The sequence below is a fragment of the Lygodium microphyllum genome, chromosome 18 (genome assembly GCF_053477565.2).
Source record: "Lygodium microphyllum isolate KBCC chromosome 18, Lygodium_microphyllum_v1.1.10, whole genome shotgun sequence".
Classification (NCBI taxonomy): domain Eukaryota; kingdom Viridiplantae; phylum Streptophyta; class Polypodiopsida; order Schizaeales; family Lygodiaceae; genus Lygodium; species Lygodium microphyllum.
The window spans coordinates 110,250,953-110,323,041 of record NC_141152.1 but is presented as its reverse complement, the minus strand read 5'-3'; the positions used below and the strand labels follow the sequence as shown (position 1 = coordinate 110,323,041).

Sequence of the window (72,089 nt, the reverse complement as noted above, 5' to 3'; positions counted from 1 at the left end):
TTCCCACATGAATTGCCTCTTTTAGGAGAGAGAAAGAGGAGAGAGAAATATTGGTTTCTGCTCTTCATCTTTATGCTGCCATTGCTCGCATGAGAGACAGCGATAGGAAGCAAAAAGAATCACAAGGCCACTACTCTCATCAGTTGGGGGGGTTGTTCTTCAGCCCCCATAGCCTCTCCATGCCTCCCTCCATGGATTTGTGTGCAGAGAATGCGCCATTTTTTTCCTTTTTTTCCATGGCAAAAAACACCCCCCCTCCTAATTCGTCAAAAATCAGTTGGGCCCCCAAGGGGAGGCCCCAAGGGTCACACCCTTTGGCCCAAATCTCTTTTACACTTGGCCCTTGTGGTCCTTGGCATCCCCATTCTCGTGTCTGACCTCTGTTTCCTAATCTGAAAATTCCTGGGCATCCATCTCGAAGTCACCCACTATCGGGCATCTCCAGAAGTCCCGTCTGATATGCCAAGAACTTATGAAAATTCCCCAACCACCGCCCGGTGGGTCTTTAAAGCACTTTTGGGGCCTTGCCGCTTAAAATCCTATTGATTGCAGCTATTGCCTTCGACAAAGTCTATTTTTCTCCTGAAATTCAAAATTTTTGGCTATTTTTAAGCACTTCTCAGAGTCAAAAATCATCTATCAAACAAGGACCGACATCATTGGAGGAGTGGATCTACCCGACTTGATCAATCTCATCGACAACTTGGTGAAGCACAAGACTGAGGATATCAAAGAGTCAAGCACTAACCACAGACATAGCAAAGAGCTTGATCTAGGTGATTTCCTGATGGAAATCCTACAGTTAGACACCAAATACAATCTGCAAACCCGGACAGACCACCATGGTAGGCCATCCAAGGAAATCATAGCTAACCTCGAAGAGGAGAGGAAGCTAGCGTGAAAGACCTTGCAGAGCATAGTGGCCTATAATCAAGAGCAAAAAGCTAGGAGCTTATGTCGGAATATAGAAATGCGCGAGATTCAACGAGTGCTAGCCCTAGCAAGCAGAAATAGGATAGGATCTGACGTAGAGAGGGAAAGAGCACTAGAAAGTGATCTCACATTGAGCGAGCTTCTTACGAAGCAACTGCTAGACAACTCATCAGCAGAGCGCAAAGCACCGCTGCATTGGCAACCTCATTGCTTGCAGGATTAGGAGTTAACCAAGACTCTAAGAGCCAGACTAGAATCCCTGTCGTGGCTAAGTAGTTGCCAAACGATGACCCATACAACTTCGTAGAGCAGTTCAAGCAAGTCTGCAAGGCCAACAGCCTCACTAATCTTACTCAGCGCTTGCAAGCTTTCAATCTATGCTTAGGTGATAAGGGCAAGACCTGGTACACGACTCTAGGCATTGCTGAGCAAACTAACTTCAACAACCTCACAAGTCTCTTCATTAAGAGATTCTCTGAGCTCCGGTACTCCGATAGCCTTTTAGTGCGGTTGATGAATATCAAGCAGAAAGACAAGGAGGACATCAAAGACTACGTCACCCACGTGCGGAGTCTCTTCGAGAGAATCCCAACTGGTGAGTGACCCACCGAAAGAGCAATCTCCACAGTCTCCATCAATGGAATACGAAGTGAGGAACTCTATAAGGCCTTGGCAAGCAATTCAAGCTTGCAGCAAGACACTCTAGCTAGGGTCTTCGACGAGATGATTATAGTAGATGACCAACCCAAAGAGAGAAAGAAGCTTAAGGAGTTCGACCTGAGAGGAGACTAATGCTAGAAACTTTGAGAGAGGTTCAACATCAAGTGAGTGAAAGATCAGGCCCAAGTACTCAAGATAAAGGAAAGGGCACTGACACCCAAGTCGGGAGCTAGAGATGAAGATGGAGCTAGCCAAATTACAAGAGATGATGAGATGAACAACAGGCCCTCACATCCAATGCATTATTGTGGTGAAAACCGCCTACCAGCCGAGTGTCAGGACTGAGGTCCCGACCTTGCACAAATTGGGGTAGGTTCGGCCATGATACCCTCCATCGCATGCTATCGAGGAGACTTGTGTACTACTCGCAACCATGCAGACAGTCTTACCTAGAAAATAGGCTACAAAACTCCTTCGGGAGGGGAGCCCCATTGGCTCTCCCAGTACCTAACGACACCAAACCGGATATTCCAAAGATGGAGATAAACCCCACATGCATACCTAGACCACCTGGACACTACGTAATCCATCCACCAAGCGATGCTCTAGTCCACTATTATGTGGAGGACCGAATGGTGAAGAGCCTTACGTGCACCCTTACATCTCGTATGGCCAAGAGGGCAATGCAATCCTTATGGATTACTGACATGTACCAATGATGGCATTAGGTAGAGGTAGAGGTAGAGGCAGAGGCTTTGGAGGGAAAACCCAAGAACCAATCTCTTGTTGGACTTGTAGTCACCCAGGACACATCTCCTCACACTGCCCCGAAAGGGAGCAAAATCGCAATGAGGCCGATCTTAGATGCGTTGAGTGTGGAATCACTCATCTCTTCGCAAATTGCCCTAGGCACAAACCATCCCCTAGCTCGGCAATTGGGGTTGTTTGATGTCGAGACACTCGACAAGAAGTCCATGCCCATCCCGTTATATGTCATGACCTGCTCACAATAAACAAAGCAAGCCGGCATATCATTACCAAGTCCCAGCAACTTAGATGCAGCCTCAATCGCAAAGAAAAGTCATATAGGTGAAGGAGAAAGAAAGATAACACAAACGTCGTGCTAAAAACTAAGAGTGCCATGATGCTGCCTATGAGAAAAAAGGTGACTGACATAGAGGCAGAAACGTCACCTCCAAAGACGGCTGAGAATGGGAGTGCAAAGGTCGAGGAGTACCCCAACCCGAGGCCATCGAAAAGGTCAAGGAGTGGGTAAAAGAAGCCAAGGAGCACCTATAGGATGCTAAGCCCATATTGGAAGATGAGATCGATGATCTCTCAAGCCTAAGCACACCAGTCTGGCCTCCATGACCAAAGTCGAGGGATGCGGTTGTACCACAACAAGTAGTGCCACTTAAACAGAGCCTACACGCTAGGGGTCAGCAAACCAATTAGGGCCATTGGCCAAGAAATGTAGAGTTCGGAGAGAGGAAAACACCTAACAACCTCCTCATCACGTTATGAACACCTCGCTGACTCTATGCCTAGGAGATGTGCTTAGGCAGCATCCGATGCTGTGGTGGCAAGAGATGAAGCAGTGGGTTGAGGGATCGACGGAGCATATTGTCGTCACTGACTTGCATGAGCATGGTGCAAAAACACAAATACTGAGTCTGACTGTGCACTCAATGCCAAAATCCTTGCACGTCGATGCTTTTTGGGAAGGCATCAAAATGCATGCAGTCTTAGCAGTCTTAGCTCTAGGAGACACCACAAGAAAGGGAATTGTAGACACAAGATCAAGAGTTAGTGTGCTAAGCCACGCAGTTTTTCAGGCTTGGAGTGACCCACCCATTGAGAATGCTAGGTTTAATGTCACCCTAGCCAATGGAATGAAAGTGCAACCATTTGGAGTGTTAAAGAACTGGCCATTCAAGATCTCAAGAATCCAATTCGTGGTTGACTTTATATTCATGAAGGGAGTGGACTATGACATCCTGTTAGGCCGGCCCTGGATGTGCAATGCATGGGTCATAGAAGAGTGGGGTAATTGTCTAATCTTCTTAGGCAATCGAACGGAGGCAGTAAGAGTAGAGATGGATACATGGAAAACCACATCAAAAACCTAGATGCCATCTCCACCATGCTGAAGGGTGATGCACATATTAGGAAATCTTACAGGCCATTGACCAAATATATCCCATGTCCTAAAGATGACGAGATTGGATGCACGTACTCGCCACAATAGATCTGCAATTCTCAAACAGTGAGGAGTATAAGCAAGCTGCTAAGACAGCTGATAAGCCCAGAGATGCACCCTCAGTGCTAGTGTGCATGATGACCAAAAGCTTGAATGGATGATCCAACCCTATCAAATTCCACATCCCAAGTAACAAGCAAGAACTTCTGGAGATCCTAGAATATCTGACAAACAAGCTAGGTGGCAATCTAGCCGCTAACATCAAACCTCTCCAAGATCTCTTGGATGAACCTAAGTGGCAATAGACCAAAGTGCATGACTTAAACTTAATGTACAATTGGGCCTTAGTCACCGACGAGAAGAAAAATCCCTACCAAGACCTAGGAGACGATGAGCAATCAGAGAGGAAGATATTTCTAGCAATGAATTTGTGGAGTATTATTCCTTTAGTGATGGAAGTGAAGGAGAGATGGATATGGAAGAATACAACATTGAGGAAAGGGTGATACAATGAATTCGAGCTGACTCCAAACTATGTAGAAAGAATGCCTTTAGAATCGAGAGATGAGTCATGCACATGGATTGTGATCGAACCTGGCTGGAGCACATAGGGGAAATAGATTACAAACAAGCAGGTCTTGCCCAGCCAAGCGCTTTGTCAGTTCTTAGGACAGAGTCACCATCTGAACTACGACCACCAAGTGAGACTCCCTCTTCTAGCAAAGACGAAGAGTTTGATTCTGAGTTGGAGGTGAGTTTAGGCAGTGATCCTGAGGTGCCACAACCTGTCTTTATTTCTTGAATGAGGAAGAGGAAGCAAGTCTCATTGCTCTCTTGTGAGAGTACATGGATGTCTTTGCTTGGTCCCTCAATGAGCTAAAAGGGGTAGATCCGAGTGTCGTAACTCATAATATCCCCATGACCCTCGACGCAACGCCAGTCAAGCAGCGATTATACCCTATGAATCCAAGCATGCTCACATTGTCAAGGAAGAAATTGACAAGGTGCTAAGGGCATGATTCATTTATGAGATTGAGCACATGGACTAGGTCTCACCCATATGATCATACTGAAGAAGAATGGAAAGATCAAAGTATGCATCAACTACAAGAAGGTAAACGCTATTACCAAGAGGGACAATTATCCATCGCCAATATACTGAGCACATGCTCGAGAGAGTAGCGGGCAAAGAGGCCTATAGTTTTCTGAATGGCTTCTCAAGATACAATCAAGTGCAAGTGCACCCTGATGATAGACACAAGACCGCCTTCGACACTGAGTGGGGTGTCTTCGCTTGCATAGTCATGCCCTTCGGGCTGACTAACACACCTGGTACTTTTCAGAGGCTCATGTGTGTAATATTCAAGGACGTTCTTAGGAAAGAGTTAGAGGTCTTCGTTGATGACTTGTGTGTTCCCTCCACATGGAAGGAACACTTAGACAAACTCCGAGCAGTCTTTGAACGATGCACACTATATCATCTCTCCTTCAACCCCTTAAAGTGCCAGTTCTGGGTGCAGCACACATCCATCCTAGGACACGTGGTGTCTAAGAATGGCATTGCCACTAACTTCTTGAAAGTCAAGGTTATTGTCGATCTTCCACCCCCAATCAATTATAAGGGAGTTCAATGCTTCCTAGGCCATAAAGGGTACTATCGACAATTTGTGCTAAACTATGCATTGATTGCTAGACCCCTATACAAGCTACTAATAATATTTGAATGGACCCATGAATGCCAACACACATATGAGGAATTGAAGAAGGCTCTAACCATCGCACCAATCTTAAGAGCCCTAGACGGGAAGATAACCTTTCATATTCATATTGATACTTCGAAATTCGTAGTAGGAGTTGTGTTGTGCTAGCCTAATGACTGCAATCTAGACTATCACCAGTGAGCTGCTTTGCCAACAGACAACTCACACAGACAGAAATGAATTACTCCACAACCAAATGAAAGGGGTTAGCCATGGTGTTTGCCATAAAGAAATTTTGGCATTATCTTCTAGCTATGCCCTTTATTTTCTTTGTTGACCATCAAGCCTTGATGTATCTAGTAAACAAACCCTATGCTACAGGATGCATAGCTCGATGGTTACTTCTGCTTCTTGAATTTGACTTCTCCGTATCATACACAAGGGAAAGCGATACTGTATGGCTGATCATATGTCTCGCATACCCACAAGAGAAGTCACTACTAGGACAAGGCATTGGAGACGAATTGCCAGACGCACATCTATTCACCCTATCTAGTGAAAGAGATATGTTTAGAGCCGACTTGATGCCATATTGGGCAGACAGCCTAGTCCAAGTGCTTAAGCACGGACTACCTGATCAACCCATAGAAAAGGCCCGACTGAGGCAACTCATTCTCAAAATCCAACCCTATCAATTAATAGCATGACAACTTTATTGGCTAGTGCAAGATGTTGTGCAAATGTACGTGTTAGCACAAAATGCACAACGTACCAGTTGAGACACACGATCGAATTGCAGGAGGACGCTTTAGCGGAGATACGACAACCATCAAGGTGCTACAGTCTCAACTGTGGTGTCCCATGCTGTTTGGAGATGTGGCACAATTCATGAAACACTGTGATGAGTGCCAAAACAGACCAAGGCGCCAATTCGCAAGGACAAAATGGAGCTAAGTCCCATCATTGCAAGACAACCATTCAAGAAATGGGGGATTAACTTCATTGGGCCTATTAGTCCCACAGCTCAATATTCGCAAGTCAAGTACATCATCGTTGCTACCGATTATCTCACAGTGGACGGAAGCTCGAGCCACCAGGAAGAATGACGCACGAACCACTGTTAAGTTCTTATCGAACTTGTCAGTGATCAAGGCACGCACTTCATCAATGACGTGATTACTCATCTCCTGTCTGTCTTCCTAATCATCTATCGGAAATCCTCGCCCTACTACCCTCAGGTGAACGGCCATGTGGAATCAAAAAATAAGATTCTGGAAACGTCTTGAACAATGTAGTCTCTGCTTCGCGCAATGATTGGGATAACAAGCTAATGGAAGCCTTATGGGCCTATCGGATAGCCTATAAAATAGTTGTGGGGGACAAACTCCCTTCAGGTTGACCTACGAAACTAAGGCAATTCTACCTGTAGAATTCTTTGTTCCTAGCTTGAGAATCGCTATTCAAGAGAGGGGGGAGGGAAAGGAAGCATGGACGGAATGTCTAGTTGAGCTAGAATGCTTATTGAAAACTTGACTTCTAGCCACCCATGTGCTAATCTGCAAAAAAGGCACGACGCAAGAGGTGGAGCAAGTCAAGTAGTGAGATTTCAAATAGATCACTTAGTATTGTTGTACTCGGTCAAGGGACATAAGCAAAAAATGAAGTTTAGGGGGTTAGGACCTTTCAGAGTCCGCACCATAAGCCGAACTAGTAATGTAGAACTCGAAACCTTAGAGGGTGAAGGCATATGCTTCTTTAATGGCAGTCGTGTAAAGAAGTACTACCCTCCCACACATCCATATACGAACCCCCAATGCTAGAAGCCCTTGTCAATGTACGAGTAGCCACCATTACGGAGATTGAAGATGAGAATGAGGAAAAGTGCCCTATTAATTCAAATAGTACACAATTAACTATACTAATCAATTGGTGCTATAACTATGCCAATTGTAGGTAGGTGTAACAACCAAATATAATAAGTGAGAAGTCAGTGGCCATGTGAGGATCATAATGACCACCAACATGCTAAATGTAGACGTGCCGACCCATCTAACCAAGTGGTTCATCATCAATGTCCACACGTATTGAACTTGCCATCTTAACATATGGGCCCCATGAGTACAAGATAATCAAGTTTAAATGATTTTCTCTTCGCTATTGGCTACTTGAACCTTTATGGATTGCTATAAATTAGTGGGGAGATAATTTTGATCAAACTTATTGTCCAACAATTGATTATGCTACCCTAAACTTCTCAAAGTAATTAACCATTTGTCCAAACTTATCATCAATTGTTTGGCTCAATTGAATTAGAATCTCATTCATGTATTCAATCCTATAAGATAGTTGTTGGAATTTATTTGAATCGTGTGATCCATTCACTTCAGACATATGTACCTCATCAATAGGGTCTCTTGGCCATTGTGATTCTTCATGTATGTTGCCACTATTGCCATCATTTTGTCCATTATTTTTGGCTCTAATGGATGAGTTTAGCCCTACTTGATACTCAGCTAAGTCCTCATTTTTTTTCAATGATTATACTTTTCTTAATGGTTTTTTGTATTTCCAAAAGAAGTTGTGTGTCTTTGCACCATTTAGGGTTATGCCTATGACTGAAATGCATGCACCACCCTATATGGGCTATCAAGGTATTTAATCTACTTTAACTACTTGCAAAGAATTTTTTCTATTGGCCTAATTTAAAACATGATGTAGCTCAATTTTTATTTGAATGTCTTATATGTCGAAGAGTTAAACACCATCATGGTAAAACATTTGGTTTGCTCATGCCTTGATCCATTCCTATTGGTCCGTAGGAACAAATTTCCTTGGATTTTATCAATGGATTGCCTCTACTTGGGCAATGCCCAAGCCATTGAACCTGAAACTGCATGCAGTTTTGAGTCTATAATATATCCTTCAACTCATAATGATATGATTTGGGCCATTGTTGATAGGTTTAGCAAACAAGCCTATTTTATTCCATGCAAAAAGACTTTAATTGCTTCTCAAACTGCCAAGCTTTTCATTAGTACTATCTTTCCACATCATGTGTTTTCCCAAATTCTTCTACCCGATCGCGAACGTCACTTCTATAATCATTTTTGGGTTGATTTATTCAAGAACTTATGCTCTAAAATGGGTTTTACTTATGCTTTTCAACCTGAAAGTAATGGTTAGACTGAGACTACTAGCAGTACTATCTTAGATCTCCTTCGATCTTACATGATTGACCAATCTAGTAATTAGGACCAACATCTATCTATCTTACAATTTGCTTATAATAATGCATCTCACACTGCTATTGGCCAAGCACCTTTTTGAGATTGTCTATGACAAGAAGTTGTCTATTCCTATGACCACTATCACTTCTAATGCTCTTGCTCCTCATGCTTTGGCCTTTATCCATTAACAAAATTTCGAGAATGCCATTGAACAAATTAAACAATCTCAATTGTGCTACACTATTCAAGATAATAAGAAATGTTGAGCCATTAAATTTGCTAAAAATGATTTGGTATGGCTTCACATAAAAAAGCAATGATTAAAATTGATTGAAAGACATCCAAAGATTTAATTTGCTCCTCGCCATTACAGCCCATTTCACATTATACACAAAATTAATGATAATTTTTTTCTATTGGGTATACCTCCACACTAGCAAATCCATAGCTCCTTTCACATCGATTTATTGAAACCCTTTCGAGATACACCTCCTATTGCTCCTGTAGTTGAGGATCCACCTTTGTTAAATGAGGATACTGAGATTTTAGTTCGTGAAAAGATAATCAACCATGACTTGACCACTATAAGAACTAGTAATTAGTATCTTCTATATTTAGTTAAATATAAAAACCATTTTCTTGAGGAATCCTAGTGGATTCAAAAAATCACATTTACCTCCTACTTACGATTCTTTAGTTGCTACCTACCGTTCACATTTACATTAATAGTCTGAAGGTCATAGGTTCACTGCACTAGGGCAGTGATCTATGATAATACATGACTACCTTACTTTACTTTGAAGGTATGGACAAACTCACCACATTGAGGTAGTACATAAATACTATTATTTTAGTATAGATTTGTGACATTGAGACAGCACTTGCATGAGATTGACCACATGTGCATTTATTTGTGGATTCTTTTCTTCAACTAAGGATAGTTGCTTCTTAACCCCCGAGCATATTATCAAAATTACATGAATAATTATGAAAAAATAAGATTATTATTAAATTTATTTTTGTGGATTTTCAATATTTTTTAATTACTACGTGATCATAGCTTATCGTGCATAGGTCTATGTATGACACTAGTTGCTCATGCTTTAGTTAAATGGTAGGGCCTAATGTGATTTATGTTTGGTGTAGCAAATTATTAAATGAAAAAAATATATTGTCAAAGAGTGCTTATGGTGCGCAATGAATATTTATTAGGCACTCAAATAGCACGAAATTATTTTATGGAGATACACACCTCTACATTATGATTATATATGCACAAGTACTAGTGATTATTTGCAAGCTAATTTATAAAAGATTAAAATTATTATTTTATGGATATATATTTTGATTAGATTAGGATTACTCTTTTAGATCTTTTCTTTAAGAAAAAAAATACACTTTAGATAAAAGAATTAGGAAAGATAAATTGTGCAAGGACGAGAAATGTGTGGCCTATTTTTGGGATTCTTTTGTATTTTGAGCACAAAGAGAATAAAATTAAATAAATAAATACATGGGGGATGTGCTCATCCATACATAGGGAGATGATTGTACCCAATTGGTCTCTCATACATTCTTCTCTCCCAACTCTACATCGGCAATTAGTTGTTTATGAATTTTCTTCAATTTTTGGCAAAGCTATGGTGATTTTCCCACCATATAGCTCCAATCCACACCATTTATCCCTGATTAATGCAATCCATCGTCTACAACTATTCCAGCATGGCCTAACCACCATACTCGGTCAACAATACCATCCAACAACTCTTTGACAGAAGTAAGTTGGTGTTTTCCCAAATCACTTTGAGGGTATGTATCACGATCAACTTCAATAGTAAGGAGTCAAGCGTCAGACCTAGTGGGCTATCAAACTATATAGTGAGAATCAATATGAATAAAATGCTAGGTAATTTTGCATCCATTTCATAAAAAGCCTTGCACAACCGTTGAGGATCTATTAATCAAATAGGCACCCCCTCCTTTCCATAGAGTTTTTTTGCCCCCAATTAGAGCAATCTTTAATTTCCCTCACCACCTCCCCCTAGCATACAAGGGTAGCACCTACAAGTGAGAGTTGCACTTAAGCTCTTGCCCTAAGAACAAGATGTACCTAGAGTATTTCTCATTGGTCTTGTCATTGCCACCCAAGCCAAAGCGAGAGCCAAACCCATGGAAGAAAATTTGCATCAATAAGTTCACAACTTGGAACCAAAGGTTTTGAAAGACTCACTTGCTGAAGGTGCTTATGTGCTTGCCATAACTAGGGGGAAAGTGAGCATCTGAGGTCAACAAGGAAATAGCGCCTAAAGTACAAGAGGAAGTATAGAAGAAAATCGAAGCAAGGAGGGAGGCAAATCAACAAGTAAAAAAGGAAATCAAAGCAAAAAAGAAGCATATCAACAAGGTATAATGTACACCATAATTTAAGTATTTAATGAAGCTCTATTGTGCAAAGGAAACTTACATTCCATGCACATTTAAGAATCTTTCCTGAGGAAGGTCATGAAGAAAAATGAGGAACTAGCTAATGAAGAGAGTCAAGGATGCTCAAAGACATATAGGCTAGGGACCAAAATAAGGTCGATGCTAGAAAAAATAGGGTTCAAGTGGGTGATACTACCTGGAAACTCATCAAACAAGGAAAGATTTGACTTTCGAGTTTAAAAGCATGAAAGATAAATTCAAAGTGTTACAATAATCGAAATGTTTCAAGGGAACTAAAGCATGGGTTACAAATGAACTTACACCAATACAACTCAATGCATGCCTAGGTGAAATTGTCAGGATGAAGGCAACTATAAAGAATGAAAAATTGTCAATATATAAAGGAACAAAATCACCATAGAGGAGTTTAGAAAGGTACTTTTGAAACAAATTGGTAGTTTAATGAGGTAGCAAATTCATCATACATGAGTTCAAAAAGCATAAGCACTAAGTTACTTTAGGGTCATGATGTATTAGTTACTTTGATAACTCTACTAATTGGTTTTCTTTCTATGCTAACAATGAACCATGTACCCTCCTCAATGCAATGCAATGCAATGCACACACACACACACACACACACACACACACACACACACAGAGGAGATTCAAGTTATTGTTATTTACAGAAATAATCATTAATCACCTAGCTAATGCAAAGAATCATACCCCAATTTCTTCTTTTTTTAAGTATGGATACAGTGCTCTATGTACTCTTAAATAACTTCACCCAGGCACTCCACTTCTACAACTGCAATGGCAATACATGTCTGGCACTCATGTTGCACCTTAAAAGTTAACAATTACAAAGCTTACCAATGGGGTCATAGCCCATCAGGTTGTGGGTTGGGCTTCATATGACAGGGTTGTGGGTTGGGCTTCATGGACGTGTAAGTTCAAACCCCAGGCTGCATCTCTCCAGCTGCACAAATCTGAGGCGTATAAGAAAACAGAGCATAATGTGTGAAAGAAAGGGCAGCCTGGGAAGGAATGCTTTAACTACTGTTGGTAATATTCCACATCACACCACTAGTTTGTTGGCTTTTTCTTTTGGACTTGTTTACAGCATGCATAAGGACTTTTTCTTGCAGCAAAAACCAGTTTGAACTATAGTAGCATTTTTGGGATGGTGGCCCTTCATCTTTGCTATTCCACTCTCAGTCAATCATCAGATGACACTCCATCCTTGCTTTCCAACCCAAGGGGATACAAACCCGGTCCCCCTTTTTTAGGTAAAGTTACATAAAATGGCAAAGGCTTCTTAGATCATATACATTTGGTCAACATGGTAAGAATTTGGTTTGATACACTAGTTTTCTTAATGAGCAACATGGAAAGCTCTGCCCATTATAGATTTGATCCAAAAAGAATCGTATACTACAATCTGGTCGCCATTTCCCCGTAAGGAAAAGTACGATAGAAAACTTGCAATTTTATAAAGCTTGGCACACTCACTGGAACCGCTGAGATATCAGTTAAAATGATTAACTGCTGATATTTAATTGAGTCCTCCAAGGTGAGCACCTCACTACATCATTACAGACATGGAATCAAGTGCTGCCCCAATTCACATTGCTTAAGCGAGTCAACGTGATGTTAGCAAGATCATAAAATCGGCTCAACACAAAACCACACCATAGTAGGTACACGATGTCCAAGTATCTTTAAGCCATATATCCTTATAGGCATGTGGACCTTTACATCGGGTATAGGAGCATTTATAGATATACTCATATCAAACTGCTAGCTACAAATCTGATCCAACCTGCACAATATCAATGGACCATGCATTTGCAAGCTGCTGGATAAGCTGTTCAATGCTATTGCCTAACCAACCCTCTGGCAAATCAAGCCCAACCACTTCCTGTAACGACACGAGCAGCTCTTTTTTTGCATCAAGAGAGAGTTCCAGACAATCAGCTCCACTGCTTACTAGCATATCTGCAACCTGGCAAAAAACATCAGATGTTACATGAGTTAAAGATTCCACTATTTTGAAACACACATCGCATTGCCAAATGTTCCAGAAAGTATGACAGAATTATCCTTATTTAGTTCTGCACACATAAGGTGACAAAGACCTGCTGCACCCAGGCGATACAAATATTGAAATAGCTATGTTGTTGAAGAAGCTGGCCTACAGCATGAAGCATTTCACCAGCTGTGCCAGTAGTAAGTTGATCCAACACAGGACCCGTTCTGCTCATTAATCGTACAAGCATCAGGTCATCCTCACTGCAAAGCACTTCGACATAAGCCGACTCCATATCACCTGCCTGAACAAACTCAATAGCAGAACCCCACAAGCTCCAGAACTGGCCCTTCCCATGTCCATTGCCTTTGAATAAGATGCCCTCTGTTGAGGCAGATTCAGAAGTGGCCAACTTTGCAGCTCCCGAGGACAGAGCATCAACCTCCGAACCTCCTGCATCTTCACCAGCGACACGTATCGCTGCCAGAGTAGCCTCATCCTTTGATGCTTGCCAAACACTCCTTGCAGATGGTCCCTCCCCTAGTCTCACTGGTCCAGACACTCTGTCCCAACCTCTTCTTGTTACAACTGGTTCAGTTCCCACATCTTCTCTATCCACCCCATTATTGTTTCGCCGGGGCCCAGGTTGACCATCATCTAGAAAATTCACCCCTCGTGGGTTTCCAAATGTGTATTCATCCCAGTCATCTGGAACAGGTCCAGAAGCCCTGTGCCGCACACGCTTCAAGCCACCATCATTGAGATTTTCAGGTCCAGTTCCCCGATCACCATAAGCATAATGGCTATCAATACCTTTACCAAACCTAGGGTTCCTGTATTCATGCCCTTGGAAATATCTTCCTGGAGGCCTCATACTCTCAAAACCTCCAAAAGCCCCATTGCTCATTCCAGTGGACAGATCAGCATCACAAGCCATATCTTCCACCATCTTTTCCAGCCCTCTTACTCTGGCTTGCAATGCGAAAAAGGTCTCCTGTGAGCTAGCCATGAACTCCTGAAAAGATAGGTGATTTAGGAAAGATTAGAGTGATCACAACTTTCTTTCAAAATTAAAACATCATGACATATTTGAACCTTTTTGTAGAGTCCATACTTAGATCAAAGGCCACACTTCTGCTTTAAGTTCTCCAAACACATTCTGCTAAGCAGCAGACCACACGTCACCTCCATAATAGAAAAAAGCTATGGCATTTAATTCCAACAATCTTATCTGGGGGCCAAGTCTACCAGCATAAGCGAATATTACAAAAACAAAGATAGCTCTCCCAAGGAGAACTTTGGCGAGAGGATCATTGATCCATATTGTCCACATGTAAGTTGTGCACACATGACAAAAGAATTTGTTCATTGGGGAAATTTGAGGCTGGATAGTCCATATTGCCTTCAGGTGATTTTGATCAACAAAGCAACTTACAACTGCCCAAACCATGCTAGACGCCCCACAAATTGATCTAGTTATTTGAATAAAGGCCCAAGGAAATCAATGAGGCTGCAGGTCTATCTCATCTGGAGTAACCTTGAGCATTTTTACAACTTACTTCCATCCTTCATGCAAACATCTGATTCACTTGACTCTGTAAACAGTCCCCCACTCCCTTCTTTCAATTCAGGCAATAATGAAGCCTTGTTGATTAGTTTGCCTTCTTCAAGTGAGAACCATTGGGCTTCATGCTTTGATATGTTGTGCAAGGGCTCAAAACATGCCTCTTATATTTGTGCTGTGCAGTATGAAGCATTGTTGATCAGTTTAGCTTGCTCTGCATTTGGCTGTCAGGACTTCACATTTTTAAATCGTTAAGTCACCCATGGACTACAGCAGTTGTTGCTTTGGACTATTCTTTAAAACCACCTCCAAGCAGCATTATAAACAGCCTTGACAAAAACCGAGGTACAACCAAGAATTATATCAAACTTTTTTCTCGAATTTCCTACATATTTAAATCTAGTGATACAAAACAAAATACCACTCCGATTGCATATGAGAAAAAATGAAGCCCAATTAGTTGGCAAAGGACTATGCTCAGAACCATGTATAATGGTTCCAACACTTAAGTACCAAACTATAATGGTTGTATTATCTTTTTCTGCTTATGAAATTCCAATGCACATGAATCTAGCATTTTCTTGAATGGAGATAGATCTGGATTGAACAGCCTCCAGATCTAGAGGTAAAAGAAATGAAGAGACAGGAAATTGCTTAATAAAGTGCTTCTAGATGTGAACAAACAGAGCTGGTATTTCAATTTTCATGACTCTTCACTGAATACTCTATTGACTCCGAGGCTGACTTTCATCACTATTGCTTCAGAACTTAAAAACAAACATCTGGATGGTCATTATCTATGTTGCCTTGACTAGGCATATTCAACACAGTGAAAAAGCAATTAAGGTTTCTGTGATCTGAGTGAATGGTTTTTACAGTTATTACCGAGGCATGGAAGACTAGTAGTTAAAGGATCAAAACCTTTCTTCCCAGATCTAGTGATTGGAGAAACTTTTGTCTACATATAACAAGATGGCTAGTTTGAAATCCATATCTGAGATAATTTTACCCCATATCAAACTGAGTAAAAATTGTGTTAGTCCACAGTTAAGACCGTACCAAGGCAGACAGTTCATTGCTTCTGCTCTGCACCTAACTCAATTAAGGCCTGACATAGCATAATCAATTGGTCTTCTAAGTCATTTTCCTAGCAAGCCTCATGCAACCCATTTGGAATACTTGTCTTAAAAATACTTAATACATGCTTTGAATTATGGCATATCGTCTGGAGATTAAATGAAAAGTTACTTAATCTAGATCATGACCAGCAGTTTCAGGCCTTCCAATGAATCTAATACAAGCCCTACTACATTATTGTTTCCAAAGCTTTCTGGCTACTCAAGCTACTGACAGAACTGCATATCAAACAGCATTCACCAAACTTAATTCTTACAGTCAAAATGTGATTTTCTTGCTAGGAATGTGATTTATCACTCAAAGGCAAAGTATATTAATGTAAGCTGTTTTGTTCAAGAACTATTATATGCTGGTGTAATTTGTCTCCGATATCAGCCAGAGTGCTGTTTTTATTGCCAGAAAAAGATTTATCATTTCAAAGGTAAACATATTAACATTCACTACACGCTGTTCAAGAACTGTTACACATCACTGTACTAGTCTATCGTTGGTGGCTACTGGACAGTCTTGCTACCATGTTTGCTAAAAACTCTAATGGAAGCTCTTCAAATGCCTAGACTCAGCAGCATGATATAAGTCCTCAGAATTTGACCTGAGCAGGAGGGCGTTAGGCAAATACTGACTTTTTTTAAAAAGTACCACATAGGGACAATCTGGCTTCTAAATTCTCCTAAAATTAAAAGAAGGGCCATCCTTTCTCTCCATAGGCATTATGGGTTTGTTCCAGCCAATCGTTCTTGAGGATTCCACGGCTTCACCCTATGTTTCATGTTGTCCAGCCACATTATCTGATGTATCAATTGTAACATCTTCAACAGCAAAGTTTTCCTAATCCTTGCTCTAATCTCCTGCCTGTTTCAGTTCTGAGTTTAGCCACATATCAAGCTGTAATTCCATTTTATCACAGCAATTGAAAGCTTTTATCGTGGTGCATATCAGTGCAAGACACAAGCTTTATTACTTTATGTTGGCTGGTTATTGAACAAATTTGTCAATTGTGGTTGTATGTGTTCAAGATCCTAATGACTTAACCACATCCAGATGTATGATCTTACGTAAGTGATCAGATATCTCACCTATTTTATCCAGCAAACATGAACTGCATCATTAATCATTTCATTTGTTGATAATTTCCTTCCTTTCTGTCTCTTCACACCAGCCTTCTTCCCAAACGTGATTAAAAGCTATTGACCTTTAGCATAATGAGCTGCTCTCCAACATCCATTGTTCATCAGCAGCTTTCTTGAATTTTAAACTATGCAAAACTACAACTTTCACAGATTCCTCACCACGGCAAACATCTCACCCTTACTTCTGATTATGGGCAGTAAGAAGCACTTCCCACAAGTTCTCAAAAAGGAACTTTGCTAGACTAAGACGCAACATTCATCATCTTACCTCCCAGAAACGAATAGATAAACTGAGTTCACCAACATCCAAACTGTTCTTGTGAAAGAATTACTGTCATGATAGAAAAGCATGATGAAGGGGAATTTGATTTCAGATGCATTATTCAAGAGTCAATTCCCAGATTTTTAAACCACGTTTCCGATAACAATATAGCTGTTCCAAGACATCTCTAACATTCACTACTCTCGCTATCTCTAAAATCTAGTCTACAAAGATTCTAGCCATTTGTTTAAAAATGAACCACATTTCTGAACTCAATACAGAAGTTACAACCTTCCAGTTTCAAGTCCTTAGAATGCTTAGTGTAAATACTTTTCAACTTTATGAGAAACAATGCTTTGTCCAAAATCAAGTTTGATGTCTATCTTCGGTCCCAGTTTAAAAAAACATATTTGTCCTTTGACTAATAGGGAAACTATCCATATGTTGTACAATAGTAAAACATAACATTCCTCTAGAATCTTTGGCACATGACCCTAAAAAAAATCATTAGTTATTTATCATCCTCCATGGTGTGAACACATAGTATTGTGAGTGATCAATAGTCGTGAATGAAAGGGTGAGAGTGCGCAATGGTGTGCAAGGTCAAACCGTTAGCTGAAAAGCAGAGATGAGCTGAGAGTTAGAGGAAGAGTGAATGCAAAGATAGGTGTACCGATGTGATGGTACACAAAGAATAAAAAGAATGTATTTATATGTTAGGGTACATTAAGGGTGTGTTCATACCTGTAAGTCTATTTACACGGAGACGAAGGGACTTTACACCCAGCAACCTCCCACTTAAAGGCCCGAAGTGGTACCTTTAAGCTAGCCAACTCCCACTAAAACCCACATTTAAAACCAACACAATAAGGCTTCCATCATCAGCCTTTTTAGTGTACAAGTAGTGATCAGCATAACTGCGTTTAAATCCATGGTGGAGCATAAAGGTATCAAATTTTTTGTACCATTGTCTAGGGGCTTGTTTCAGCCCATATAAGCTGCGTTTCAGCTTACAAAACAAATGCTCTTTTCCTGGAATAGCAAATCCTTCTGGTTGTTTCATGTACAGCACTTCATCCAAGTCACCATGAAGAAAAGCAGTCTTCACATCCATCTGATCCAACTCTAAATCCAAGGATGCGGTGAGAGCAAACAAAATAAGGAGCGTAGTCATCTTCACCACTGGTGAAAAGACCTCCTGGAAGTCTATGCCTTCCTTTTGTGTATAGCCCTTAGCAACCAGCCGTGCCTTATACTTGGGCTTCCCATCAATACATTTCACTTTGTAAACCCATTTATTAGAAATAGCTTTCCTATCCTTGGGTAAAGGTACAAGCTCCCATGTGTTATTTGCATATAGAGACTTCATCTCTTCTTGCATAGCAAGCTCCCACTTTCTCTTGTTTGCACATGACTGTGCCTCTTTAAATGTCAAAGGCTCACCCTCATCAGTCAACAAAATGCAATCCGAAGATGGCTGAAACCTCTGTGGCTGCCTTCTAACACATGTAGACCGTCTTACCCAATGATCTATAGTATCACGCAGTGGGCCTGCATCCTGAGGAATGTGCAAACCATCACCAGGTGGCTGATTTTCAGCATTTTCTTGCTGCTGTAATCTATTTTCAGCATGTTCTTCTCGCTGTCCTATTTCATCCTGTGCATCTATTTCCTGTCCATGATCTTCTGGCTGAAGCACAATAGGTTGCTGCTCATTTTGAGCATCAAAAGGGACATAATTTTCAACTAATGGCTGCTGAATGGCTGGCTGTTCATGCTGAAATTTGACCTTCTTTTTGTCAAGATCACCATGTGTAGTATTTTTCAGCAACTTTGCCTCATTAAATACTACATCTCGACTGCGTACTATCTTCCAACCCTGAGGAAGCCAAACTCTATAACCCATCTCTCCCTCATCTCCATATCCCATGAAGATGCCCTTGATGGATTTCATGTCTAGTTTGGTCCTCTGTTCTACAGGTACATACACAAAAGCTTCACAACCAAATACACGCAAATGGTCATATGAAGCAAGTTTGTCAAACCAAACCTCTTCAAGAATGCCATTTTCCAATGCACGATTGGGAGAGCGATTGCATACATGAACAACAGTTTTAAGAGCCTCTCCCCAAAACTGCTGCGGGAGATTAGCTGTGGACAGCATGCATCTGACTCTCTCACAAAGTGTGCAGTTAAATCTTTCAGCCACGCCATTTGATGCAGGATTATAAGAGGTTGTCAACTCCCTCTTAATGCCATGCATCTCACAAAACTTGTTAAATTTTGAGATATACTGACCCCCATTATCTATTCTTATGGCTTTCAAATTAAGCCCTTTTTGTGTGGTAACAAAGGCATGAAACTTTTTAAAAGAATCCAAAACTTCCTTTTTGCTCTTAAGTGCATACACTCATGTGAAAACAAGAAAAGGTGGGAGCTTGCTATGCAAGAAGAGATGAAGTCTCTATATGCAAATAACACGTGGAAGCTTGTACCTTTGCCCAAGGATAGAAAAGCTATTCCTAATAAATGGGTTTACAAAGTGAAATGTATTGCTGGGAAGCCCAAGTACAAGGCACGACTGGTTGCTAAGGGCTATACACAAAAGGAAGGCATAGACTTCCAAGAGGTCTTTTCACCAATGGTAAAGATGACTACGCTCCGTGATTTGTTTGCTCTCACTGCATCCTTGGATTTAGAGTTGGATCAAATGGATGTGAAGACTGCTTTTCTTCATGGCGACTTGGATGACGAGCTGCTCATAAAGCAACCAGAAGGATTTGCTACTCCAGAAAAAGAGCATTTGGTTTGTAAGCTAAAACCTAGCTTATATGGACTGAAACAAGCCCCTAGACAATGATACAAAATATTTGATACCTTTATGCTCAACCATGGATTTAAACGCAGTCATGCAGATCAATACTTGTACACTAAAAAGGCTGATGATAGAAGCCTTATTGTGCTGGTTTTATATGTGGATGACATGCTGATTGCAGGACGACATAAGAGTACTTTGAATGCTCTTAAAAGGCAGCTGAATTCAACCTTCTCCATGAAAGATTTAGAGGCAGTTGAACACATTTTAGGCATGCGCATTAAAAGAGATAGAGGGCAGCATTTGTTGTTTCTCTCACAGCACAAGTACATCAGCAAAGTACTTGACAAGTTTAATATGGCTTATGCTAAGCCTCTTGGTGTGCCTTTACCGCCACATACAAAGCTTAGCAAAGCTGATTGCCCTAAGCATGATGCAATTGCTACTACCATGAAGGGTATACCTTATGCATCAGCTTGTGGATCTTTGATGTATGACATGGTTGCAACTTGCCCTGACATTGCTCATGCAATGGGAGTTGTTAGTAGATTCATGTCTAACCCTAGCAAGCCACATTAGGAAGCAGTGAAATGTATCTTCAAATACTTGAAAGCTACACAAGAAAAGTGTATATGCTATGGAAAGGGTACACTAGAGTTGCAAGGATTTTGTTATTCGGACATGGTAGGAGATCTTGACACTAGGAAATCTACCAGCGGGCATGTTTTTACTTTGGCTGGTGGGGTTATCTCTTGGTGTTCAAGATTGCAGAAAATTGTGGCACTGAGTACTACAGAAGCTGGATATATTTCAGCCACATAAGCTTCTAAGGAAGCTATTGGTTTGGCTGTTTGGTCAAGGATTTTGGTCTTTCTTCACGTACTCCAATGCTTGGTTGTGATAGCCAGAGTGCAGTATGTCTATCTAAGAATGCCATGTTCCATGTACGTACCAAACACATAGATGTTCGGTACTACTTCATTCGACAAGTCTTGGATAACGGTCTTGTCATATTGACTAAGGTCAAAACCCAAGATAACCCTGCAGATGTTCTCACTACGTGTCTTACCAAGGCTCAGCATGAGCATTGCATTCGTTTAGTGTGAGTTGGTTAGCTTAAAGGTACCACTTCGGGCCTTTAAGTGGGAGGTTGTTGGGTGTAAAGTCCCTTCGTCTCCGTGTATATAGTCATACGGGTGTGAACACACCCTTATTGTACCCTAACATATAAATACATTCTTTCATTCTTTGTGTACCATCACAATCTGTTACACCTATCTCTACGTTCACTCTCTCTAACTCTCAACTCTGCTACTTGCGCCTCTATCTCACACTCCATTGCGCACTCTCTCCCCTTCACCATTGACATGCTTCCAATCCACTAGTTCCAATACGCTAGACTACATCCTAGGCTCCATTGAGACAATGGAGCTAGTCAAACCCTTCGACAACCCCCCTTGCTCAATTAGAGTCGACCAAACCTACCTATCCCTCACCATATCCACCTCCTCACAACCACAAGTTTTCCAACCACCACCCTCACCAAGCCTATTGCATTTTAATTCAAACACAAGCTAGCTAACATATATAGCCATCACGTCTAAAATTGGCTCACACAATTGAAACACACTACTCCCCTACGGATACTCACCTTGATCCTACACTCAACTAACCTCCAAAGCTTCCTACACTCCACACATGCTAGGGGACCCACCCGACTTGGGACTATTCTCCAAAACTAATGGTATGATGATGAGTGCAAAGAGCTATACAAACACCTCCAAATCTAGAGAGGGCTATGTCATATTACAAAGAGAAAGCCCTACATGCAAATGAGGACCCTCAACTACCCTCACTCAATTGGAACCTACCTATCCCTCACTAAATCCACCTCCTCACACCCATAAGTTGTTCCAACCACCACCTGCACCAATCCTATTACATTCTATTTCAAACACAAGCTAGCTAACATATACAAACATCACGTCTGCAATTGGCTCACATTGTTGAAACACACAACTTCCTTGGGGATACTTACCTTGATCCTACACTCAACTACCCTCCAAAGCTTCCTACACTCCACACACACCAGAGGACTCACCCAACCTAGGACCATGCTCCAAAACTGATGGTATGATGATGAGTGCAAGGAACTATAAAAACACCTCCAAATCGAGAAAGGGATGGGTCACAATACAAAGAGGAAGGCCTACACGCAGATAAGGACCCTTACTTGCTGTAAACAGCAAGCATGCCAAGAGCCATATTGTATTTAAAGAGAGTGAGGAATATTTGCACCTTTGTCCTCTCTTTCTTTGAGAGCTGCATATTTAGGGTACCTATCACGACGATCCCTCTAGCTTCTTTCTTAGAAAATAGGTAATGCATACCAATTACACTATTTGGGTTCTCAACTAGTGAGCTTATATGTATAGAAATATTTTCTTTGGCTGTAAAATCTGTACTTTTCTTTGGTTCTCAACTCTTTATCTCCCTTTCTTTTCCTTCATTTTCTTTTGTTTGCCTACTTTTTAGTTTGACAATCATGGCATTTAGCTCCGAGAAGCAAGAGTCAAGCTTATCCTATGCTAATGCCACATGATCACAGAAACAAAGAGGAATCATTTATCTATGATCCAAGAATCAAGACGCTTCCATGCAATAATCTCCCAAAGACCACTTTTGAAATTAAGTTGATTTTGTCAGTTAACAGAACTAGATTGCAAATTGAAGTATTCATCGCCTGCAAGACCCAAAAACAACCCTTCATTTAAAATAGAAGTTGTGTTCTTGTTAAATAGGATTTAATCATGATTATTGATAAAAACCACAACCTTTATAAAGGAGAATGGTCAATAAATGTCCACATCTTGGACACAAGCCATTCTCTAATCAGAAGGTGGAAAACCCTAGATTATATTCTGTGTATTCAAAAGCGAAGTAATTGGGTCAGATAACTTTGAGCCAAAGATTCCGTCTGGGAGTGGGCATAGGTAACTTAAACTGGAAACTGAGGTTTTGGTTCTCAATCTATTCTAGCTGAATTGAACTAAGGACCAGTCTTCTTGCTCAATGTACACAAGTCTAAATTCTAGCTTGATTCGTCCCTGAACTTAAGATGTTTTCTTCTGCCTGAGCTTGAGCATTTTCTAGCTTAATTATGCAAGAGCATCAAAGTATTATTTAAGTCACTATCATCACTTGATGCATGGATTAATGCTATGTAAAAAATTGGGTAATGACAAAGTGCATTCACACAGCATCAATACTGGAAACCCTCATAAATAAATTTGTCATTTGAAGATGGTGATTGTGAAAAAGGGACTCTTTTATCTAAAAACCATCTGAATGCTGAATAGGTTTACTAATCAATGAGCTAACTGCCCAATGCCTCAAGTACTAATCACAATCAGGATGATAACGATCCTGCCATCTCTGATGATAAGAATGACACTGCCACACAGACAGCCAATGTACAGAATACCACAGTAATAAAAATAGAGAACTGAGGACGCAGAGCTGCACAGATGCCTCAAAGAAACTCAAAGCACCTGCGTAAAACTGAAATACATGATTGTTGGCATAAAAATACAACAAAATAATTTTGGGATATACCTGGACCATTTGCATTAGATTTGCCTGCTGCAATTCGAGTTGAGAGAGCTGTTTGTGCATGAACTGCCAGTTGGAACTTTCATTTTGAGTCTGACTCTCCTCAAAAAGCCCATTGCTACCTGTACCTAAGATGCGACTGCTTGCATGCCATGCCTGAGTGTCAACGGCTCTTTTCAGTGGATTCTTGTCCAGATCCATTGGAGCTGTTTCATGCTTTAGTGTTAGCTTATTCAATCCACGACTGTGGGGCACTGAAACTCCATCACTATAGAAAGACTGGTTATGTTCTGAAATACTATCAGTTTCTACCCCTCTTCTGCCAGATGCTAGATGAACATCACGACTGAAGTTTTCACCACTTGCATCGCCTTGTTCTCCATTTGCATTTTGCCTTTCCACATCAACCCCTTTGGAATCGATGTCTGATACCCCAGAACTTGATTGTGGGCCCTTGCGTGGGACTGCAACCTCAATCTGCCAATCATCTGAATTCCTTTCAGCAAGTTTCTGAAAAAACTCAGGGTTTAATTTCTTGTCAATGAGAGCAGGGGCCCTCTTCTTGACAGCAGCTAAGGGTTTTTCAGTTGAAGACCTAGATCGATTAGGACTTGATGAATTTGAGTCAAGTGTATGTTCACTTCCAAGGCCATCTGCTCCTGCAGCCGGGCTTGAAGTTCGGAGCTCCAGATTCTGCATTGATAGAGCCAAATCTTGGCCATCTGGGACAACACTGATCAGTGATTAGTCAAATTCAGCTAGCATCAGACAGCATGAAGAAAACTAAATGTGATAAACATGAGGCATCAATCCCACAACTAGACAACTAGATATATTTCAAAACAGAATACCAGCTTTCTTTGCTGATGAAGGAGATTCAGAATCTGCCCCTGGAAGGTTTTTCCACAGTTGTGTTGCATCATGCACACTATCTCTTACTGGTTTCACCTGAGCAAGGAAATAATCTGAAATTATATATTGATAGATAAAGCATGTCTTTCAAGAATGCAACAAAAAGCATCAAAAGCAAATCATAGAATGGTAAAGCAGAAACCTTGTCAAACCGACAAGATTCAAGGACATTCAAGGTGGTTAACTTGAAAGACACTAATGCAGGACCAAGATTGGAACCAATGCGAGTGAGTGTTTCAGCTGCTGCCTTCCTTGTTGCCCAATCGCTGTTCTCCAAAGCTTCGTGTATGCATGGCATCAACATACCCAAATGTTGTTGAGCAAGGGCTCCAACCTGTTACATAGGATATGCATGTTGAGACGAATTAACATCTCAATGCACAAATACTAGAAGTTTATAACCAAAAACTGCTACCATATGATCAACTCTATTAGGAAAAAGGAATTACCAACACACTTGAACTCCATAAGTATGCTAGTATCAACAATTACTAATTGGTGTAGAAAGAGAGAGCAAAATTTCACATTCAATAATTATGGAAGACATTGCAGTAAAGCAACACTATAAGGACTTATAGCCACATGCCTTCCCCTACTTTAGTCAAAGAGAATTCTCCCACAAACTTCACTGAAACATCTGCATAAAATATCAGTGGCAACTACAGTTACCAATTGAATCACTCCTACCAAGCTTCCATGTTGGATATGCTTCTAAAACAAACCTCTTAACATCTTGGATGCATGCAGGAGAAGTGTTGAAAAGGTTGTGTTTCAGCCTTTGGATCAAACTTTGTGTTTTTATCACCTCCAGCAGTAAAGTAACCTCAAAGTTCAAGGAGAGAGAGAACTAGACCACTACATTTTCAAAGTCAGATGGGGACTACCTGAAAAGTGTGATCACTTCAAGACAAAAAAAGGATGCCTAGCAACTCATAGATGAATTTCAAAGCCATCATGGACCACAAGGTCCCTATCCTACCAACACTTCCCTAAGATCAAAAGCTCGCTGCAAACTTCAATATCTAGAAGGTAATTACAAAAGCTATCTTAGAGTCCTATGATCTCATAGAGCTCGTGATAAAACCAATTGATCGTCCAACACCCAAAGGCTTCTACAACACTTACTCGCACCAAGAAAGCTGAATTGGAGAAGGCCTAGGTGCACTAGGACAAACTAAATGCTTGCCGCTGTTCATACATATTTCGCTCTTGCACATCAGAGATCATTGCGCATGTGAAGCATATGACGGGTGCACGACAAATTCACTAAGGGCGTCTCTGGAGGTGCAAATGCAGACATTGGATCCCAACAAGTCCGTGTTGGTTAAATCTCACATCAACAAATTGCAAGAGATTCAAATGGAGATCCTCAATGCAGGGAAAGTGATCTCCTCCAAAGACATGGTTGTTACTCCTTTGGCACATTTTTCTGCACAATATAGTAGTTTCTATTCTTCTTTATCAATTTGGGGCAAGTTGATACAATCAAGAATTGAAGGGGAATTTGAAGCCTTTAACAAGCCAAAACCCAATGGATAAGAAGGGTAAGGAGAAGGAGGATTATAAATCCAAGGACTCCACCTGGCACAAGTATAGCAAGACAAGACATTGGAAGGATTGCCCAAACAAGAACAAAAGGAAGAAATCCAAGAAGGATTCCAAGCCTTCCAAAGCTATTGCTGCTCCTATTTCATTAGCATTTCTCCACTTGGGGGTGTTAGAGACACCTTCCATCTCTAATTGCGGTGTTGACGGCAATAAGGCGTCTCAACGAGCCAAAACCCCCTGCCTTCTAGAGCTATTGTTGTTATATTTACTTATCCCTACATGAGAACATACATTATTGTGTGTAAGAGTATGTGTTTAGGTGTGAACCCCTCTTACACCACTCAGCATTAAATAAGGGTCAACAGGTTGGCCACATAGCTTAGCCTATATCTTCAAGCCCTATCACTTGTACTTTCATCAACATCTATCACATCAATCTATTCAACTTGTTGTGTGCTTGCAAGAGTTCTCTCTCTCTCTCTCTCTCTCTCTCTCTCTCTCTCTCTCTCTCTCTCTCATGGAGGTTCACCCTCCATAGCCAACTAACCACACATGAGCTCCATACCTAACAATGGTATCAAAGCCACTCATCCATTGTTTACTATTCCCGATGTTTCTTCTATTGCCCAAGAAGAAGAAGTCAACCTATCGCCACTTGCACAATAGTCCATCCCTGCAATTGTTGCCTTCAGAGATTCTTAAGCAACATCTTGATCCTGTAAGTCTTCTTTACCAACATTTGACCACTCTCAATATTCATCTAGATGACAATGATAAAAACACTATTCTTCTTAATAGCTTGGTGAAATAAGCATAATTCCATGAAACCATGATAGCCCTTTAGGTGGCTCGAGAGATGAAATATGAAGAAATGGTCGCAATTATTTTGGAGATGAAAGGTGCAACAAAGATGCTAGCATAGCGCTAACAACCTTCTACACAAAGAAACAACTATCCAATTACCAATTTTGCAAGCATGTTGGTCACACTATTGAGTGATGCTACACAAAGAAAGATAAGTAGCAAGATAAGCAACACATCCAATATGCTGTTGCTAATACCTTATTAGATAGTGATCATGATAAGCCACCTACTACATCTGACAAGGCCCTTAAGGTATCTATTCAATCATTGTCTCTTGGCAATGATGAACCCTATCAGTATGAGTTTTGAATTAGATCATAAATAAATAAATAAATAATGTGTTTTGGAATTAGACATTCACCATGTCAATGCATTTGTTAAGATCTTTCCAAACACATTCATTTACTGTGTGGAGTACTCTACCTCGATTTTTATCCAAAAAGATCTATACTTTCCTTTTATGATTCTATTAGGAGCTATATTTCAAGGGGGACTCTAACCACTACCCATGTGAATCCTAAGTTGATCCCAAAAGCAATACCCATGTATCGGACCTTTGGTCATGTGCCCAATGCCTTTGAGTCATTTTGGCTATTAATTAGCCTCTGAGCCATGCACACGCACATCTAAACCATGTCTTACTTCGAGTCCCTAAGCTTCTCAGTAAACCATGTCATCCTCACATTGCACCTCTCCCACTTATGCATCTCCTTTTCTAGAATCATTCTACAAGATTAGACACTGCCTCTTCGAGGTAAGTCGTCTCAGAGTGTAGCAAATGCAGAAGCGTATGGATAAGACTAAAAGAAAATGAACAAGAGAGAAAGGGAGAGAGAAAAGAGAGAGAACACAACAATCTACAGTCGATGAATGTTGCAATGAAGAGGGCAAATATACAAGGGATGCTGGTGTTTCTCCTCAAGCCGGATCTCTCCCACCAATCTCTGCAAAGATGAAGTAGAGGGCAAAATATGGCAGGTCGACCAACCAAATCTAATAGATTGCAACCAAATTTGACCAACCTGCCAAATCTAGTCATAAGCCACTGAAAATGGCCCACTAAACAACTACAATAAATACGGCTTGCTTGCATGGCACTATCCCACCCATGAAACCTGCCTGGATACAGATGATTGCTGGAAATAGTGTCCAAACTTACAAGAATAATGAATAATCCCCTCTAAGAGTACCTACAAGAGAACTAACTGTACCAATAGTAACCTTAGAAATACTAGTCTAAGTGTCACGAGAACATGAAATTTTGAGATGCTTTAATCTTGTTAATAACATTTGATTAAGTGATTAATCAAATGTGCAAGGTTATTTAGCACATGTGATGCACATGGCAGTTATTACATGGTCACAGGTGAAGGACCCCAAAGATGCAATGGATGTCAAAGGCAAAAGTTGTGATAAGTTATGCCAACTAGACTTTGGGGGTCAGTCAGTGTTAGTTTTGACCCTGGGACAATTCTTTGGCCAATAAGTGTCATTGGTAACACTAGGGACTAGCATTAATTAATTAATTAATGTTAGTCTAAGGGTCAACAAAGGTTGGGGACCACTCCAAGTTGCAAATGGCCTAGCCAATTTAATTGTGGATGTACATTTAATTTTGGGCAAGATCAAAAAAGCTGAAAGTAATTTTCATGATTAATTAATTTTAAAAATTAATTAAATGATTGGATAATGCTGAAAATGGGGTTTAGAAGGCTGCCACTTGGCAAAAATACCCATGCAAATTGAGAAAACGTTTTTAGGGGCTGGGTCTCAACCATTCAGTCAATATTACAACTTGGGAGAGAGAGAGAGAGACAGAGAGAGAGAGAGGAGAAGGTCGCGGAAGGCTATGGAGGAGCTCGATCTGAAGCCGCCTCGCCCCTGTACCTGTTCTGCTGCTATCTGCATCGCCATTGCCTGGTGCCCCGTCGTCAACGCCTGCTCGTAGCTGTTTGCAGCCGCCGTCTGGCCGTCGCTCGCAGGCCCGTCGTCTGTCTCTGAAGCCGCCGTCGCCCGCAGGCCCGTCGACTGCCTCTGAAGCCCGTCGACTGCCTCTGACGCCGTCGTCGCCTGCGGCTGAGCCCCCCACCCTGCTGCCTGTAGGCCCATCGACTTCGTCCCTCGCCCTGCTATCGCCCGCCTGAGCTGCGGGCTCTGCACCTGCGTTTCGCCCGTTCGCCCTGCGTGTTAGGGTTTCTGCTGGCGAGGCCCCTGCCCTGCGCCCTCGACTATCCCACTCTGCCGTTGACTGCCAGCCCGGTGTTCCACCCTCAGGCCCCTGCACTGTTAGGGTTCCGCCCTGCCACACGCGTTCTTGGGACAGGCCACGACTGAGGCTGACAGGTAAATTTCAAGTTTCATCGGCTGTGCTTGGGGAATCCGCCCTTGGACAGCGCCGCTGTACAGAAAAGAAAGAGAGAGAGAGAGAGAGAGAGAGCGCGAGCGAGAAGACAGCAGTATGGCTGGCCTGGATATCGATTTTCTCGATCGGACTGTGGCAGCCCTTGGCCCTGATTCCGATGCAGAGGAGCCAGAGGATATGGTGCCATGCACAGAGGAGCTGCCTCCGAGTTCTGAACTGCCGGGTGCTGAACTGCCGCCTGCTGGCAAACGCTCCAAGCATACTTCTGATGAGCCAATGGGTCCTCAGGAACGTTCCTATGCGCAAGTGGCCTCTGATCCTGTGGATTCGCAGGAAATTGACTGGGAGCATTTGCTAGACTTTGCCAATACTCTGCTTGGCGATTATGTCCAGCATAATAATGAATCCTTTTCTGAAGCGGGAACGGATGATGTGCTGGAAGCCACGGTGGACCCCAAATCAGTCTTGCAATCCTTCTCGGTATTTTATGATCGTGCAGTTATACTTTTCTTCACTGGCAGGATCCCAGTGCTGTCGCATATTCGCCAGTGGATGCACCATTTATTGCAAGGGGAGTGTGTTGAGGAGATCTTCCTTGGACCTCGCGGCTTTTATGAGGTGCTGTTGAAATCGGAAACGCATCGAGCTGAGCTCCTGTCCAAGTTGCCACTATTCTTTGATCGCCGCTTGGTCCATGTGGTACCATGGCGCCCCATGGCCGACTTCCAGCGTCTGCTTCAACGAGAATGCCCGGTGTGGGTGGAAGTGGAAAATTGTCCGGCGGTCTATTGGCCAATGTTGAAGGATGCGATGGCGGTTGTGGGAACAGTGCTGGTTCCCCCAAGCCTCAGGGCAATGAACCGCAACCGTTTATGCATGTTATGGGACACGGCCAGGAAAAGGCCCGCGTGGCTTCGCCTCAATTGTTCAGGCATGCATCCTCTGCATTTTCGCTTGAAATGGGGCAACTTTGCGGGACACTGCTTTTCATGTGGTAAATTGGGGCATTTCATGGCTGAATGCCCTGAAAGGCAACCGTCTTCGGAGGATGCACAGGTGGTGCTGCCCAAGGATGACATGGTGCTTGATGCCCCGCCCCAGGAAGCCCTTCAGTCACCTCATGTCATGGATAAAGGCAAACAACAGGTCCTGGGTTTGGATTCCCGTCGCACTGACTGGATTGAGGCACGTCCAAAATAAGGTAAAAAGTTGGATGCAGTCCTGGCGGATCCTGGGCCTACTGCTGCCCAGGATTCCGTGCGCACGTATACGCGCAGAAAAGAAATGGTCACTTCACAGCAGGCTGCGCGTACTACGGCCCCGTCTACCCCCCGTAATCAATCGCCAAGGAAAGTCTATACCGACGGCCCCAAAGGCCCTCCTGCTAAGCTGGCATTTGATACCAAAGGTAATGTGATTACGCCCTGGGATCGGCGTTATCCGCGCCCCACTCCCAAGGCAGTGGATTTCCCTTCTACCTCTAAAGCAGGTCGCCAGAATTCATTTGCAGTACTAGCTGATTTTCTGGATGAGGGCGTCCTGGATGCTCTCGCGGAAAAGGTGAAATCGAGGCAACAGGCGCCTCGTTCCTGACTTCCTTTTTTGAAGATATATGAAGATAGCCACGTGGAATGTGCGAGGCATTTGCTCTCGCCATAAGCAACATGCCATGTGGACAATCTTGCATGAGAACCAGTGGGATGTATTGTGTGCAGTTGAACACAAAAGTCATGGTGAAGCAGGAAAAGTTGTGGATTGTCATGGATTCCGTCTGTTTTATGCAGGCACCAATGCTACGCACTATTCAGGCGTGCTAATGATTGTCCATGAGAAATATCAGCCTGTCCTTATTAAAAATGATGTGCAGGGCCGCTTTCTGGTTATCGAAGTCTTATTTGAAGGAGAGATTTTATGGTTATTGGGCCTCTATGCTCCGAATGATCCCGCATCCCGACGGGATCTTTGGTCCACTTTGCAGGCCTCCATGTCCCTTGGCCGAAGGGGGTTTTTGATGGGAGATTTCAATATGTGTGTTCACTCTTCTCAGTCCACTTCAGGGCATTCGGTCATGGATGCGGCGAAAAGCCGGGTGTGGAATTCCTTTGCTTTGCACATACTTGAGCAGGATCTTTGGTCGTGGCTTCACCCTTCTTTTTCAGGGTTTACTTTTCATTCCGCACAATATGCAACTACTTGGTCGCGGCTGGACAGAATGTATATCATGCAAGGGGACGATTTTCTTCCCGAGATGCTGGAAATGAAGGTCTTGCAGCAGTATGCGTTGTCGGATCATTTCCCCCTTCAGCTGGAGATGCGGGCACAATCTATTGCACCTTTTATGCAGTTGCTGGACAGGCTCCCTTTACGTTTCAACTCCTCTTATTTGAAGCATTCAATTTTTCAGGGCTATATGCAGCAATTGATTGAGAGGTTCTTATTGGACTTCGCCTCTGAGGGCTTGCCTTCATTTGCACGCTTGCTCTCTAATGTACAGCGGGTTGCTCGGCAGTATGGGATCCATCATGCCTCGCTTTGTCGCCGTCGTCGATCTGCACCAGAGGAGTTACTGGCTTTGGTCCGTTCCTTGCTCCTGGATTCCCCGGATGATGATTTTTTGCTGTCATTGGAGAGGCGTTTGGCCCATCTTCTTCAAGTATTTCAGTTGAAATCTTATCAGCAGGCCAAGTTGCATAACTTGACTGACACATTGCAAGATAGTGCCTGCCAGTCTCATAAGTTCTTTCGCGCCTTGCATGCGTCTCCGGCTCGCGACAATATGACCAGACTCCAGGATTCGGAGGGTCGCATGGTCACTGATCCGCAGACCATTGTCAATATGTGCAGAAATTATTTTATGGAACTTCTTGGTTCTTCTCCCTTGCCTTCTAGCCAGGTTACGCATGCCCGCTCGGTCTTCTATCATCTGGTCCGCCAACAGGTTCCATTGGATATGCAAGCCACTTTGGAGGCGGATATTTGCGAGGAGGAGGTTATGGATGTTTTGTTGCACCTGCCGACAGATAAAAGTCCTGGCTGGGATGGTCTCACTAATGAATTCTTTCAGAGCTCGGCCACACAGTTGGTGAAGCCATTGGTGGTCATGTTTCAGCAGGTTTGGGAAACAGGGGTCATGCCCTCCTCATGGAAAGAAGGCCTTATCAAACTGATTCCAAAGGTCCCTTCGTCGTCAAAGCTGCAACACTGGAGACCAATCTCTTTGATGGGCTCCATGTATAAAATCTACTCCAAAGTGCTGGCGAATCGGCTTCACAAGCACCTTCCCGCTATTATGCATCCTCTCCAATATGGTTTCATTAAGGGCCGCAACATTCTGCATAATATCTTAAATGTGCAAATGGCTATTGACTATGCGCAACACTCCGGTCAGGAAGTGGTATTGATTCAATTGGACTTGGAAAAGGCGTTTGATTATGTGGACTGGTCTTTCATTGCAGATCTCATGTCTGCTATGGGCTTTGGTACCCGGATGTCCCGATTGATCTACACCATTAGTGCTGCGGCTTCATCCAGAGTTATGCTCAATGGTGGGGTTACAGAGCCCTTTGTCCTTGCACGCTCAGTCAGACAGGGTTGTCCTTTGAGTCCTCTTTTCTTTGCCCTGGCGACTCACCCGGTCCTTTCAATGTTATCCTCCATGGCAGATTCTGCTCAGCTGGCAGGGTTGTCTCTTCCTTTGGGCCAGCACTTCATTAGCCAATCTTTGGCTGATGACACCTTTATGATTTTGCAGGCGGACAGGGACAACATTCGCAAGGCATTAGATGTTTGGACGCTTTTTTGTCAGGCCTCTGGGCTTCGCATCAATGCCTTTAAGTCAGCCATTCTCAGTTGCACGGAGCCCGATTTACAATCATTAGGCTGACAAGGCCAGGTGGTTTCCCGTGGCTCTATTGTCAGGCATCTTGGATACCCATTGGGGGTGGATGTACGGCCAAAGGACCTGCTGGAGTGGATTTCACAAAAACTAGCGGCGAAGTTTATGTATTGGAAGTCGCAAGCGTGGCCCTTCCATGTCCGCCTCAAAGTGGCTCACTCAATTATGCTCCCAATGCTAACGTATTTCCTGCCATTGTTGCCATGGACGCCTACTACTTTGAAGGCTCTCACTCATCCCATCCGTTTCATGCTATGGAAGAAGGATTCACTGAAGGCAGGCATTTCATGGATTTCCTGGTCACATACATGTACCCCTAAGCGCATGGGTGGTGGAGCTCTTTTGGATGCAGAAAATCATATGCTAGCTCTCCGTTGGTCCCTTTTTCGTGCCATGTGTGTGGATCATCACCCGTGGACCATCATAGCCCGTTATTTTCTTGAGGACAGTGGGCTCCACCATGGTAACACCCGGCTTCGGGCCTCCTGGTGGCATGTCCTTAATGCAGACTCCCGTTTTTCCAGTCCCTCTTCGGCTTTGTTACTGCACTTGGTCGGCTCTTGGAAAGTGGTGCTCCAAAAGGCCCGTTGGCACCCGGTAGGGGACCGCTTGCAGACTAACTCTTTTCAGCTGGAATTGTTGGCAGTATCGCGACTACTTTCATGGGAAGATAAACATCAGCTCAGACTGAGATTTAACCGCATGGCTCGTCTAGGTGTGACGTCGGTTGCGGATGCTACCCTTGCCACTTGCAATGTCCTTGTATCGTTTCGGACTGCTAGACGACTTTTCAAGATCCCGCGCGGATACCGTGATTTATGGGGAAAGCTTTCGTCGGAGCTTCAAGGTAGGCAACCATTTCCTACCCTGGCTGTGGATCGCCCTTGGCAGGACTGGGACCTTGCAGGCCGGTTGAGTCTGGAAAAGGCCTCTACTAATCAGGTGTATCGTCTTCTCATTCAGGATCACCAATGGCTGGGTGACAAAGCTAATACTGTTTGGGGACTGCGGAAATCGCTGACATGGTGGCAGACAACGCTGATGGAGGGCTGGCTGAATAAGGCACCTTTCAAATGCAAGGTCTTTCTTTGGCGGGTAATGATTGGTGGTCTTCCTCTTGCCTCGGCCCTTGCCAAGCGTCGCATCTCGAATGGCACTTGTTTCTTCTCTACCACAACGGCGGAATCGGCCCGACATCGTTTTCTTTCTTGCCCGCTCGCCAAGAATATCTGGTCACTCTTGTCGCAGATTTGGCGCACTGTGGTGGGGTCCTCACTAACTCCTTTCGACTGGGTTTTTGTGCGCTCGAAGTATCCCACCCCGCCACAGTTGCATATGAAGATCTTATTTCACTTTTTCAGATTCTGGGGATGCTGGCACATGTGGACCACGCGCAATGCTTTTCTCTTTGATTCGGCCTCTAATGTACCACGCCATATTGCCAGGCTTAAAGGCCTCTTGCATTGGCAGCTAGATCTCATCCGACACTCAGACTTGCTCCCTCGGGAGGATTTGCTTCCTTGGCATATGGCAATTGCCTCTGGGTCGTTGCCATGATTAGTGTAATTTTTTAGTGCATTACTACGGGGATTTCCCACACGTTGGCCTAGGGCCCTCGTGCCTCTTGTAATCAGAAAGAGAGAGAGAGTGAGCGAGAGAACTTCTTCACCTGATGGCTTAGTGTTATCAACTATCTTGTAATCAAGTAATCTTGTATTTTTTTGTAATTAATACAATTACCTTTTACGAAAAAAAGAGAGAGAGAGAGAGAGAGAGAGAGAGTTGTTGGTCCATTTTCTGATCAAAGAACAGTAGTTTGCTACAAAAGACAGCCATCTGGGAGCCTCAGCAACTAAGCGACAGTATGGAATCACCTTCCAGGAGCTAGCAACAGCATTGCTAATCAAGTGTGTTATGGTGACCCTTTACGGTGTTCCGATGTGCACGCACCCTTACACATGTACTATATACATATTATTAAAAACCTAAAGAGACACTTAGAGATTGTACCCACATCGAGTCTAGCGCTCTCTCTCTCTCTCTCTCTCTCTCTCTCTCTCTCTCTCTCTCTCTCTCTCTCTCTCTCTCTCTCTCTCTCTCTCTCTCTTTGTATGTGAACCACAACATCTTGTCTCAATCCTCACGCACTCCTTTGACAAACTGGTGTCAGAGCTTAGGTTGTTGGAGCTGCATCAAGACAGTTGTCTACGTTAGGACAATTTGTCAAGTTGCATCATACAGTTTGACAAACTGCGTCAGTCCATCAGGTTGCGTCAGACAATCCATCAAGTTGTGCTAGATAGTCCATTAGACTGTGTCAATTCGTCAAACTGTTTTTCGGAATTTCAAAGGTTTTCTGAATTAAATCTTTGATCCCTTGACGAATGTTCGCAGGCGTAAGCACAGTGTGAAATTTTGAGCCAAAAAATTAGGGCTTTTTACAAATTTAAGGATTATGATGCAGAATAGAACAATTTGATTCAACAATTGTAAATTTGATGCACATTTGCCCGAGAAATTTGAGGCTTTTCACATTTTAGTGAAATTTTATCGATTTCACCAAAATGTGTACTCTTTTCTACCACAATCATGACAATCTTCACTATAACAATGGTGCGGAATATCTATCCAAAGCCTTTTAGGACTTACGTGACAACAAAGGGATTGAAAGGGAGCTCACCACCCCTCACAATCCACCCGAAAATGGTGTTGCAAAGAGTATAAATAGGACCATTCAAGACAAGGTTAGTATAATGGTGTCGCGTGCTACTTTACCTCATGGATTTTGGGCAAAGGCTGTTCTGACAACCATGCACTTGATTAATTGGTCACCAAACAAGCCTTTTTGGGGTCCCGTAACAAGTATGGTCAAGCAAGCCACCTTCATATGCTCAGTTGAGTATTTGGTTGTGAGGCATTTGTGCATATTCACAAGGAAGAACGTAGCACACTTGAGCCAAAGTCTTGCAAATGTATTTTCCTAATATGGTAATGAGGGTGAAATGGAGTATAGGTTATGGGATCTCGAAAAAAGAAAAATTGTACGCAACAATGATGTTATTTTCCTAGAAGATCGCATGCACAAACAGCCTGAAAAGACTGAGGAAGTCAGAAGGGTTATACTCTGGGAAGACGTACCAATAGGACAGCAAAGAATGCCCGCTGGACAACAGCAAATACCTGCTGTAAATGGCCTTGAAAATGCAAGGAATGATGCTGAAAATTATCAGCAAGATATTGCCCATGATGGACTACAATTTTAGCAAGAACAGATGATTGCTACCATGCAAATGGGTTTACAAAATGAAAGTCACTTCTGATTCTTTGCCAAGGTACAAAGCACGACTGGTTGCTAAAGGGTACAAGCAAGAATATGCAATTGATTTTGATGAATTTTTTTCTCTTAGTCAAAATGACTACTTTGCGAACCATTTTGGGCTTGGTTGTATCTGAAGATATGGAACTCATACAGATGGTGTAACCAACCTTCCTTCGGTGGATGGGTGGTAATTCCCTAATTACAACTTAATTACAGCAGTAACATTTATTACAAAACTAAGAAATGAAAATTAACTTAATATCTTGGACAAGGAACACCCTGTTGGCCCCAAAACTAACGCCCTTTCAGTATTTCTTTAACATAATTGAAAAAGGAATTGATGTACAATGGGATTCTCCCAATCCCTTTCAGTATTCCAACTCCCTTTGCTGTCCAAAATGAACAGAAAGTCTTCAATCTGATTTACCCCTTGATTTGGACAATCCATTGGCCTTCACCATGCTTTAATGGAGATGCAAAATGTCCCAAAAATAAATTTTGTTGGTCCCTCCACTGAATTTGTTGGCCTTGTTGAATCCAAGACTTGGAGCTTAAATTTTTTGCAAGCTTCCCGAGGCTACTGCAAAACCCTGATTTCTGCTGCAGATTAGGGTTTATAACAGAGAAATTTGAAATTTCTCAACCTTTGATGATCTCAATTTTGTAATCTTCGGAGCAAGGTTGTAGAAAGGCTAGGACATGAGAGAGAATACTGAGAAGAGAGAAAATTCAGACTTTCTTCGCAAAGATTTGAAGAAAATCTATCATTTATTGCTGTTGCCTTCTCTCAACAGCTTGTAGATGCAAAGAAATGAAGAAAATCAGTCATTTATTGTAATCACTTAACTGTAGAGGAATGATCCATGCTGCTGCCCTATCTTAACAACCTGTAGATGCTATCACCTGTTGTTGATCAGTCTTCTTCTGCCCCTAGCTACCTCAAAAGGTCCTCCAATGGCTGCAAATCAAACCAGTAGCATCTCCTCCCTCTCTCTTGCAAGCTGAATATACTAAAATGCCTCTCTATAGTCTCTAAAGACGTTTTTCAGTCTTGCATGGGCATTTTTTACAAGTGGCGGCCTTCCCAAATGATTTTTCCAACATTATCCATGATTAAACAAGTGAGGTTTCAAAAATGCATGTCCTCATGACAAATGAATGTAAAAACAGCTTTCTTACATGGTGATCTACATGAGGAGATCTATATGCAACAACCTAAGGGTTTTGTTGCAAAGGGGAAAGAGCACATGGTATGTAAACTCAACAAGGGTTTGTATGGGCTGAAACGAGCACCACAAGAATGGTATCATCAATTTGATACATTTATGCAATCTCACGAATTCCATAGATCTCAAGTTGATCACTACTTATACACGAAGAAAGCAACAGACAGCATCCTTATTCTCTTGGTTTTGAATGTGGATGACATGCTGCCTGCAGGCAAGGATGTTCATGCTTTGGACTCCTTGAAACAAAGCCTACACAGTAGCTTTGATATGAAGGATCTTGGTAAGGCCAATCATATTCTTGGCATGCGTATACTCAAGGACAGATCGCAAGGTCTTCTCTATCTATCACAACAGGAGTATATTACTAAGGTTTTGCAACGTTTCAATATGGAGAGGGGGAATGCCATTGGTGTACCGTTGCCTCCATATGTGAAATTTAGTGTAAATGATAGCCCTACATCTGATGATGGAAAGGCTGAGATGGCCAAGATTCCTTATGCTTCAACTAATGGTAGCTTGATGTATATTGTGGTTGCTACAAGCCCTGACATTGCATTTGCAATGAAACGTTTCAATATGGAGAGGGAGAAAGCCATTGGTGTACTGTTGCCTCCATATGTGAAATTTAGTGTAAATAACAGCCCTACATCCGATGATGGAAAGGCTGAGATGGCCAAGATTCCTTATGCTCCAACTAATGGTAGCTTGATGTATACTATGGTTGCTACACGCCTTGACATTGCATTTGCAATGGGAGTGGTTAGCAAGTACATGGCACATCCTAGCAAAAAGCATTGGGAAGTAGTGAAGGGTATCATGAGATACCTTAAGGGCACAAAGGACTTATGCATCCGCTTTTGGTGTTGCTGGTTTCATGAATGCAAACTATGCTAGTCATCCTGACTATACAAAGTCTACTTCAAGATATGTGTTCACATTCACAAGAGGAGCAGTCTCTAAGATATCTAGGCTGCAAAAGTGTGTTGCATTGTCTACTACAAAGGCAAAGTATATGGCTGCCACTCAGGCATGCAAGGAGGCTTTTATGGCTTTCACGTTTGGTGAGAGCTTGGCATTACAGAGGTTCCTATCCTCCACTGTGATAGTCAAAGTGCTATCATGCTAGCACGGAATCATGTCTTTCACACAAAGATAAAGCACATATAGATAAAAATACCATTTTATCAAGAATGTACTTGATAACAAGAGCATTGAGCTTGTCAAGGTACATAACGATGATAACCCTGCAAACCTTCTTACACAAAGAGTCTCCCAACAAAGCAATTTACTCATTAAACCATATGATGGGGATTAAATAGTGTATGTGTATTTCAGCTTTGTACATACATAGACTTAGTTGATTCTTTCCTCTACCTTCAAGCACATTGCATGGGAGGTTATTGGAAATAAAGGGTCATTGTGCCTTTCACAGTATTCGGGTGTGCATACACCCTTACACATGTACTAGATATATATATTATCAAAAAACCTGAAGTGGTACTCGGAGATTGTACCACATCAAGTCTACTACTACTCTCTCTCTCTCTCTCTCTCTCTCTCTTTGTGTGTGTGTGTGTATGTGTGTGTGTGTGTGTGTACAAACCACAGCATCGCGTGTCTCGATCCTCGTACACTCCTCTGACAAGGTGACAGCATTTTGGAGGTGCCTGGCAATAGGTGACTGTATTAAATGCAAGATGGATCCAACAACAAGTAGAATTTAGGATTTTCTTGCAAAGAAAATCAAATTTCTCCCACATTATCTTTCTCTCACTTTCTCCAACCTGTTGTCAAGAGATCTCAACATTTCTCAATCATTTTGAGCAAATCTCAACCAATTTTAGGGTTTACAGAAGAGAGTCTCTCTTGTAAACCCTAAATTTCTGCAAAAAGTAGGGTTTAGCAACCACCTTGGAACCCATGCCAATAGGAGAAGGCATCATACATTGAAATCACCACCTGAAATTCATGGAATTGACACAGATTTTAGATGCCAAGCCATCTATCACTAGGTAGTGATACTTTTTGCAATTGCTTTCCTTATTTATATAAATATTTTTCTTTTTCTTTTCTTTAGTTTCTGTTGCTTTTTACCCCCAGAGTTCTCTTGGATTAAGTTGGGATCTTTGCATGGCCAGAAGAGACAACCATTGGGACAAATTGGACTAATGGTTTGTCTGAGCCTTAGGACCGGTTCCATATTGAATGGGCAGTGAAGAATAGAATGTCAATGGCTTGGGACTGTGTACTTAGTCACTGGAGATGGTGCATGACAATGAGCCTGGCCAAGACAAAAGATGCACATGTGAAAATACTCACGGAATAAAAGTCACCGTAACTAAGTCACGTTACACTTTTTATGTGGTTGCAATGACAAAAGTTGCTCAAAGCAACTTGAGGAATGCAAGGGTCACTATCTCTAAAATTTAGAGAGTTACTATTTTTGGACCCTAGACTCTGTTCGCTTCATTATCTTCATTTTGGCACGAGGATTCATTTTTTGATCGTGCTGAGGTCAAATTTTGCACCGATCGTGGAGAATTTTAGACCAAAATGTTTAAACGGAAAAAATTAAAATTGTTACATGTATGCCTGTGAGAGTGCGCAACGGAAGAAGAACACGAACACAGAGGAGAGGAGAGAGAAAGCAGGGAATGAAGGAAGAAAGTCTGCACTGACTGAGATGAATGCTGAATACACTGAAATGGACAGAGCAGTCCCTGCACGCAGCCCGGAGCATCAATGAGGGCACCAGAACAGACTGGAAGCAATGGCAGCACCAATGCCGGAGACGGAGATGACGGAGACTGTGCTGAACCTGCAGAATACAATGCTGGAATGACTGGGGGGGCTGCTATATATAGCCCCCAGGCCAGTAAACTGGCCGACCTGCCAAATCTGGCTGATCTGGCCAGATTTGGCCGACCAGCCAGATCTGGCCGACTTTGGCCAGATCTGGCCAACCTGCCCAGTAAACTGGGCCGACTGCACAATAACAGCCCAGTATGGGCTGTGTGACTCCCAAAGGCTGCAGACTGACAAGGACAGCCACTAAAAGACTGACAGAGCTCCTCTGTCTCCTGTCAGACTCTGACAGGAGCTCACAACCAGGAGATGACAGACTGAGAATGATAAAGAGCAGGCTAACACCCCCTCTCAGATCCTGGGAGGGTCTGAAGACCCAAGAACCGCATGTGATGAAGCAAAGAAGCCTGAGGCAAAGGCTTCGTAAAGAGATCAGCTGCATTGGCCGCCGTAGGACAATAGACCACCACCAGCTCCGAATCCACGATCCGCTCTCGAACATAGTGATACTGAACCTCCATGTGCTTCGTGCGAGCATGAAACACCGGGTTCTTGGCCAGAGCAAGAGCACTCTGGTTATCCACGCGCAGCTCCGTAGGTCCGGTCTGGGAAAAGCCAATCTCCGCTAGTAAGCGACGGAGCCAAATTGCCTCCATAGCGGTCGAACATAGGGCCCAATACTCAGCCTCTGTAGAAGAAAGTGCCACAGTAGGCTGCTTCTTGCTGCTCCAAGAGACAGCACCGGATCCAAGGGTGAAAGCATAACCTGTAGTGGATCGTCTCGAATCCACATCACCTGCCCAATCAGAATCACTCCATCCAGAAAGGGTAATCCCATCTCCATACATGATCCCGAAGGATCGAGTCCCCTGTAAATAGCGAAGAACCCGCAAGGCTGCCTGCCAGTGATCCTGGGTAGGAGTCTGCATAAAAGAAGACAATAAAGCCACCACAAAAGAGATATCCGGCCTAGTGTGAAACAGCCAAATAAGAGAGCCGACAAGGCACCTGTAACGAGTGGCATCTGGAAGGGGAACTCCAGCTGTCAAAAGCTTGGACTCTGGGTCCATGGGGCATGAGATAGGCCGACACGCAACCATATCAAACTCTGAAAGAAGCTCGGAGATGTACCTGTGCTGCGAGATAAAAATGCCCTGTGCCATTTGATAGATCTCCATGCCTAGAAAGAAGTGAAGGATCCCTAGATCCGTCATGTCAAACTCCTGCTGAAGAATGGACCGAGTATGCTCCACCTGCTGCTGAGTGTCGCTCCCTGTAATGATAAGATCATCCACATACAAGATAAGGAACACAGAAAGAGAATCCACAACCCGTAAGTAGAGGTTGGGATCATAAGCGGAGCGCGCAAAGCCACTCTGTAGAAAGAAGCGGTCAATCCGCTGATACTAAGCACGAGGAGCCTGCTTCAAGCCATAAAGAGCCTTCCGCAGCCTATAGACATAATCCTCCTTCCTCTGCACAAGAAAACCAGGAGGCTGTGAAACATAAATCTCCTCCTCAAGAACGCCATTCAGAAAAGCAGACGTGACGTCCATCTGATAAACAGGCCAACAGTGGTGAGCAGCAAGAGCCAAAAGAATGCGAATGGTGGACATCCTGGCTGTAGGAGCAAAAGTCTCAAAGTAGTCCAAGCCTGCGCACTGTGCAAAACCCTTGGCAACAAGCCTAGCCTTATGCTTGTCCAAGGAGCCATCTGCAAGATACTTGGTCTTAAAGACCCATTTCATACCTATCACCTTCCGTTTCGCGGGACGCGGAACAAGCTCCCAAGTATGGTTTCGCTCGATGAAATCGAGCTCGGCCTACATAGCCTGTCTCCAAATATCCTGTGCAAGAGCCTCCTCCACTGTGGAAGGCTCGAAATCCTGAAGAATCTGTGACATAAGAGCATAGTTCACACATAGCGAACTATCCCGCTGGGCCTGTAAACGTGCTGATCGACGTGGACCTGTAGAAGAAGCAGGAAAGTGAGTAACACCTGAATCCTGCATGAGCCGGCGATACCATAAAGGAATCCTGAGAGACTCCTGCTGCTGTGAGGGAGACCGGGGGGTCTCTGGAACCTGCAAAGCACCCAAATCGAAGAGGGACTCCCCCTCACCGAGTGAAGGTAGATCCTCCGCATCAGAAGAAGGCTGTGTATCCTGTGAAGATCCCAAAGTGGAGATGGAAGAGCTCGTAGAAGACGGAGTCACATCCACCAAAGGGGAAAGGGAAGCCGAAGGAGAAGGAATAGAGGGGGTGCTAAGGGGTATCCTGGAAGGAAGTGAAGGTAGAGAAGGGGGGGGGGGGGGGGGGGGGGGGGGGGGGGGGGGGGGGGGGGTGTCTGTCGATGACGAAGAAACATCTGTAATGGAACCATCAATCGGATCCTCAGAGGCCAAAGCCTCATCAAAGATCACATCCCTGCTCACCTCAACCTTCCGCGTCGTCGGGTCGTAGAGCCGATATCCCTTCGTGGTCGTACTATAACCCACGAAGATAAGCTTTCTCGACTTAGAGTCGAACTTCGTCTTCCTCTTCTTCTTGTCCACATGGACAAAAGCATCGCACCCAAAGATGCGAAAATGGGACACGGAAGGCTTTTTTTCAAAGAAAGCCTCATAGGGAGTCATGTCCTGTAAAGCCGAAGTCGGAGAGCGGTTGCGAATATGCACCGCTGTAGCCACCGCCTCACCCCAAAGGAAATGAGAAAGACTTCTATGCTCCAGCATAGATCGGGCCATCTCCACCATGGTCCGATTCGCACGCTCCACCACACCATTCTTTGATGGTGTATTCGGATGGGAATACTCCACCCGAATACCATGATCCCTGCAAAACTGAGAGAAAAGGTGAGAAGTGAACTCGCCACCGTGATCAGCTCGAACGCCACGAACCTTGGAAGTTGTTTGGGTCTCCACAGACACCTGCTACTCACAGAAACGGGAGTACGCCTCGCTCTTGTACTCCAAGAAATAAGGCCACACATAACGACTAAAGTCGTCCACAATCAGCATCAAATACCTGGCCTTCCCAAGGGAGGCCGTGCCCATAGGTCCGCAAAGGTCGGTGTGAACTAACTCAAGCGGAGAAGTAGCCCTCCTAGAAGCAACCTAAGGGTGAGGCTGCCTGTGTTGCTTGCCCCTCAAGCAGCTAGAGCACAAAGTGTGAAGAGGAGGGAAATCAGGAAGTCTCTCCACCATCTTCCTCCTAGAAGTCCGCCGAAGAGAATCAAGGTTCAAATGACCATACCGAGCATGCCAAAGTAGCCCAAGCTCATGGGAAGTCCGCGCAGCCAAGGCTGTGAGCGTATAAAGCCCACCCTCCTGTGTACCTGTCCAAAGAGCATCACCTGTAGAAGCATCCTCCACTGTGACTGCATCCTGTGTAAAAATGACTCGGGTACCTAGCTGAGTAAGGCCATGCATAGATAATAGGTTAAAACCCAAATCAGGAACATAGAGAACTTTGGCGGAGGAAGACCGCCTGTCAGAAAACATAGGTAAAGTCCCCACGCCTCGAACAGGGACTGTAGAATTGTCACCAATGGTGACGGTACCCCCTCTGGAACGAAGATCCTGAAGCCAATCCTGACAGAAGGTCATATGTGAAGATGCTCCACTGTCGACAAGCCAAGGCTTCTCCTGTGTGGTAGAAGCTAGGGCTGTATCCTCCTCAACAAAGACATGCACAAACACAGATTCTGTTGTGGCTGGGGACGCCTTCGAGTCCTCTTTAGGCTTCAAATGGGGATACTTCTGTCAACACTTCTCCTCGGGATGAGTGCCCTTCCCTCAATGGGGACACTTGGGCTTCTTCTCCTTCGCATCCTTCTTGTCCTCCTCCTCCTTGTCCTTGGCCTTCTCCTTCTTTTGTTTCTTCTTCTTGCCGCCACCTGTGCCGGCCGTAAATCCCTTGGTGGAGCCGCTGGCTCCCACCTCTTTGAGTCGCTCGTCATGCTCCAAGACAAGCGGGGAAAGCTCCTCCCATAGGAGTGTCTCACGGGTCCTCGAAGTGATGAGGCTGGTATAGAAGACATCATAACGGGGTGATGGCAGCTGAGTCAACAGAATCATCGCCATATCCTCAGACGATATCAGACGACCAAGAGAGGCTAACTCGCCTCGCATATCCTCCATCTTCGTGATATGCTCCTTCATGGAAGGAGAATCATCAAGACTGAGCATCCGCAACTTCTTCTCCAAGGAAATCTTGTGGGCAAATGTCTTGTGCTGATACAAAGACGCAAGCTTCTTCCACACTTCCGCCGCGGTCTGTAACCTGTGAACATGTACAAGAACGGAATCATGGAGACTCATAAAAAGAAAGGAACGGGCTCGAGAGTTGAGCCTATCCCATAAGGCTGCACGGTCCATAGAGGTGCCATCGGACGAATCCGCGGGGGGACGGTCGATGGGTGAAGAAACAAGCTCCCAAAGGTCAAATGTATCGAGGATGCAAGCCACCTTGCATGACCAGAGGGAGTAGTTGGAACCATCCAACTTATCTTCCTTCGGAAAGGAAGGGAGAATCGGCACCTGAATAGAGGGAATCAAGGAAGGCATCCGCACATCTGAAGCAGTCTTCACGGAAGAAACCTTCGCGGTAGATGGAACCCTCTGAGATGCATGGACTGAAGAAGGACGAGTGCGAGGAGGTTCTTCCCGACGTCAAACCTCATGATAATCCCGCCTCCGCTCAGAGGAATGATGAGAAAGAAGTTCATCCTCTGAGTCATCAAAGCCTGAAAACTGGTAAGACATCTTCCAATCTGCAAAATACCAAAGAAAGTTGTGCCGATGTTGAAATATGACCAGCAATGTGGTCACCAACCACCAAGACGCAGGCTGAGAATGCCTACAAACACCTGGATCTGCAAAACGCAAAGATAACTGATGACGATCACCAGAAAAGAGACCACCAGCACCAGGAAACAGCCAGGAAAGGAGTCGCCAGCAGGAAATGTGCCGCCTGGAGTGGAAGCGACCAGCAGAATAGCAAAACGCAGCCTGTAGATGAGTCGCCCAGCAGGAGGGACAGCCTGGTGGAAAACAAAGGGTTGTTGCGTCGCTGGATGACGTGGCAGCCTCTGTAGACAGCGTGGACAGAAAACGCAGGCTGAAGAGCCTCCAGAAGAAGTCGCCTGGCAGTTGTTGATCAGATGGCAGCAGCAGTAAGGTATCTCACTCCTGAGGGTATGTCCTCCGTGCTCTCAATCAGGCGATGATACCATGTGAGAGTGCGCAACGGAAGAAGAACACGAACACAGAGGAGAGGAGAGAGAAAGCAGGGAATGAAGGAAGAAAGTCTGCACTGACTGAGATGAATGCTGAATACACTGAAATGGACAGAGCAGTCCCTGCACGCAACCCGGAGCGTCAGTGAGGGCACCAGAACAGACTGGAAGCAATGGCAGTACCAATGCCGGAGACAGTGCTGAACCTGCAGAATACAATGCTGGAATGACTGGGGGGGCTGCTATATATAGCCCCCAGGCCAGTAAACTGGCCGACCTGCCAAATCTGGCCGACCTGGCCAGATTTGGCCGACCAGCCAGATCTGGCCGACTTTGGCCAGATCTGGCCGACCTGCCCAGTAAACTGGGCCGACTGCACAATAACAGCGCAGTATGGGCTGTGTGACTCCCAAAGGCTGCAGACTGACAAGAACAGCCACTAAAAGACTGACAGAGCTCCTCTGTCTCCTGTCAAACTCTGACAGGAGCTCACAACCACGAGATGACAGACTGAGAATGATAAAGAGCAGGCTAACAATGCCATGTGTCACAATTTGGGCACAAATTCCCAAAAAGAGAGAGAGAGAGAGAGAGAGCATTAAAAAAAACGTAAAAGCAAAAGAGACAAATCTAAGAGTGAAGTTTTGAGGGACTGAGGGCAGATTGATGCAAGTACATCAGCTATGGAGAGTACTTCGTCGTCTCTGACTCACGTACGGAGGTAAGGCTTGCTCACTTTGGTTAGCTCTCTCTCTATTCTCACAAGGAAAGCTCTACATGATGGGTTGATCCCATCGAAGGTACAGTTTTGTGTTTTCTTTGCACTTCTGCTGAGGCAAGAGCCCCGCTGTCCAAGTTCAGGAGCAACTATTGGCTTCTCCAATGCAAGAACTAAAGAAAATGATGACCATGCCACATAAGAACAGGATTCTTCTGCTCTGATTTAGTGCTATTTGTGGGGCTGTTTTACTGTTGGAATGATGCCAAGGTAAAGGGGATGTTGTTCTGGATATGTTGGACAATAAGAACAGAAAATACAAAGTTCGGCAGACTGCAATTCTGCACATGAATCATTGAGTTATGGTCACAGAAAATGCTTTTCTAAAAGGGATGTTTTGGATATGCTAGACAGTAAGAACAGTAAATACAGAGTTCTGCAGACTGAAATTCTGCACATGAATCATTGAGATATGGTCTCAGAAAATGCTTTCCTGAAAGGAATGTTGTTCTGGATATGTTGGACAGTAAGAACAATAAATACAGAGTTTTGCAGACTGCAATTCTGCACATGAATCATTGAGTTATGGTCACAAAAAATGCTTTCCTAAAAGGGATGTTGTTCTAGTCATGATGTACTGTCCTTATGCAATTGGGATTTACTCAGATAAGATGAAAACCAACTGTTCACGAGTTATGTATTTTGGAACATTTCATTTTTGTAACTTTCCATAAAGAAATACCGAGAGGGGCACCGATCTTCGAAGCCAATCTGGTGTTGAGAGAGGGAGTGAGGTCTCTATTTGTGTGTGTGTGTGTGTGACAAAAGACTAGGTATCAATTGAAGGAACTACTAATTTATCTGAGTCATAGACCAGTTACACCATCCATTGTGAATTGGGGCAACATTTGGCCAGTTGGTGGTTTCATTTATGCAATTCCTAGGTGAAAATCAAGGGACGATTGGCCCAAATTGCTTGTTGATTATACATACAACAAGGACCTTTTGGATTATCCATTAACAAATAAAGTTAAAGAAATACCAAAAGAACCTTGGCCAAATTTGAGCCGCTTTGGGGCCAACCGAGTGTCTATCGTCCAAGATTATTAAGGGTAAATTGTGCATTTTATTTATATTTACTTGTTGATTGATGTAATTAAATGCTTAACCAAGGAATTACCACCCTTTCCAAGAAGGAAGGCTAGTTTCATTAGAGGATGACTAATCTCTAACACCCCTCTCAAATCCTAGATGCGGCATAAGGCTCACAAATCTGAAGTGTTGTCAAAGAAGAAGCTAATGAAACGCCTTCATAAACAAATCTACAAGATTATCCTTCGTCTTGTAGTAAACCACATCAATGGTCTCATCCAAGATCTTTTCCTAAATGAAATGGTACTAGATCTCAATATGCTTCGACCTAGCATGAAACAATGGCTTCCGTGCCAAAGCAATGCAACTCTCATTGTCCCAATTAAGTGTCATAAGACCTATCTGAGGACAGCCAAGCTCTCCTAGTAACCTCCAAAGCCATACCATCTCACATGTGATAGAAGATGCCGCTATATACTCCCCCTCTGTGAAAGAAAGAGCAATAGTGGCTACTTCGTGCTACTCCACGAGATAACACCTACACCCAAAGTAAAACAATAACCTGTCGTGGACCTTTGATGGTCAACATCTCCAACCAAATTTAAATCCCTCCAACTTGTAAGAACCAAGGGGAATCTCCGGCCAAATCTAAATCAAGGGTCTCCCTTAGAAAACCGCAAAATCCTCATAGCAGCCTGCCAATGTATCATCTTGGGTTTACTCATGAACCGGACCAATAGACCTAAAGGAAAGCACAAATCAACCCGAGTATTGAGAAGCCAAATCAAGGACCCAATCAACAGCCAATACCAAGTGGCAACCACCACCGGAGGCTTTGCATGGGCCATAGCCTTCTAGTTTGGATCCATGGGATAGAAAAGCACAAACCAACACGAGTATTAAGAAGCCAAATCACGGACCCAATCAATTGCCTGTAGCACATAGCATTCACCGTTGAAAGATTTGCATGGACCGTAGCCTTCCAATTCAGATCCATAGGAGGAGAAACCGCCTTACATCCCTCCATCTCAAACGTGGCCAAAAGCTCTTGCGTCGGCTACTGCTTGGAGATAAAAACCCCCCTTGGAGTCTGGTACATGTCATGGCCTAAAAAGAAATGAAGAAGGCCCATATCCGTCATCTCAAACCATAGTGACGCGGCTATTGGTCCTCGTTTTGTTCTTTTGGTAGGTTATAGCACCTTTCAATAGCTCCTCGCTATCATCTCCCAATTAGTTCAAAGGCTTCACTCACCCATCCCCGACTAGAGTTTTCTAGAGTGATCATTTAAGGCCTCTTCGTTTCCATTGATGAATGGTGGCCTCCCACTGGATTAAGTTTTTATTTGAAAAGGGGGTCTTGCTCCTTGGCCGACATTCTTTGTCAACAAACGAGATGAGCAATGGCACTCTCCCTACCATCCTCAAATTTGTTTCATCTCTTTCGGCCTTTCTCCACGTCCAGAATCTAAGAGAGGGTATTAGCAGACATGCATCTTGTATAATCATCACCTACCTATGACCCTTATTCTAAGTCAAACGATGACATTAGAGCTCTAACATTGTAATCGTCTATCAATTTATGTTTTTTAGGCACTTTCGACAGAGGGTGCGTCAATACATTTCTTTTTTGGCATTGTACACTATCTTGGGCACCCACATTTTGGCCTTGGCCATTTGTATACCAATTGTGGCCCTAGTTTGCCTATTCACAGGCAACCTACCTCCTCATTCATTCATCCATTGTGATCATTCAGCCAACCCTCCTCATTCTCTCTCATCCCCTTGCTACTGTCTAGCACCCACACTAATACTCAATGCTACCTATTGGGGCTAACCAAGACAACCTTGAACCTTTAAACTATTGCCATCAATATGTTCCTTCTCTCTTACGTTGATTCAACCTCCTCTACATATTCACTTTCCTTTCCATTGCGAACTCACAAAATGAAGTACTGGAGCAAAAGAACAAGACTATGGTGAAGATGATGAGAACTACACTAAAGCATTGAAAGGTGCCATGCAATCTTTGGGCAAAGCCTATAGTAAGAACCATATATATCCTTAATAAATCCCAAGTATCCAAATGACAAGGACTACACTAAAGCAAAAAAAGGTGCCACAAGTTCTTTGGGTAGAGGCCATAACGACAACTATATATCCTTAATAAATCCTTGACATCCATAATTCCAAGCATGGTACCTTTTAAGACATATTATGGTATTAATCCTAATGTGCCTTCTTTCAAGATCTTTGATTGAGCCATGCACATTCACATCTGAAGGAAGGAGGGAGGAAAGATAGATTGAAGGCTACATGACAAGTGTTTGTGGCTACAATTCCAAGCCAATGGGATACCATCTCTATGATCCAGAGACTTAGGACATCCATACCAACAAAGACGTATGTTTTATAGAGACTCCAACCTCATAGCCAAAGGGGGTGAAGCACCCCATTCTTTGAGATCCAAGCAACAAGTGATCACCACAACCACTTGGCTAGGCAAATCATTTCTCTTTCTACCAACTATGTGCACATTTAAATTGCCGCAATCTTCTCCGTCTTCAACAAGGACTATTGGCTGCATACTCCATCTGTCTCCCTCACAATCACACGTGTAACATCATTATTCAGCCTGATCCTATGCCCCCACTAACGCATTGGGCTGCATACAAGGATTGATCAGTCCTCACTGTATTCAGCTTTCTTCTTTGTTCATTGCAAATCATTTTTCTTTTCTTGCTTCCTCTTCTCCTCTCCTTTTCCCTCAGTGTTCGTGATTCTCTTCCATTGCGCACTCTCACATGGTATCACTGCCTACATGAGGACACAAAGTTTCCAACCAAAGATGAGACCACACTATTGCTGAAAAGTCAAATTTCAGCGTGCTTTTCACTCCTGTAAATGCAAATCTTGTGTGTTTGCAAGCCACGTTCAACAAAGGTGGGACATCCATGACTCTTCTTTTGCAAGCTTTGTTGAGTTTTCCTCTGTTCAAGCTCTCCTACAGCAAAATGCAGTTGATTTTGTGTGTTTTGCAAGTTGTACAAAGATGTCTTATCGCCAATTCCAAGACTTTGATGACTCAAATTTGGAGTCTATTCATACTCCCTCTAAGAGATGGTGTGATCATCATGAAGATCGGAGGTCCCAACCCCATTCTAAACAAGAACCCTCTCTTGCTAGGTCACAAAGATCACAAAACCCATCTCCCCCCTCTCTTCATGTCTCCACAAGGCCCATCCTTCTGGTGCTAGGATGTCTATGATGGCATTGCCAGTGCAAGTGCTTGCTTCTTCTCTGGGAGGAGCTTGCTCCATTTGTCTTGCAACATAACGAGCATCTTAAAGAGGTAGCCATTGGATCCAACTCCACAAAATCATTTAGTACAAGTACAAGTAGAGGGAAGGAGGAGGAGAAAACAAAGGCCAAGCCCAAGAAAGAGAAACAAGAGTATTCTTCAAGCTCTAACACAAATTCAAAGAAGCCTAGATGCCCACACTAAGGGAAGGAAACACACCCCGAGAAAAAATATTGAAAAAAGCACCCTCACTTTCGTCCAAGAGCAAAGTATGAAGCTAAATCATCTAAGCGTTCCTCTATATCTACATCAGTTGTTACCCATGAGTCTATGTTCCTTCATATCCATGTATCGAAGAAAACTTCTTCAATGGTTGCTTCATCTTTTGAGAGATCCTAACTTATTGACAATGGTGCTTCATGACATATGACTCCATGAGGAGATTTGCTATAGGATCTTCACCCATCTAAGGGTCTTATCACTGTTGGTGACATTTACTTATTGCCTATTAGTTATGTTGGCACTTTAGCGTTATTGCCAAACCATTTCTCGAGCTTCATTTTCAAAAATCCAACATATTCTAGACTTGGGCTTTCCACTCCTCTCTTTATGACCTTGATAGACTTGGTACTTGGGTTGTCTTCACCAAAAAGGCTATGTTTATTGAGGATTCTTTTTCAAAAGCTATTTTAACGATAAGTTGGTAGGAGAGTGGGCTCTACAAGCTCCATTCCCCTTCTCTTATGCAAGGTCATTTGAGGCAGTTGTCTATTGCTACAACCATTCTCGCTTGTGCACCATCTATTCCATAGGTTCCTTTCCATGCCCCACCCCCTCCTACAATAGTTTCCTCATACCCCCCACCCCTTTTAGAGGGAGACGATCTCAATGATGCAACTGTGGATTCCCAACCCTTAGTGTTTCAGAGGGGTGGTTCCTAGGATCATGAGGAGCTTCTTCATCAATAGACTTTATCAACAATGGTACTCTTCCTATCACTCTCAAATCCACATTTACTTCAACTTTCATGCACATCCAAGATCTAAGAGGCAGTGTTAGCAATCATGTTTGTCATACATTGTTATTTCTTACCTATGAGCCTCAATCTGAATCAGTCAAGGACATTAGGAGCTTTGGCATGTCTATCATGTGTTTTGACAAAGGAGGCAGCTCATTCTAGAGCATGCATTTCTTCTCTCAATCAATTTAGGTGTGTACCCACTCTACATTCCTTCGATTAGTCAAACATTTCAAAACCTATGTTGCCCTCCCAATCAATTTCCAGCCCCTACCAATTTGCAACTACTTCAAGTCCACCACATTAACATTTGCACAAATCCTTATTGCAATTGGACTACATATTTTGCAATCGACCCAGTCAAGGACAAGTTGTTAGCATTTGCACAAATCCTTATTGCAATTGGACTACATATTGCAATCAGCCCAATCAAGGGCAAGTTGACCAATTTTGGAGATTTTAAGCTATTTATAGCTGCCACACTTGGTTGGGCAAATCATTCTTCTTTCTAGCATGTATATGCACATTAAAATTGCTACATTATTTTCTATCTCCAAGAAGGATTGTTGGCTTCACAGTCCCTCTCCATCTCTGACACCATCATAGGAGCCATCATCATTATTCAACGTGATCCAGTGCCCTCATTGATGCCTTGGGTTACATGCAAGGATTGTTCAATCCTCTTTGTATTTAACTCTCTTCTTTGTTCAACGCACATCATTCTTCTCTTCCTGCTTTCTCTTCTCCTTTCCACTTCTCTCTCCTCTTCCATTGCGCACTCTCATACCAAGTTCATAAGAGTGGAACTACCTCAATGTCTCTATTTTGTTTGTTTGAACTCATACTATCAAGCATTGGTAGTTTCATTATCATAGGCCATTAGGTTGCTTCCATTGGTTGTAAATCGTATGCTATATTATGATAAGATGAGTTCATGTTTGTAATATAGATGCTTCATACTGGGCGTGTTTGGCCAAAATTCTCCACGTATTAGGACCAAGACACCAAAATCCAAAAAGATCACACCTACGCTATGCCAAATAGAGGTGTGGAAACAAGTCACGACCACACAAAGTGAGCTTCTATGTAGAGCATAAAAGGTATGAATTAGCTTGGGCATAATTGCTTGTGAAGAGTAACATTAGAGATGATTGTACAAAAACAAAATAATCTTCTTTATTTGCTACCAATAAGCTTTTCCTACTTACGTGTATAAGTTGTCAACTCACAATTGACCATCATTGAGTTGTTCAAACAGCCACTAGCCAACTCAACCTACACAATAGGCATATTTGAGAAGTGGAAACAACTCACAAACACAAATTTGGCTTCTATTTGAGAAATAACAGATATACATTCGCCTAGGCATAGTTTCTTTGTAAGAGTAAACATCAAACATGATTGTTGAGAAGCCATACAATCTTCTCCAAACATTGCCTACACTTTTCCTTACGCAAGTAAGCTACCTGTAGTTTTTCCGTCATATATAGGTCCCTAGACATAATAATAGTTGTAATCTCACAAGCAATCAGGATTGTAGCGGTTCAAACAGTGACTAGCCAAATCAACATTCGTGATAGATAACTTGTCCTTTTGGTGGTCGAATACACTTCAGAAGCGCTGATCAACCTCTTTTAGAAAGTCACAACATTGTCAACAGCATTATCTGTGATCCGAGTCCAGCTTGTACATTATACATTTAAACCTTCATTCAAGGCTTTTACGACTAATTTGCCACTATGTGATGATCCTTTCGACCAATAATGTATTAAAAATAAACGGCACCTCAGCTTCGATAAAATGCGATAAGCACCTAAGAGATCAGATGCAGTGCAAAATCGAAAGAGCTTTGCACTGACCTGTGACAAACTTCCCATAACCGCAAGCAATGCTGGTCTTGCAAGGAAATTGGGGTTACTCATAAACTTGCAGATTCTGGGACACAATCGGGCCATGGCACCGAGTGGAGGAGTTTTAGCACTTTCAATAACTCGGGCCAGGCACATTGCAGCACCTGTTTGCACGCTCTTGTTTTGCTCGCTCAGGGCATCAAATAAAGGCTTGGAGAATGTTGTCAGGTTCAATGTACCACTAGCTTGTGCTCCATTTTCTTGGCCACTCGTAGGAGAAGAGGATAGCATCCTAGCCGATAGAATCCCCATCACATCGACACAAGCATCCCGCACACTGCTGTCTGGATCTCTAAGCCGGCGCATGATGCTGGCTATGATCTTCGAGAGGTGAGGAATGAGCAGATCTCCATGGAGTAACGCAAGGGATCCAAAGAGCCTGACACATTCCTTCTTTACTACGCTTTTCTGCTGCATATCTGAATCGTAGAGGCAGGAGAGGCAAACAGATACGCAATCAGGAGAAAGCGTCTCCATGATCTTGTCTAACTCCTCCACAGCAATCTGCTGCGTGTCCCGGTCCGCAAGCTTGCCAAGCGCTGTGAGGATGCGATGCTTAAGCTCCATGAGCACATGCTGTGGCGTCGGATTACCTGCTTTGGCACCTGAGAGGCCCGGGCGAGGCTTGACCAAGCGAGCGGAAGGAGGCGGAGCTTGAGTCATCACCGCGCCTGAGAAGACAAGGCCAGGATCGGGCTTGGGAGTGGAGGGAGCCAGGATTAACGATTGAGGAGACAAATGGTAATTGTAATTGAACCGCTGAACCAACCAGTAAGATCAACTGAGGCACATTGCATTGAATCAGAGCCGCTCCATCATCGTGACAGAGCTAAGAGCTAGGGTTAGGGTTGGGGCAAGAGCTGAGAGCTGAACCTGAGAATGTCGGTGAGAGGGAGCGACAGGAACTTGAAACGGCAACAGAAGGCGAGGGGATAAGATCGGGAATGTCAGCCCCTGCTGCAAGGACTAAGAAGCTGGGTAGGGAGATGGCAAAGATGAAGGAAGGAAGGACGGAAGGAATGAAGGACAGTTGGATGGATGGAAGGAAACGGAGAGAACAGGGAGATGAGAGCGAAGAGAGTTCGCTTCGCGAGGAGAGGGAGGTGAGATGGTGGGGTGGCGCAGGCCGGATCAGGCGGTTGAGATTAGGGAGGGTGAAATGTGCCCCTGCGCCATAGCTGCGAGTGAGTAAGAGCTCGACAGTAAGATGAATAAAATGGGAACGTAGAAGAGAGAGAGAGAGACCACTACGACGACAACACACGCGAAGAGGACGACGTTTGTCTGTTTGATGCCACATACTGCTGTAAAGCTGCCCGGCGGTGGTTTCGCCTATAGAGCTCTTCCCTTGAAACCGCCGGTTTTGCCCCTTAAACCACTTTTGGTTCTTGCAACTATTTAAATCCTCTGTCGTAATAATAATAATCATTAAGATTTGAGATTAAGATAGGCCTCCAACCTTATTTATCACTCGGGGTCGTTAAGCCTGGTTACACACCAAGCCATGAACATACACAAGGAGATGGAGGGATTGGTTGGTGGGCTTTCACATGATGCATGGACAACTTGAGCTTTCGAGAGCGCATTCAATGTTCCCCCCTCCCACATTTTCATCAATTCTAGGCGGGGAACTCCCCCCACTAGTTGGATCAAGGTCAAAGACCAAATTTGAGGAGACATAACCAACCAAGATAAAACCAAAAAATTTAACCTTACCTATTGGCAAAAGAGAGCTGGCCTCGTTGCATCTGAGATGCAACCACTCAATGCAGTTCCAATTCTAAATAGACACTAACAATGTCCGATGAGCCATTAGCTCTGAAGAAGGAGATGAAACAACATCCTCATGATGCTACACAAGCTAATAAGAAAAGCTACAAGAAAGAGAAAGTAGAGTCATCAAAGGCACACACGCAGCAACTCAAGGTAGTTGCTAGCCCATCTAAGAGCTTGAAGTCTCCCAAGTCCACGAAACCTTCCTCATCTAAGAAAAAACAAGAAATCCAGCAACATGAGCCTAGTGTAGCTACCCAATCAAGGAGTTAGATCCCCAAAAGGCACCCAAGGATACTGCCACAAACCAACAATCCCTCTATGAGTTTGTAAAGAAGGCTGTAGTTGGAGAGCCCAAGCAATCACCTCCTTGTGACAAAGAGACAAAGCTTCTAGGTTCCAGCAATCAAGAAAGACCCAATGAGGAGATGGTAAAAATATCAATTCTGGAGAAATAACAATTGACCCCAATTGCTAGTTCAGTCAAGCCATCAAAGTCTCTTGATTCAAAACCTTCATCACAAAACATGAAAAAACATGTGCAACAGAAAGTAACCAAAAATATCGCCAAAGGCAAATACAAAACCAATGAGCCCAAGAATACATCTGAACTATCCAAGGATCCAACAATGTAGTTGTTTTCAACTACTAGCACAATTCAATTAAGCCCCTTGACATTGTAGTTACTTCTTCCAAATCCAAACACTCGCAACCTTTGACTATGCAACTAGGACAATCAACTTTGCCTAAAACAAACCCATAATGCCTCAACAAAGTAGGATGCAAACTCCAAATTCAAAAGTGCAATTGACCCAATTCTAGTTCTAAGATGTTCTTCTTGCCCAAAGCCTCCAACAAATCTAAAACCTAATGAAAAGTAAAAATCTATTATGGAAATGGCAAAAGGAAAGGCACAAAATGAGAACCAACCAATGAGATGGAGAGCCTCAAACAAATCGATTAAAAAGTGACATTAGTTGCCAATATTGTTGTTCATGTGGACTTAGGAGCATTAGTTGATGAGCATTAAGAATTCCTCAAATGACCACAAACATGGAACAAACAAGAGCATGTTTATGTGCACTACCTAGAAACGGCCCTTGTACGTATGCATTACATGTCTAAAATTGATGTGGAAGAACTTCACTTGATTCCATTATACCGCATTGAGAGTTTACCAAAAAAGTATGGAGGAAGTACAAGAGCACGAGATGTAAGCATAAGGATAAAGTGAGTTTCACAAATAATGGTTTGACTTGAGAGCTTCAATAGCAAAACTTGGAGCTCAACTAATGACTCTTGACGAATGATGTTTATTATGGACTTCTAGAAATGATTAAATGTATGTCGCTCTCACTTCCCTATGAGTGCTCATGATTGTACAAAATGTTGAACTACTAGAACTAGTCCAATTTCACCCTCTGTTGAACAAACGTCTCATTGAGGAGGAATTGCACATTGCCAATCAATTGGGCCAAGGGAATGTGGTGCTCAATATCACCACTTGTATACTATTCTTTGTAAAAGTTCTACAATTTCCTTTACACTATATTTAAATACGATCCCAACTTCAACAAATGGCTTATTCTTACAGAAAGTAATACTAAATCATAGCTCATGCACTTGCATGTATATAATAAATGTATTGCAATTGTTGTAGATAAATAACATTTTACAAGAAAAAACAGTGCATACCACAATAGCAATACCTCTACAATGCTCTGAAGCATTGCAATCTTTTTTGTGCAAGAGAGAAAGTGAACTATGAATCAACAAATCATGGGATAAAAAATGCAAAAGTTTTAGTTCATAGTCAAAAAAAATTATTTTTAAAACAATAATCAATTGCATGTCCTCTCATGTATTATCAAGTGAATGCAAGACAAATAGGTGACAAGTGGTAAGCTCGAGTCTAAAGAAGATGTTAAGAAGCCAAGAAGCAACAAAGCAAACAATTCCCAATGAGCTCAAGAATGCAAAAAATATTGAAGACACAAGAAAGTGCAGGGACATTAAGAGCACACAAGAAGACAATCAATATCAAGAAGAATCTACCTTGGCATCCACTTCAAAAGTTATCAACACTATCAAAAGGATATGTGAATTGCCCCTCCAAGAACTCTAAGTCTTATCAATGCATATAGTTCTTCAATGACAATACTTGCTATAATAACAAGGCTCATGCTTCAATCATTTTGGCTCAGCATTCAATTTAAGTACACCCCAATGCACTAAGAGTGTGAAGATATAATCATTCTCTTGTTTAGCATCTCAATCTCTAATACATTCGAATCACATTTATAAGGTTAAAAGCTTCATTATATGGCACTTGTATAGGTATATTCAATATAAAGGAGGGGGGAATTGAGAGAAATAATCATGCATTCATGATCAGGGCACTGTACTTAGGGGTCCTAGGGTTAGGAATGCACAATAGCCTTGATTAACTAGCTCTATCTCTAACCGTCTAGCCCTTCTTTGTGATTCCCCCACATTCACTCAGGGCTTGTCAAAGGCAACACATACCTAAGGAGCTTGTATCTCCCTAAGTCACTTACAGTATCTCTCTCAACTTCTCACTCATGCTACTACAATCAATGATGTAAGCAAGGAGGAAGGGCACTTAAGAAATAGACTAGTCTTCTCCAACCATGACAAGGAGACTTTGTTTTTCAAATTTACTTTGCTTAGGTACAATGCTTTGTCTAAATGGCATCTCCCTATAACCTTCTCCAAGTAAACTTTCCTTAACATCGATAATTCTTTATGTAAGCGACCACCAAGATCCCTTACTTAATCAATAACATGACTATATGACAAGAACCAATGGAGCTATTCTTTAACCAAATAATACCTAAGTATGCATGTGCACTCACATATATCCACCATTAGAATTTACCAATCATCAAGGATACCAAGAATGTTTTTTCTTTGGGTATGCATGATAGCACTCATAGGAATTGGTATGGTGTCCTCATCTTTAATCATTTCCACTCCAAAAAGGATCAGAGATTTGATGGGATCATTTCTTTGCTAGTGTTAGCTTTTCTCTTGGGACAATTAGGATGCGTGCGTGCGTGCGTGCGTGTGTGTGTGTGTGTTTGTGTGTGTGTGTGTGAAGAAGGACTATTCTACCATGGAAATCAATAAGAAAACTAATGAACTGAACTAAGAAAATATAAGGAAATAACATGGAATGCTTCAATCATGTCCATGCCATAGACATCTTCCATTATACCACAGCACAACATAGCCACGGAAGCTAAAATTAATATACAAGAAACAAAGCTTGGTACTCACCCCAAGATGGTGATGAACAAGAAATCTCTAAGAAAATAGTGTAAATGTCAAAAAAAGCCCCCACATTAGCTCTTCTGCCCTTTTATAGTAAAACCTAGTACCATCATGGCTAAGGTATTTACATGGTTTATTTTGGTAAAGGTAAGTGAACTAATGTGGCTAATTTGCTTCATTACAAACCATCCCTTCCCAAATATGGTTTTGTCCTCAAAACTGAAGATAATGGGGTGATAGACAAGTCATTAATGAAGCAAATCATGTCAATGAAGATCCAGAAGAATGCGAAAGCACTTTCCATGAAGAAATCTCATAATGAACCTGAAACAGTGAAATGACTGCTCATTGTCCAAACAAGGCTAAATTCGTAAAACTGCCATAACTTTGACTGGAGTATCCAAATTGAGTGTTTGAGGTAGAAAAATGAAGTACACAACCTAAGGCATCGGCCCATACATTAAAACTACTTTTTGATGTCATTAAGGCAATTTAATTCATGACAAAAAAATTCACAGAGCAAGTTGTCCACTATCTTGTAATTGCAATAATCCCACTATTTTGAAGGAATCATGAAGCCTTAGAAAGGATGATTAAATATGCTAAGGAATCAGTATTGCAAGCGTTATTTACAACCCACTAACAACGAAAGTCACTGAAGTCCAATATGCCTCCAAGGTCAAATGGATATCCATCAAAATAGTCATCACAACCATAAGTTCCCTCTGTAGAAAAATATATCCCACCATTGCCTCCCGGGTAAAATGGAAACAGGAAAGTATCCTCACGATCCCCCGGATCAAATGGGAAGATAAGGCCATCAATTGAGAACATGTCATTTGAAGCCATAAATTGGTGTATGGCCTCATTAAGCTCCTTTACATGTCCCTCTTCAATTACTACATTCACTTGGTCATTAGCATAATGTAGGTTAGAAAGTTGGATAGGCATCATGATCAACTTCGAAGGATTTGTAAGACTATCCATCTTGGACTATACAATCCACTTTCTCTTCAGCCTCTTCAGCTTCCTCTTCATTATCCGAAAACTCTATAACCAACATCACTTTAGCATTCCTTTTCCTGCATATATCTTTATGATTAGAAGATATTGGTTCAGCACATCTATAACATAAGCCTTGTGCATGTAATCCTCTAGTATCATCACTGGTTAAGTGTTTTTCTCAAATAACATCATGCTAGCCATTATGGCTATCATACTTCTCATTATAAAAATGGTTTTCCATATTCATGACCATGCTCATTTTTGCTAGCATAATGTTGATGTCCAAGAAATAGTTGATCATAATGTTGATGTCTAAGAAATAGTTGATCATCATCGTAATATTGACTATGGGGTGGCTAATCATCATAGAAATACTGATCAACATGCTGTCCATGTTCACTAGCATAATGCTGCTCATATCCAAGACCACAATCATATACATGTTGCTACCCATTCATGTATGACTGTCCATTTGTATGCATATCAAAAGAGTTGAAACCATTCTCAAATCCTTGTGGCCTTCCCACATGATTCTCATTCATGGAAGAGTGCTCAAAATGACTGCAAGGGTGTCCTCACTTTTGGGGTTGACCATAAACATAATGATTAACATGTTGTTGCTGTCCAAAAATATTATGACCATCACTTGCATGCTGTAACTCAATGGAGTTCTCATCACTATCATATGCATGTTGTTGGTCATACCAATGCTCATTGTACTCACGATACCTTGCATATTCTTCATAATCTTCATGATAGGCATGTTGTCTGTTTACATAGTATACTTGTTGTTCCTGCATACCTACTCCAAATACATAGAAAAATGGTTGCTCATGTTCCAAGAATAAGAGCTCTGGCATATCTCCAGGCATATCTCCATCCAAAATCTTCATCATCTTATGACCAGATTTATGATGTTGGTTAAACCAACCATGGAGACTCCCACCCATATGTAAACAAGTTCCACAAAGATCGGAACCTACATCTTCAGTGTAATCCAAACAACGATATTGATCACCTACAATAGGATATATTCGATAGCCATCATAACCACATCCAACATGAAGAACTTTTGACTCTGACCATTCATGAGATCTTGCAATGTGCACTGAGATAACCATCCTTGGGAAGGCTGTTGAATAAGGTGCTGTTGAGGATGGGTTTGAGGATGGGGCTGATGGGACTATTGAAGCTGAGCCTATGGTTGAAAGGGTTGGGAATGTGGTTGCTATGCTATACGATGATGGGGCTATAGATTGGGTCGTTGAACAACATGTTCCTACATAGGAAATGGTCGAGGAGTTTGAAAATATGGCTATGGTGTTGCACCTGGCATCTATTGTGCTAATACCATTGATTAGTTGCATGAATACTTTGCTGTTGTACAGTAGATTGAGGTATCGTTTGTTGCTGCTATGCTGCTATACACCAAGCATTGCAGCCTACTGTTGTGGTGTAGACTGTACCACATGCAACCTAGATGTTGGCAAGTGTCTACTTGAAAGTGGCTGAGCTTGAGGCTACTGCACTTGGACTTGAGAATTTGGATGCTACCCAACACTTAGAAACTTGATGTAGAGATGCAACTGAAGTATAAGCACTTTGTTGCTGAAGCCCCATGAAAGTTCCTCCCATCATATGCTATCGTGCATGTTGTCGTTGTGCTGAACCTTGTTGAGAATATTGTTAAGACTACTATCAATATATAGGAGGCTACTGTAGGTCTATAGCTCGGAGAGCTGATTGGATGATTTACTTGTAAAACAAGGCCGACCAAGTTGCATACTTTGAAACCTTTATGGTAATAGAATTTCCTTGTGATATAGCCCTATACAGAATGGCATCTTTTAGTTGCATCCCTCATGCTCACTGCAACAGACACACCTTTGAGCTTTAGTGTAGTTAATACAAATCTGAATAGGATGAATCCTGCCTATCTTTGCATATCTGAATAGCATGCTTGGGGTGACCACGAGCTTTTGTATAAAGTATTCCCTTCAATTCTTAGATATGCATGCTAACCATTGAACATAATCACATGTTGTTTTGTCCCAGACCATTTGATCTTATGCTAAGGAAATTGGGAAATGTTGAGATATCGAGCTCCACTCGTGATACGCCAGGGTGACCGTTGTGTATTTATGTCACCGACTTGTCAGTTGCAAACGCGGTTGGTACACCGCCCATGAATAATAGCTACATGATAGCTATCCTTATCTACTCTAGTCCGTGGCTCAGTTAGTATGCCACCTTAGTTAGTTGAGTTTGGTTTGAGACCCATATAGAGGGTTCTTCTATTTCTTTGTACTTGAGTTCTTTTGGCTTACACAACTAAGAAGAGGAAAACTGTTTTCAGCCTCCACCCTTGTGTGTATTCCCCCATTGTGCAAGCAAGAAAGCTTCAAGCGAGACTCCTTCCTTCTCTCCCACAATCTTGACATGGTATCAGAGCCTTGTTCGTGGTAAGGAGCTCAAGAAAGCAAGCCAAGCTCGTGGTGTTCTGGTAAGAGGAGCAGTGTTGCTTTCATCTTCTGTTTTGGGAGCAGATCTCTGCAGGTAGCACAGCCGGAAAGTGCAGGAGTGCATTGTCTTAGGTTGAGACACCCTTTGCGGTGAAGCAAGAGGGCAGTATATGCTGCGGGCAGGGGCTTTAGCCCTCGACGACCTTGTTTTTTTGATTTGAGGCCATTTCGGGGCCTGTTTTGGAGGCGGAAGTTTTCTGCACGCACTCAAGAAGAGGCCCAGCTTTATGCTGTGCAGCCACTGTTCTACAGGTCGGTGAATAGTTACTGTAAAAATTGCATTGTATGCTTGTGCGCAGAGACATTGGGAGTTACAGAATCATCCCTGTTGCCTGTTGATGCAAAATCATCACTAGGAAGTGATTGTGTGGTAAAATACCACTTTCGCCAGTTTTGCAGATTTGCCTTTGTGAGGCTGAAGCTGTGCTGTTTGCAGTGATAGAATTTTTTGCAGTGTTCTGTAATGGCGTCTGATTCTCTCTTACAGATTGTCACTGAAAAGCTTGACAAGAACAACTTCCAAGCATGGAAGTTTAGAATGACGAATTTCCTTATGGGAAAAGGATATTGGAAATTTGTTGCAGGAAATGAAGAAGAACCAGTTCTTCCTGATGTTCCCAATCAACAGCAAATGCAGGCATTTAAAGCATGGCATGAGAGAGCCAGGAAAGTTATGTACTGGCTGTCTATCAGCATTTCAGACTCTATGATTGTGCATATTCAGGATGCAAGTACGCCAAAGGAGGCATGGGATACTCTGTCAAAGATGTATAGCACAAATACACAAGCCAGGAAAATGCAGCTCAAGCAAGAGTTGCACAATGTGCAAAGAGAAAATATGAGCATCAATGACTACCACATGAAGGTGAAGAAGATTGCAGATGCACTTGCTTCCATTGGGTCGCCAGTGGAAGATGATGATTTAGTTTCTGTGACCTTGAATGGTCTAGGAAAGGATTATGCACAGTTTCGGACATCCATTTCAGTTCGTGAAAGATTTCCTGATTTTGAGGAGTTGATTGCTCTTCTAATTTCTGAGGAGCAAAGAAATGGTGGTGCATCTTCTTCAGGAGGAACTTCAAAAGAAACTGTCTTCTACTCAAATGCTGGAAGAGGTAGAGGCAGAGGTAGAGGAGGCCGATTTGGAGGCCGTGGTAGAAATCAGAATATGCAGCAAACTCAAGAAAACCAGTCCTATGGAGGAGGACATGGTAACTCTAGAGGCAGGGGGAGCCAAAGAGGTCGTGGTGGATGGCAAAGAGGCCAAAATGCAAACAGTAATGTTGAATGCTACTATTGTGGTAAAATGGGTCATATGGCTAAAGACTGCTATAAAAAGCAGAATGACATCATGAATGGAAAACTGCAACAAGGAAATTATGCATCTTCTAGTAGACAGGGTGATGACAGAAATGAGCATTTGTTTATGGTGCAGCACATGAACAATTCTGTGACAAGTGCAGAAGAAAGCAACGATGTGTGGTATGTTGACTCAGGTGCATCAAACCACATGACAGGTCATGCAGAATGGATGGAGGATGCAAGGAAAATGGAAAAACCAGGATTTGTAGAGACTGGTGATGATACTGCACATCCGATTGTGCAGATTGGAAAAATTCCTTTGTCTATGCAGGATGGGAAAAAGAAATACCTGTCCGATGTATTTCATGTCCCGAATATCACCAAGAATCTGGTTTCTGTTGGTCAAATGGTTGAATAGGGCTTGCAGGTCAGATTTAATCCTCATGGATGCTTTGTTGAGGATATGAAAAATAAAGGTTGCTTGATAGCAAAAGGAAAGAAGAAGGGCAGAATGTTTACGTTGGATGCAGACATGTCTGAATTGAGTGCAGCAATGTTTGCACATGGGACCGGTGTAGTTGCAGATATTGATATCTGGCATAAACACATTGGTCATGTTAATGTACAGCGACTTAAATCAATGCAGGCCCAAAATATTGTTGCAGGATTGCCCAAATTCAAGGTTGCAGAAATGCATAAGGTATGTGAAGCCTGTCAGTTTGGAAAACAGGCAAGGAAACCATTTCCTAGACATGTTCAAGAGAGTGAGAAGCCATTGGAATTAATCCACTCTGATGTGTGGACTACTAAAGCTGCATCTCTTGGAGGCTCTCATTATTTTGTCACTTTTATTGATGACTATAGCAGAAAAGTTTGGGTGTATTTTATGAAAAAGAAAAGTGAAGTTTTTGGGCATTTCAAAACTCTTAAAGCTATGGTTGAAAAAGAAACAGGCGTGCAGATAAAATGCCTAAGGTTAGATGGAGGGGGAGAGTACCTCTCAAATGAGTTTGCAAAGTTCTTGCAGGAGCATGGCATAAAGCAGCAATATTCATGCAATTATACCCCACAACAAAATGGAATTGCATAAAGGAAAAACAGGCATATTGGAGAGGTATCTCGTGCCATGCTCAATGAAAAAGACTTGCCAGATTTTTATTGGGCTGAAGCAGTTGCTACAGCAGTCTACATAATGAACAGGACTCCCACTGCAGCAATACATTGAATGACTCCAGAGGAGAGGTATAGTGGTAGGAAACCAGATATTTCTCATTTGAAAATTTTTGGTTGCATTGCCTATGTACATGTGCCAGATGAGTTGAGATCCAAGTTGGATCCAAAAGCTGAGAAGTGCATCTTTATTGGTTACTCTCTGCAGCAAAAAGGGTATAGATGCTATAACCCTTCTACTCGTAAGTTTACAGTGAGCAGAGATGTTGTTTTTAATGAGATGAGTAGCTGGTATAAACCAGTAAATGTGATTGATGATGTAGATGCACAAAATGGTAATGCTGCACAGAATTCACAGCAGCAGTCACAAAATATTAGTGGACCTGGAGCGTCCTCTAGCAGTGGTTCACATTCTTCGCCATGGACAGGCAGATTGAGATCAGGAGAATCTTCTCAAAGTAATGTAGATAGTGGTATGCATGTATCACGAAAAGGAAAAGAGAAGGTTGATCAGCCCATGTTGGATGTGAATGTAGGTCACTCTTATGTGGATGGTGAACCTAGTGGCTCAGAACAGAGCATTGCTGATGAGTTGGGTATTCCTTCTATTGTTACACCTGGAGTAAGGAAGACCAGGGATGTTTTGAGAGCACCTGGGAGTGAACCTACTTTGCGCAGGTCTACGAGAGCTAGGTATCCTGTGGATAGGCTGAAATATGATGGATTTACAGCCATTCACTATGCATATATGGTCAAAGTGATACAAGAACCAGAACCCACTTCTTTTGAGGAAGCCATGGGAAAAGAAAAATGGGAGAAAGCCATGGATGAAGAAATGGATGCCTTGGAAGCAAATGCTACATGGGAATTGGTACCTTTGCCTAAAGGTAAAAATGCAATTGGCTGTAAGTGGGTTTATAAGGTGAAGCACAATGCAGATGGTTCTGTGAACAGATACAAGGCAAGATTAGTAGTCAAAGGGTATGCACAAACATATGGTATTGACTATGAAGAAACATTCAGTCCGGTTGCAAGGATGGCAACCGTAAGAGCGGTCATTGCTATGGCTGCATCAAAGGGATGGTCTTTACATCAGATGGATGTAAAGAATGCCTTCTTGCATGGTGATTTGCAAGAAGAGGTCTATATGGAGCAGCCACCAGGTTATGTGCATGATGTTCATCCTGAGTTTGTTTGCAGGTTGAAGAAAGCCTTGTATGGCCTGAAGCAAGCACCTAGAGCATGGTCTGACAAGATAGGACAGTATCTTGTCACTATTGGCTTTCAGATTTCCAAGGCAGATTTCTCACTTTATGTGAGAAAAACAGAGAAAGGTATTATGCTACTTGTCATTTATGTTGATGATTTGATTATGACAGGTGACAGTGATGAAGATATCCTTCATGTGAAAATGCTATTGAAGCAGAAGTTTGAGATGAAGGATTTGGGAGAGCTGCGTTATTTCTTGGGCATTGAGGTGATTAGATCACCAAGTGGGATACAGCTCTTGCAGAGGCAGTATGGATTGGACATGCTGTCCAAATATGGGATGAGAGGCTGTAAGCCTATTTCAGTTCCTTTGGAGTAGAATGTGAAGCTGAGCAGAGATGCATGTGAGCTTCTAGAAGACCCTACTATGTACAGACGCATAGTAGGAAGTTTGATTTATATGACTATTACCAGGCCAGATTTGAGCTATGCTGTTGGATTGGTAAGTCAGTTTATGCAGGCTCCAAGGAAACCACATTTGGATGCGGCTAGACGCATACTCAGGTATGTGAAGTCCACATTGCAGTATGGACTATTTTATGAGACTGGGGTTCAGATACAGTTGCATGGATACACTGATGTTGATTGGGCTGGTAGCATTTCTGATAGACGATCTACCAGTGGATATGTGTTCTCTTTTGGGAGTGCTGTAGTCACTTGGAGCAGCAAGAAACAGCCTACAGTTGCCTTATCGAGCACAGAGGCTGAGTACAGGGGTGCAGCAATGGCTGCATGTGAGGTAGCTTGGTTGCATAAGCTACTTTATGATATGCATCAGTCTACAGATGGACCAGTTGTTATTTATTGTGACAACATGAGTAGTATACACTTGGCAAATAACCCAGTCTATCATGCTAGAACAAAGCACATTGAGGTGCATTATCACTATGTGCGAGAGAGGGTTTTACTAGGTCTTATTGATCTAGTTTATGTCAGCACAGAGGATCAGGTAGCTAACATATTCACGAAGGCATTGGGCACAGAGAAGCTGCGCAAGTTCAGAGACCTGCTTGGTGTGCAGGAATTGGGATTGAGCTCGAGGGGGAGTGTTGAGATATCGAGCTCCACTCGTGATACGCCAAGTTGGCCGTTGTGTATTTATGTCACCGACTTGTCAGTTGCAGACGCGGTTGGTACACCGCCCATGAATAATAGCTACATGACAGCTATCCTTATCTACTCTAGTTCATGGCTCAGTTAGTATGCCACCTTAGTTAGTTGAGTTTGGTTTGAGACCCATATAGAGGGTTCTTCTATTTCTTTGTACTTGAGTTCTTTTGGCTTACACAACTAAGAAGAGGAAAACTGTTTTCAGCCTCCACCCTTGTGTGTATTCCCCCATTGTGCAAGCAAGAAAGCTTCAAGCGAGACTCCTTCCTTCTCTCCCACAATCTTGACAGGAAAGACAGCAGCCTCAAGGCACTGCGTATTCCAGATTTGATTGTAGAGTTGGTTGTGGTGGAATTTTCTCTTTCTCAACATCATGCTTGTTGGAGAGTTAAATACTGTAGAGCTATCATGAAGCTTGATAAAGCAGTAGCAAGATGAGCTGCTCAAGTATGCAAACTATGTACTTTATGATGAGCTAAAGAAGAAGACTCAAATTCAGCACCTGCTTTCCTCAAAATTTCCTTCTTTAAGAGAACTTCTGAGAGGCAAGGGTATGAAAGCAAATGATGCTGCACTATGCACATGTGAGCAAACAGAAACTCTATATTCCTCTAAACTTCTAACAACACTGTGTACATAAAAAATATTTCCATGTACTAGGCTATGTATACCAAGTCAAGTGCATATAGGTCGTTTATACATTGCTGAGTGAAAAAGTGCAGAACCAAAGAAAATTGTCTAATCAAACAAGCTAAACCCCATTTCTTCGTCACTCTCTTCCTTTGGTTCTTCCTTTTTCTCTTCCATATGAGCAGGTGCAATTGCACCACCAACGCCCCTTAACGCAAAGGGAAAGCACCACCGATGGTAACAGAAACTCACCACCACTAGAGCCAATGTTTGTGATTAGGTCCTCCACACTTCTTTTCTCAAGAAACTTGGCAAACAATGCAGGCCAGTAAGAATCCACTTGAACATTAGCCTTCACTAATGTTGCAAACTTCTCAGTCATGATGCTAATGTCATTGTCATGCAGGATAAGAATTGCGTAGGATGTTGCTGACAGGCTGAGAATACCATCTGTCCACCGATGCTTCCTATGATGAATGAAATCTTCCATGTTCAAGACATTTATAACAATATATATTGTACTCAAGCCCATTTGCAACATGAACATTGCTCATAGCCTTTAACATGATGTTCTCAACCTCTGCAGGGCTCTGGCATTGCATGTAATGTCATTTTTGTATTTCCTCTTGAATTCTTGAACAAAATGATTTATCATGTGGTTATCAAAGTCTTCTCCTCCTAGATGCGTATCACCAAGCAAAGATTCCTTCTTTGACAGTCAGGAGAGACACATCAACTACTATCTTCCTATGCTTCAATTGCTGTCCTTTTAGCCCTTTCTCAACATGGATTGGTACCAATTAAAGGCTATAGAAATACTGGCTGTCATGAACTTATTTTTGAAAAAGGTTTGCCACATCACATTTGGCATCCAATGTCTCATCATCAGATGTTGAGGATGTTGAAGATGACAATCTTAGTGATGGTGAAGTTGGAGATTCAGCAAGTCCTAATGACCGCAAATCTGACCCTCATGGATGAGAAGCAACAAGTAGTGAAATGATATTCTTACACGAACGTGCATGAGATTGCCAGGAGATTGCTTGCATATTGCTCAATCTTTGATATCTGCTACTCAAAAGAATGATTGAACTTTAGAAACATATTCTTTATGTAGTGTCCAGGTTCTCTGATGAATGTGGGCATGACACCACCTATTGTCAACTGTGGCTTATTACCTTGGGCCTAAATTTCAGAAAGAAACCTAATGCACCATAGTTGCGAGGTTGAAAAGGATATGAAAATCACAAATAGTCCAAGCTCCTAATCCTTGAATTGCTAGAGCTCAGTGTCACATGAAGAGGAGGAGGATGATGGAGATAAATGGACAAACAAATGTTGATCTATAGAAAATCGAAAGAAGATGGAAACCTAAACGATCAAAACAAAACAGGAATGAGAAATTAGAAGGCCATTGTAGATGCCGTTAGAGATATAGTAATGATGAAGATTGCAATCCTAATCAACACAAAACGCGTTGAATGGAAGCAGGTCTGATGCTCTTGCCGTTTGAGATTTGATCATCCACAGCAGGTATGGAGTCTTTAGGCACTCTCACAACCAAGATGTCATCATCGTATGTCGTAGATGTGTCCTGGAGCTACGAGCCAAACATCGAGCGGAACTACCATGGTGGAAGATCTAGTTCATCAAGGATGGCTCTAAGCCTTTCTGCTCCAAAGAAGCAAACCTTGCTTACCCCGGGAACAATCTCGACGACCTTTGCTTGTACATCCTCAAGGTCAAGGCCATGCATGTGGATGGTGAAGGTAAAGCATTCTAGTGACTCTTGGATCTTGATAGGGGATTTCGAGTCAAAGGGAAGCTCCAGTACAATGGTTGAAGAAGGCCTTAGAGGTTGGGACTTGCATGTGCACAACTTGTTGCCTGTGGGGCAACAAGCAAGATTGAATGTGCGATGGGGTCTGCAGCTTTATCTAGATTCTACTCAATGGCAGTGGAATAAACCTGGCATCAGATTGCCGTAACTTCACTTTCAAAAGATTAGCCTTCTTATTGCTTCTGCTTCAACCAAGGCATGTAGTCCACCACAGAGAACATCAAATGTTAACATTAACAAGCTGGGCCACAGTTTCCATCCAACCTAAGGAAGTTCACGAGCTATCACATGTAGCAGCACTCTATGGCTCTATGAAGTGGAAACTTCATTTGTTGTATGTAGAGAATGAGGTTCTAAAGAAGGCTATGGAGGATATGAAGTCCCAATTTAAATAGCATAAAAAGATGCAGGACTGCCAAGGCTGCCTTCTGCCTATCCTTCATCAACGTTTGAAGCTGCCTCCTTGTGGACACCAATTCTTGTGCTGGTATGATGCCTTTGAAAGCTCTACAACAAGCTACACAGTTGAAGCAAAACCACCATAAATGGTCCTTGTAGGCAAGCTTTGTTGATGAAGAAGCTTGTTATGGAATACCTTTATAGGATAGAAGCCATAGAATCAAGGTAGGAGTAGGGTTTATCCATGGAATCCATGAAAGAAAGCTTGAAGAAAGAGAAGAAACCCTGTCTTTCAAAAAAGTAACTTAAGTTTGGTCTCCATTAAAGATTGTAACCTTCATTTTGTCCATCTTACCCTAAAATTTGGTTAAAAATTTGGTGAAGACCTGCCAAAATAGCTGGAGCCCGTCATTATCCACTAGTTCATGCCAAGAACCTCCATCTTGGTCATAGTTTGTGATAGATCTCAATGTCTGACACGGTTATGAAGGAACTAACTCCTGTGACAAAATTTAAATTATGATTTTCACTCTCTAGTCACTACAACTAAATCTAATGCATGAAAATGACTTCTAACAGAATCTAAACTAATGCTCTGATACCAATGTAAAGAAGGACTATTCTACCATGGAAATCAATAAGAAAACTTATGAACTGAACTAAGACAATAGCAAGAAATAACATGAAATGCTTCAATCCTGGCCATGCCATAGACATCTTCCATTATACCATAGCACAACGTAGCCGTCGAAGTTGAAATTAAGGTACAAGAAACAAAGCTTGGTACTCACCCCAAGATGGTGATGAACAAGAAATCTCTAAGAAAATAGTGTAAGTGTTAAAAAAGCTCCCCACATTAGCTCTTCTTGCCCTTTTCGAAGAGCACCCTGCCACGACACGAATCAAACTACGAACCGGCTAGGAGAGGCTGCAAATACATCGCTGGCCACAAAAACCTGCAAGAAAACTCTCCTTCTTCTCACCAAGAATCCATATCCTCAAGATACACAAGAGGAAGGCACATAAGAAATTGGACAATTCTTCCATCCTCACCTTCTTCCTCTTCCTCACTCTCCATTAGATTTGACAAAGGAGCACAAGAGAGAAAAGCAAGAACAAGAAGGCAACTGTTGTGCCAAAATGAGAGAGAGGGAAATGAACCGTGACAAGAGAAGATAAAGGAAGAGAGAGGGTGTAACCACCTCAACCTCCCACCTCCCCAAATCCCACGGTTGCAACCACCTCCTTTTCCTTTCTTGAATTATAAAAATTCAAATTTTCATAAGGTCTAAGGACCTTTCAATTTTTGGAATGAGACAAAAGTGTTTGACCTTTCCTTTTCCTAGCAACATTTTTTTTAATGTGAGCCTTTTTGGACTACACATTCTACATTGCTTCATAGACAAATTTTGACAAAGGGGTACAATTGTAATGAGTGTCATCATTCCTCCCCCGCTTAAGTGTGAAGCGTCCCCACGAACAAACTTGAAGAAGAACCACGATCAACACTTGAAAAAGTCTTTGTCTTCATCTTCAATCTTCAACCTTCATTTCTTTTCTTCATCATCTTTGAATTGTTGATTGGATAAGGATGGGAATAACACACAAAAGAGAAATACACAACTAGGACGTTGAGCCTAGGTTACAAGGCACACCAAATAAAGCCACATCATGACACACAAAAAATATGGCTTTCAACAACTTGAACACAAAGACCTCACACTTAGCATGAACTTAAAGACAACCACTCATTAAGCACAAAAAAGAGAACCCGAAAAAGATATCACAATAAAGGAACCCTCACTAAGGATATTGAATTGGAGCTCTCCACCCAGTTTTCAAAAGAGGAAAAGAGAGATGAGTTTTAT

At 42.6% G+C, this 72,089-nt stretch overlaps 2 protein-coding genes across 2 annotated transcripts; both read right to left on the bottom strand.

Moving 5' to 3' along the window:
• Positions 1–12,675: 12,675 nt before the first annotated feature.
• On the bottom strand, positions 12,676–55,205 carry LOC148021262 (microtubule-associated protein TORTIFOLIA1-like). Its single transcript, XM_087699122.1, has 6 exons — positions 53,857–55,205; positions 24,751–24,942; positions 24,548–24,644; positions 23,700–24,418; positions 13,286–14,191; positions 12,676–13,152 (listed from the first exon to the last, which is right to left on the bottom strand). The coding sequence occupies exons 1-6, from the start codon at positions 54,568–54,570 to the stop codon at positions 12,952–12,954; spliced, it is 2,829 nt and encodes a 942-aa protein (XP_087555248.1). The 5' UTR covers positions 54,571–55,205; the 3' UTR covers positions 12,676–12,951.
• A 12,885-nt stretch (positions 55,206–68,090) lies between these two features.
• On the bottom strand, positions 68,091–68,472 carry LOC148021261 (large ribosomal subunit protein P1A-like). Its single transcript, XM_087698229.1, has 2 exons — positions 68,231–68,472; positions 68,091–68,190 (listed from the first exon to the last, which is right to left on the bottom strand). The coding sequence occupies exons 1-2, from the start codon at positions 68,470–68,472 to the stop codon at positions 68,091–68,093; spliced, it is 342 nt and encodes a 113-aa protein (XP_087554355.1).
• Between the last annotated feature and the right edge of the window lie 3,617 nt (positions 68,473–72,089).

Coding starts and splice junctions, on each gene's coding strand:
- LOC148021262 (XM_087699122.1), bottom strand. CDS start 54,570: ATGACTCAAGCTCCGCCTCCTTCCGCTCGCTTGGTCAAGCCTCGCCCG. Junction 24,645..24,750: donor AATCTTGTCGGTTTGACAAG/GTTTCTGCTTTA, acceptor TTCCTTGCTCAG/GTGAAACCAGTAAGAGATAG. Junction 24,419..24,547: donor TTCATCAGCAAAGAAAGCTG/GTATTCTGTTTT, acceptor GTGTTGTCCCAG/ATGGCCAAGATTTGGCTCTA.
- LOC148021261 (XM_087698229.1), bottom strand. CDS start 68,472: ATGGAAGATTTCATTCATCATAGGAAGCATCGGTGGACAGATGGTATT. Junction 68,191..68,230: donor ATTGGCTCTAGTGGTGGTGA/GTTTCTGTTACC, acceptor CTTTGCGTTAAG/GGGCGTTGGTGGTGCAATTG.